The 72089-nt window shown below is 37.6% G+C and overlaps 2 pseudogenes; one reads left to right on the top strand and one right to left on the bottom strand.

Annotated features, from left to right (window-relative positions):
• Positions 1-5434: 5434 nt before the first annotated feature.
• Positions 5435-12928, bottom strand: LOC127208591 (F-box/LRR-repeat protein 19-like; annotated as a pseudogene).
• Positions 12929-20325: 7397 nt separating this feature from the next.
• LOC127208590 (vomeronasal type-2 receptor 116-like) lies at positions 20326-56953 on the top strand (annotated as a pseudogene).
• The last annotated feature ends 15136 nt before the right edge of the window (positions 56954-72089 follow it).

The following is a 72089-nucleotide window of genomic DNA, read 5'->3' as shown; positions in this document are numbered from 1 at the left end:
CTGACAGCTGTCCATGCTGCAGACTGCATCAGTGCTGCAGTAACTTTTTATTGGCGGGTGATGATCCATTGTTTGGGCAGATCAAATGTATCCACTCATCAGCTGATGGCATTGGGACCTCTTCTGCATTGGTGCACTTCTCAGTGCTTCTGCCATTAACATTTGTTTGCCGGCTTCGAGTGGACTCGTGTTTCCATTTCTCTTGTGTATGCAGTAATGGCGGAGCTGCTGGATCATGTGGTCAAACCTTAGAGGACCTGATAGGCTTTTCCAGGGGACTTTTTACATTCTTGCCAGCAATGAATAAGGATGCTAATTTCTCAGCATCTTAGCCAGCACTTGCCACTTTCTCTTTTTGCTCCAGCCACCCTGGTGGGTGGTATCTCCTTGCTTCAGTGTGTGTTTCTTTGATGGCTAATCTGTTGAGTATCTTTGCATTTGCTTAATAGTTGATTACGGTCTTCCTTGGGGAGCGTGTTTCTTTGCATAATTGCCCACTTAAAAGTTTGATTTTGATTGTTAAGTTGTAATTTCTTTATGTATTCTAACTCTAAGGCCTTTATGAGTTGTATATAATGCCCTCCCTTTCCTTATGTTTCCCCCCTTTCTTTGAAGATTTATTTATTATATTATACAAATGCAAGTACTTTGCCTGCATATGTTTCTGTGTGTGTGTGTGTGTGTGTGTGTGTGTGTGTGTGTGTGTGTGTACCATGTGTGTTCCTGGTGCTTGCAGCAGAAGAGGTCACAGGAGAGGGCATCAGCCCCCTCCCTGCTCTGGAGTTACAGATGGTTGTGAGCCACTGCAGCAAATCAAACCTGAGTTCTCTGCAGGAGCGAGAAGAGCTGGGCTGTCCCTCCAGCCTCTTTTCATTTTATTAATGGTACCCTTTAAAGCACAGAAATTCTCAATTTTATGTGTATGGATGTCCTGCCTATACATAGGTCTGTGTATCACGTGCCTGCCTGTTGCCCAATGAGGGACCAGAACTGGCATTAGAGTAGTGAGCTGCCGTGTGGGTGTTGGAGATGGAACCTGGGTCCTCTGCAAGAGCAACAGTTGTTCTTAACTGCTGAGCCACCTACCCAGCCTATTATTTCACTTTTAAGACCAATTTAGTGTGCACGAATGCATACTTTTTTGTGCATGCATGGTGTGTGTGGGGGGGGGGCAGGGGGACAGGTTGAATGAAAACCATGACCTGTGTGGAGGTCAGATGACTGCTCAGTTCTCTTCTTCCACCACATGGATCCAGGGGTCAAACTGATGTTGGCAGGCATGGCACCAGATGCCTTTACCTGCTGACAGCTCTCTGGCCCTTATGTTTATTAATGTGTTTGAGTGTGCTGCATGTGCTGCATGTGTGAGGACCAGAGGACAGCTTTCTAGAGTTGGTTCCCTCCTTCCCTGACTCCTGGCGATCCAGCTCAGGACCTCAGGCATGTGCAGCAAGTGTCTTTACTTACTGAGCCATCTTTCTGGCCCCAAGGCTTAAACGTTTTGTATTTGTTTGGTTTAGATTTGTTATTGTCTGTGCTCACCTGGATCTCACTATGTGGCTCAGGCTGGCTGGCCTTGAGCTCATGGTCTAGCTGAATGCTGAGATCACCGCACTGCCGTGCCCAGTGATGACGTCTACCTCATCTGCTTTTTCCCTTTGTTTCTAATCCATTGCCCAAAGTATGATCTGCTGACTGACTCCCCCTGCCCTTTTTTCTTTCATTATTGGAGATTGACCTCAGAGTTTTGTGTGTGCTAGGCAACTGCTCTACCACTGAGCTATATTCCCAGTGCCATTCCTACCTTTTCTTCTAAGAGTTTGTGTAATTCATAACTGGTATGAAACTATAATGATTGGCAGTTCTACAGCATAGCTCAGGGGTTAAGACCCACATGGCAGCTCACAACTGTCTGTAACTCAAAGATCTAACACCCTCACATAGACATATATGCAGACAAAACACCAATGCACATTGAAATAAAAATAAATAAGTTATTAAAAAGATTATTTTTTAAGATAATTAATCCTTTCTTTATCACAAATTGCAGTCTGTCAGTAAAAAGAAGCAACTGGCTGAAAAATTACCTTGCTTGCTTACACTTTGTTCATCTATAACACATTGCTTAGTTGGGAATGTATGTGGGTTCTTGAGAATAATTTGTTTTCTTCACTTGTAATGTGTAAAAAGATTTTCACGTAAAAATATTGGGGCATATACTGTTTTTCAATGACCATTCACTTAAAGAAAAATAGAATGTAATCAAATTGTAACTTTCATACTGCTTGGAAGGTGTTTGTTCGGATATGTAAGCTATGAGAAAAAATAAAGTTGTTGGAGCTTGCCTTGCTTCATCCACCAAATGTGTGTGTGTGTGTGTGTGTGTGTGTGTGTGTGTGTGTGTGTGTGTGTGTGTCTGTGTTTGTGAATACTCCCTCTTTTTTATTTTTCTTCTTTGCTAGTCACAAGCAATACTGGCCATCAGCTGCTGGCCAAAGGGAGAACCAGCTCCAGTAAATCAAGACTGATCCCATCAGAGAAAAGATTGGTGAGTGATCAGTCACCAACTCTATGTCCTGCCTCAGTTTACCCTGTAGTGTTCAAGCTGGCTGGCCTCCAGCAGAAATGTGCAGAGGGTTCACCTTATTAAATAAACTCATAAGGTTTCTCTCCAGTATGAATTCTTTCACAATGATGAAGACTACAGAAATGTGCAAAGGCTTCACCGTAGTAAATACACTCACAGGGTTTCTCTCCAGTATGAACTTTTTCATGCTTTCGAAGATGACTGGGACATGCAAAGGCTTTACTATAATCATTAAACTCATAGGGTTTCTCTCTACTATGTGTTCTTTTATGATATTGGAAACTGTGATGTGCAAAGGTTTCACCATATTAAACACCTTTAGAGTATCTCTCCACAGTGAATTCTTTCATACCTTTGAGGATGGCTCTGATGTGCGAAGGCTTTACCACATTGAGAATATTCAGAGTGTTTCTCTCCCGCGTGACTTCTTTCATGTCTGCAGAGATAATTAGAGCATGTGAAAGCTTTCCCACACTCACTACACTGAATTAATTTTCTCTGTGAATTAATTTTACAATTGGGTCTAATGGTAAAGAGGAACCAGATTGTAAGGTTTTATCACTTTGTTTACATTCGTGGTGTTCCCCTTCTCTATGTGTTGAGTCTCTGAAGATACCTATGGTAGTGAGAGCATTTATTACATAGCTCACATTTATATCATCGTTTTTCTATATGATGCTTTTCATATATTTGAAGAGAACCGGAAGAACTCAGAGCTTTACCACACTGACTGCATTCACAAATTTTTCTGTAGTGTGAGTCATACCACATTTGAAAAGTGAACCAGGACAAACAGAAGAATTTTCACATTCTTAGTACTCATAGAGATTTTCTGTAGTATGAGTTTGTGGATGTTCACAGTAACATTGGAAAACAAATTAATTGTAAACTTGTATCACATTCATAAAGTCTAAGCAAAGTGAGAACTCCTACATATCTTCTCAGTGTTCTGGAGAGAGGTATGTGGCTTCTTTCAATATCCCTATCCTCACATGGCTTGTATCCATTGTGACATAGGATACACCCATTAAGAATAAAATATGAAAGGTTTCCACATTGTATTCAGCTTGATTCTTGTTCCTCATAGACATTGTATGAGATTAGGGCTTCTCCACAACAACATTCATGATTATCATAAACTGTCCTCTCACTGATCTTAGCAACATTACTACAAGTCTATGACTAACACTAGCAATGCTGTGGACTTTTTGCTTACAGAAGGTTTTGTACATATACCTACCACATATTCAATGTGTATTTCTTTTGCAATATCTAGGTAGTATGAAACTAAACTGGCAGTTCTACAGCACAGCTCTAATGGGGTTATGATTCAAATGGTGACATCAGTTAAGTCATTGTTTCCTTGTTTCCGTTCTTAGATGAACACCTTAAGAACACAAATCAGATTCCTGACATTGAGGTTTGTGGTTTTGTGAGAATGTAATAATCATCACTGAACTTAAAGCAATGGGGTTTTGTTTTTTTGTTTTGTTTTTAGAAGATCCTGAGTTTTATAGCACCCAGTATTTTACAGACTTGGGGGTTTAGGGATCCAACTCAGCTGGGTCCCACATTTGCCCCTTGCCGGGGTGCTTTCTTCCTTCCCTCAAGCAGCCTCATGGTCAAGCCTTTCTCCAATCCCAGGTGCACCCCCCACCTGCCTTTGGTCTGCTCAGTCCCCACTCGCAACCCGAGCACCTTCTTGTTACCTGAGGTAAGTGGATAGAGTCCCCTCTCCCCACCACCATGTGATACAATCCAGTTCCCTCTGGCCTAAATTGAGTGTGATCTGGACCCAATTCCTCCCTCAGGCTCTAGAGACCCCACTCCTACACTGGAAGATGGAAAGAAGTGAGGAGAGGGGAGGTATCAAGAGTCTTTTAACTAAGTTCCCAGAGGTGTCCATTGGCTGCTATTTCCATGGCAACCAAGAGTGGCAGTTCCCTGGGCAAATGAGAAACAAGCTTCCATGAAGATGAAAGAATGGGATGAGCCAAGCTGGAGGAGTCGCATCTTGCCCATCTTTAAGCTGACATCCCCCCACCAGGTCAGAGTGGTGGAGCTGTTGGAGACAGTAATGCCCAAGAGCACTAGCCCAGTTTAGGTCAAGCTGGACGCCTCACATCACAGTTCCCTAGGTCTGAGATTCCCCAGGTTCAAGTAGCACTTCAGTACAGATGCATGTTCAAGTACTGTGTTGAGAGCCAGGCAGCAGTCTAGGCTACCCCTCACCACTCCCCTGGGCCATGAGCTGAACAGCAGGTTGACTCGAAGCCCCCCACCCCTTACAATAGCCGCCATTTTCAATGATGTTCAAGGAGTCAGGGTCAGGGAAAAAACTGAACTCTAGGCAGAGGGAAGGGAGAGGGGTAACCCCAGAGAGGGAACGAGCTCCACATCTGCTCCTCTCCCAGTCCCCAATCCTGGCATTTCCTGGCTTGTAGAGCCCCCTTCCTGACACCTGGATTCCCAACTGCTCCTCTGGTTTCCTCTTTTTGGACCCCATGCCACCCAACCGGTCTTTGTTCCCTGAACCCTTGTTGGTCTGCTCTCTGCCCTCCCCACACCCATCCATCACTTCCCACGGCACTGTGGCTCCCAGTATACTTCCCCCTCACTCTTCCCTGCTCAAGACTTGCACCTTGACCACCCCTCCCACCATCCCCTTGGCTCAGCACTTCCCCCATACCTCTTGACCCATGCCCCCAAGGGGATGGACAGTGAAGCAGGTGGAAGGCAGAGATGGGAAGCAAAGATTCCCAAAGACATCAATGTAGGTGGGAAAGGGGAAGGCTGGCTCATGTCCTTGGGCAGAAACTCCAAGATATTAAACTGAAGGATGTCAAGTCATGAAGAAAATAACCTGGCCTCCCATCTGGGGGTGAAAAGAAGGCAAGAGGTCCAGGAGCTGTCCTTAAGAAGTAGTTTCTACTCTGGGCAATGGAAGGGGCTAGGGGGCCCAGCAGCTGCAAAACAGAACAAGCTTCGGGTGAGAGCTGGCAGCAGGAGCACAGGTCCAGGTGGCGAAGACCTGGGCAGCAATGAAAGAGTGGAAGGCAGTGGTCCATGGGGCGGTGGCATCCAGAGAGATTGAGGTGCATCAGCGTCTCCTGGAGAGGGGTTGTGGGCACTGTAATGCTGTGGACACTGAGGTCTCCATCATGGACGCAGTTACTCAAGTTGAGGGCACTGAGCTGGGGAGCATGGCACAAAGCATGGCACAATAGGAGACTCAGGGAGGCATCAGTGAGCTCCAGGCCTGCGGGGAGAAGTTATGCCACCCCCTGCAGTTGGCTGAGGCTCTCGATTTGTCCCAGTTTGGTGTCTGGTGGAGTCAGTAGCAGCTCACAAAGCTGGGAGTCTTTAACATCCTCAATCCAGTGGAGGTCCAGGAGTCACAGTGCGGGCAGTGGGGCGGAGCCCAGAGCAGAGATGGAGAGCCAGGAGCACCCAGAAAGTACCAACTCCTGCAAGCCTTGCAGTTGGTTCAGAAGCTACATGAAGCTTTTTGAAGACACCTGTCCAGCTGAGGTCCAGAGCGCGGATGAAGCTGTAAGGGATGGGAAGAGAGGTGGCCACTCTTCGGAATGATATCAAGCGGCTTTTTCTTCAAGGGCTGTGGCGTCGTCAGGGTTAAGGGAATCTCCAGGATTAACAAAAAGGACAGGGGGGGGCGAAGACTTTTTAGTGGATGGAGAGGGCGGTCTTGGAATTTTTACTGTTAAGAGGGATAACAGGCGCACAGAAAGAGGAATAGCCATGTTCCATAGAAGAGGCAGGATCTTCATAAGCATGGAGACGCAGAGTCGGGTAGAGGGAAGAAGAAGGGGGGATAGAGACAGGGCGGGTTGTGGAGGAGCGGCCTGGTCCGAGGTCTGTGCTAAAGGGGGCAAGGGGTCGGGCTGGGAACTATTAGAGGGCATATCAATCAGGGTAAAAGAGGACCGTTGGATAGAAGAGCAGAAGGGAGCACGAGAAGATTGGCGAGAGGGCGGGAGGGACTCACGCAGGCATAATTCAGCAATGGAAAGAAGTTGTTTTTGGCCACTATCGTTTTCAGCTGATTCGATCACATCTCTAATAAGCCCCCAGTAAGAGAATACACTGTGTTTGACTGCATCATTGCCTTCTTTTTCAATTAAGGCGTTTAGTTCCCTGCCCACCTTTTGCCATTTTTTAGAGTGAATAGTAGGATCATCAATCATAAACCATGGACACGTATCAGCAATAAAGACAAAGAATTGCACCAAGTTTTTCTTTTTAACCCGAATGCCTCTCTCTCTGAGAGTTTCCTTTAAGTCCTTAACGAATCGGACTTCCTTGGACATAGAATGGCCCATTCTTGAGAAAATGCGGATGGATGACTCACCTAATAACAAGACCAGCCGGGTGCGCAGGACGAGTTATGAAAAACCAAGCAGGATCCCTTAATCTATCCGGGGGCGATCCATGCCTCGTACCCCACGTCGGGCGCCACTTGTCCCCGACCCGCGGGTTCAGTTATTCGTGGAGTGGCGAGGAGGGTTGCGACCTGTGAATAAAGAATTGGGCAAGAGAGAGACAGGGGCCCAGGGAAACGTTGCTTGTTGAGGGCCATTTATTGTAAGGGGGTATCCAAATTTAAAATAAGCTTCTGGGAGGGCGGGGGTTAGGAAGGAATGCAGTGGAGAGTTACAAAATCTTCTGGGCCAGGCCCAAGGACAGTAGGTGTGGAGTGGGGCGATTATTCAGAAGTTGCAATACACCGAATGTTCTCTTTCTCAAGGTCAGGCTGGATCTTTTGTGGTTGCCAGGCAGAATAATTATTTCAAGTATGCAGACAGCTGTGGCTTTCAGCCAGCAGTGCCTCTCAGCCACTGGGGCAGGTCAGACAAGGTCCTATGGCTCCTGACAAATAATCAAATCAGAATCACTCTGAGATTCAATCTTATACCTCTCAGAATGTCTAAGATAAAAATATCGAGTGATAGCACCTGCTGGAAAGGATGAGGAGAAAGAAGAACACTCCTAAATTCCTGGCAAGAATGCAAACTTGTACAACCATTTTGGAAATCAATCTGGTGATTTCTCAGAAAACTGGAAATATAGCTACTTCATGACCCAAGTATACACTCCTGGGCATATACCTGAAAGATGCACCACCATACAACAAGTAAATTTTGCTCAAGAATGTTCACAGCAGTTTTTATTTGTGATAGCCAGAATCTTGAAACAACCTACCTTTCCCTTAACTGAAGAATGGATAGAGAAACTGTTGTACATTTAAGTCAGATTGTAAAAACAAGGAAGTCTTGATATTTGCAGGCAAATGGATGAAACTAGAAACAATCATCATAAGTGATGTAACCCAGACTCAGAAAGATACATGTGGCATAGACTCACTTATAAGTGGATATTAGCCAATTACTAGATTATAACCACACAACAATGCACATACCTAAAGAAACTAAATAACAAGGAGGGCCCTAGGAAGAATGTTTAACTCTCATTCAAAAGGACAAATAGAATAGACACATGAAGCAAGTGAAGAAAAGGAAAAGTACCCTAACAGAGAGGTCCTCTGAATGACTGCAACAAGTAGGAGATCTAAGCAGAAGCTGAGGCACACAACCAAATATTTTGTTGGAGCACAGAGAATCTTATAGAAGAGTTATGGAATACAGGGGCCTGGAAGGGTCAGGAACTCCACAAGGAGCCCAATGAAGCACACAAATCTGAGTGGAGGAAAGGGTGCTGAAGGACTGATTTATCAAGCAAAGACCATAATGGTGAGGACTAAGACAGTCTTCTAAGATGTAGTATATAGGCAGCACAGTCTCCTTGTGGGTTCCATAATTTGAAGGTGGGGACTTCTAGTGACATGGACTGTGGCCACACACATTGATCACTTCCCCCTGGTTTCATGGCATTGCCAGGAATAGGATACTGGTAGGCCAGGTGAGATTTTATAACCTGAGAGCAGATGTTGGGGGACCAGTGCTGCCCTTTCTGAGGATTATGAAGGAAGGAAGGGAGAAAGGGGGGAAAGTATAAAGGAGGGGGACTACAAATCAGGATGTAAAGTGAACATTAAAAAAAAGAAAGTCTCCTTCCTTTTGCATCAAGTCTGTGCTACATATTGACTCTAAGCCAGCCAGGGCTCATATGGATACACTGCCTTAAAGAAATGAGCATGGATTGGAAAACACTGTGCATTTACTACACTCTTCTTCAAAACAGATCTTAAATTCTCACCAAATTTAAAAATAAAAATTTAAAAGCATTATATAAAAAATAAGGGTAAAAGTGCCCTAGTCTAAATTAAAAAATTAAGACTACCTACACTACACTGTGTAACGTGTGTCACAAACAAAAACAACAAATGATACTGTGCATTAGTGGAGATAATCGGACGAGCCCATACATAAGAGATTGAATGAAGAAAAAAAATTCAAAACATGCAGGCAAATATGGATCAGATTTTCAATTCAGTCCCCAGTTTCTATCTTGATTGTCATGCAACAACCCCTCCAGTTCAATATTTTATTTTACCTTAATAATTTGTTTTTAACATTAAACAATCTTTTATTCAAGTATCTCCTGTATTCCAGCCACTGTGAAGCCTTTTTACTTCAGAAAACACTCCACTCAGCTCAATATACACCAATTCAGTACTTTCTCACCAGAAAATAAACCAAGATTTCTATATTAACTCTTTTTCTTTTTTTAACTTTGTTTTTAAAACTCTTTTTCTTGTTTCACTAAGGTTGTCAAAGTTTACAATGTCAACTTATTGGAGGACATGTTGGATATCTGAGATTTGGAAAAAAATTTCACTTGTTGCATAAGTCTTTTAGTCTTATACTGCTAATCTGTTTTTGTGATTAAATACTGACCTTAAGTAAAGTGAGAAAAACAGTTGATTTATCTCAGCAATTATAGACAAGGAAAGACAAGGCAGAAATCTGTGGATTGGAAGTAAACCCTGAAAAACCTCTGTTTACTGACTTGCTCTGCTTGAATTCCCAAAGAAACCTGCCTAGGAAGAGCACCATGCACAGTGGGATGGCCACTCATACATAAAATGCCAATGAATAGAATGCCTCACAGGTATAAGAACAGTCTAGTGTGATGGATATAATTCTTGAATTAAAATTTCCACTGTCTTTTTACAGTACTTGTTGTCGAGTTGACAATCATTAACTAAGAAAATCTGGCAAAAGTCTCTGTAGTGTTTGCAAACAGCACACCATCACTTCTTGGTCTTACATTTCTAGGAGTTGGGAAGCAACTCACTTTTTCAATTTGTTTCCATACATTTCTATGCTTGATACTATACAATGTACTAAGTTCTTGTACAGAGAATAAGCTTATTCATAACTGAACAGGCTAATATAAGTATATGGAAGAAGTAGGTAAAAATTCTGAAATAAACATGTGTCTAATTTTTCTCAGATATTGCCCTTTGTGTGTAGTTCTGACTGTGGTCCTGGATTCAGAAAATTTTGGAAAGAGGGAACAGTCAAATGCTGTTTTAAATGCAGCCCAATCCCAGAGAATGAAATTTCTAATGAGACAAATTAGTATTTATTGTTGTGCAGAAGCCTTCACAATTGTGATCATCTCCCATCCACTTTGATATATACTTAAGTTTCCTAAAAACCAATGGCACAAATACTACATAACAACTTTCCTAAGCAGGTGTTTGTAGAAATATAAATATTAACAATTTTTTGAACAACAACACCAAGAAACCTTATGTTGTTATGGACACTGTGACTCATTTTCAATTGATGGAGGATCACATTTTCTCAGTGTTTTGATAATCAAACTTCAATTTGCATGAATTATATATATTTTCTTAATGACTAATATCTTCTAAAACTATCTATATATTAGATTCCAGTTGCATATCTTTACAAATATTTGTTTATTCCCTTTACAAATATTTGTTTATTCCCTTTGGATATGTGTCCCTACATGAGTTTGTGCACACCGATTATGTAGAGGACCTCTTGAAAAACAGAAACTGGCTTCAGACATGCTGGATGGATCCTGCCATTTCAGTGTTAGTTATGAATCACAAGTCCTCTATTTTATTAATATAAAGGGAAAATATTTGTTGTAAATTCTGAGAAACTAAATTTGGGATGGAAGAGTTTGCGTAATATCCAGTGTCCCGTTTTCAAATATCTGATGCTATATGAATCCAAGCACCTGTGGATAAATGCTCAGAGATGATGTAGGAACTATGAGCATTCTTGTAGTCAATATTTTATATACAGCAACCAATCAATAATGTATAATGTAGTATGTTAGAGTAATTTGTATGGAAATAATACAGTAACCAAAATTAAAATATTATTGGCACCTACACAGAACGTATTATCCAAATGATTATTTATTTAAAGGTGACTACTACAAATGGCCAACAGATACTTTTTCATGTCTTTGCCTGTCATCCTATATAATTAAATAAAAGTTCCTAAAGGATGGTAGAGGCAATTGAGATGACTCAGATGTTAAATCTCTTGCCACTAAGGCTGATGACCTGAATTCATGCTCAGGATCCATGTAGAGGGAGTAGGTAACCAACTCCTAGTGGATGGCCTCTTACATATACACATTGCAACATACATCATTAGAGTAATGAAGTGTTTTAAGTATAAAAACAAGTAATAATAGAGGCTAATTACATTAATGAATACCAAAAAAGTTCCACAAAATTATTTTTATGATGGTAATTAGGTTTATGTTTTGGGGTAAGAGGATGCATGTCACATCTGCAGATACAGGTGAGAGGCTACTAAAGGACAGGTAGATAGAGTTACATGTACTTTTGAGACATCTGACATAAGTGCTGGGATTTGAACTCAGGTTTTCTGCAAAAGCAATATATTCTTTTCAAATTTGAGTCAACTACCTAAGGCTTATAACCAAAATTAACTGATTACATCTGTCTATACTGCATTGCTCTAGCTAAAAATAATAATATACATGGAGGCATGTCATCACTTTCTGTAATTATCCAATGATTGAATACAATTGCAATCACATTTATTACAGTTGTCATTTTTGGCATTCCAACTTATGAATAGAGAACTATTGGGTAACATAAATAATCTTGCTTACCACTCTTGGAACCCTTGTGTTATCTTGCTCATTATGTTTATCAATGTGTACTTCAGCCTTGAGCACATTCACAGGGTCTGGGTCTCATAGAAGTTAAAAGTAAGAAATGAGAAAGGGGTAGAATGTCCCCAAACAAAATGAAATCAAGATGAAAGGCTTTTTAGTGCTCAGTGTGCATAAATTTTTCAACCTTCAATGTTCATGCTGTTGCTTCTCATTAACAAGTTCAGGAGTCCTGGTCCCTATGGCCAGATAACCATACAGCTGAGAGTATCATTATTTAATATTTTCACAGTTTTTAATCATTATCATTGTATTCATATTTCCTTCAACTATCACTCTCACCCTCCTACATCCCCTTTATAATTCCATAAACCTCAGATTCATGAGATTTCTTGTTACTTTTACAACTCAATGATTCCATTTAAGTTACTTGTATATTACTGTGTTTGGGATGGTGAATTGAAACAAGAAACAAGGTCTTGTCACAGTAAAAGATGGAGTCTCCATCTGTCATAGAGTTAATAGCGATAAAACACTCAAAGACTTCAAGACACAATGAGTGTACAGAATTTGGTGATTTTAAAATACACTCAGGTACACTGTTGTTAATGAATTTATCTTCTATGAATCCAAGAGTCTAAGTCATTTCAATATTGCACCAAGAATGATATAAGAACACTGTACTTACAGACATTATAAATGATATCATCAACAAAATCCAGAAAAGATTGCTTTATCTTTCCTTTAAAAATGTGAGAATTATAAAAGAAAAAGAGTGACGTGCAACAATGTAATTAAATTACATAATCAATATTAAAATGTGCACATCACAATGATTCTCCAATATCCTATCAATAAAATGCTAAAGCAGCACTAATAAAACCTCCCTTTCCTTATCAGATGTGGATCAATGTGTCCAGAGGAACAGTATGCCAACTCTGAGCAGAACCACTGTATGGACAAATCTGTGGTCTTTCCGAGCTATGAAGATCCATTAGGTATGGCTCTTGCCTTAGTAGCTCTGTGCTTCACTGCATTCACTGCTGTGGGTCTTGGGGTCTTTGTGAAGCACCATGACACTCCTATTGTAAAGGCCAATAACAAAACCCTCAGCTACCTCTTACTTATATCACTCATGTTCTGTTTCCTCTGCTCCTTGCTCTTCCTTGGGCTTCCAAACTCAGCCACCTGCACCCTGCAGCAGACCACATTTGGAATTGTATTCATTGTGGCTGTTTTCACAGTTCTGCCAAAAACAATCACTGTAGTTCTGCCTTTTAAAGTCACAAGCCCCAGAAGAAGGATGAAACATATTATGAAATCAGGGGTACCTAACTACATCATTTTCATGTGCTTCCTATACCAAGGAGTCCTGTGTGCAATTTGGCTAGCATCATCCCCATTTGTTGATATTGATGCACCCTCTGAACATTGCCACATCATCCTTGTGTGCAACAAGGGCCCAGTTACTGCATTCTACTTTGTCTTTAGATATTTGGCCTGCATGGCCATTGGAAGCTTCACTGTGGCTTTCCTGACAAGAAACCTGCCTGACACCTTCAATGAAGCCAAGTGGCTGACATTCAGCATGCTTGTGTTCTTCAGTGTCTGGGTCAGCTTCTTCCCTGTATGTCATAGCACCAAGGGCAAGGTTATGGTTCCTGTGGAGATCTCCTCCATCTTGGCTTCCACTGCAGGGATGCTTGGATGCATCTTTGTTCCTAAGTTCTACATAATTTTGTTGAGACCTGAAAGAAATTTTATGCAAAAGGTCAGAGATAAATCATTTCTTCTAATAGTGATGCTAATTAGTATCCTATCTAGTAATATTTTCTACTTTTTCTATGCACTAAACCTCTTTTTTTCACAAGACTTAACTTTTTGTCATATGCACAGAGTGGAAATGTTCTTTTCTGCTCTAACATACATAATGGCAAAAATCAACTCAAAGATCTTTCTTTAATACTTGAATTAATCAGTGAGTTTCACAAAAGTTCAATAGTGAGAGTGAAATACAGAGAGATTCTAGAAAGTGAGCTGTTGTTTGCAGATGAAGTTTAAACCATGTTACCCTTACAGGGGTAGGTAAAATACCCATGATGTGATTATTTGAGTTAAAGTAATTGAACCTAGAAGAGAGAGCAATGTATTGATAAGCAGAAAGTAAAATGTTACAAAGGATGGATTGATGACTCAGCAGTAAATAGTATGTCTTGCTGTCGTAGAGGACATGATTCAATATCCAGTCTAATCCTGACAAAATTATTTTCTCAACCACCTGTAACAAGAGGTCCAAAAAGCCCAAACTGATGCTCTCTTTTGGGGTGTAAGGTTATATGAACTCATATGTGCACAATATGCAAAGATGCACACCTACATACATGCACACTACTGAAATTACATCATTTTTAAAGATAAAAAATATTACAAATAATCATCACTAGGATTTGTTTTTATATTTTAATTTTTTATTACTTTTCATTTTTACATGTATATTTATATTATTACACATAAATAAAATAAAGTACATATGAGTAGAATCATAGAACAATCAGAAATTATATAAATGTTATATTCATAATGCTTCAGCTATATGTATTTGGCATTCTTGAAGTAAACATCTTTCCTATCTTGTTGGGTCTAAATTTGTGAAGGTAAATCAGTATTTATCATATCTCATCTTTATCAACCTAAAGTATCTATCTAGACCTAAAAACATCTTAACCCCTAAACACTAAGGCTTAATGGTAAGACTGAAGTGTCTTTTCTTCAATCCCATCAGAGACTTGAGAAGGAATAAAACTTGATTACCTGAGTAAACTGGAAGTGCAGATTAGCATCTCCCAAAATGAAAAAAAAAATTAAAGAGACTGTTTGCTGCAGTCACCCAGTATTCTCTACAACCTTGGAGTATCATTGTCAGCCTCCTGGCCTAATATATGTGACAGACATATTTGTGACCCAAGTCTAATGAAGACTGGCGTAACTTTATTGGGAGATTTTTCCATTGACTCTGCCTGCACTGAAGCTTGCCCATTTTTACACATAATTTTGTTTATGGAACAAATCAAGATTCAAAGCTTTGCAAATAAAGAGTTGACATTGACTTTTATAATCAACATGATCCTTTCTTATTTGTAACTGTGTTTTTCTTTTTGTTAGGAGTTGTCTTCAGACTGTTTTGTTTGTTTTACACAGGGTTTACTTTTGTTGCCCTGGGTATTATGGTACAAGCTCTTTAGGACAAACATCTTTCAAACTCATACATCTGCCTGTCCTCATCTCTTAATTGCTCTGGTTAAAGAACATAACCTATGTTTAAATCTATACGTTTCTGAATTTATTTATTCACCTTACATCACAATAGGAGACCCCTCCTTTCCTACAATTCCCATACCTCCTCTCTCTTTCCCAATCCTTCCTCTCATACCCCTCAGAAAAGGGGAGTCCCCACACAACAACCGACTCTGCCACATCTAGTTGCATCAGGACTGAGCAGGTGCTCTTCCCTGGTGGGCTGACAAGGCAATCACATCAGGGATAAGTGATGAAATATCAGACAACAGAGTCAATGGAAGAGACAGCCCCATTCTCCTTATTGTGGCACCCACATGAAGACAAAGCTGCTCATTCGGTATATATGGGTAGGGGGCCTAAGTCTAGTTCATGCATGGTCCTTGGTTAGTATTTCAGTCTCTGTAAGTTTCTTTCAATCTTGGTCTTTTTGTGGAGCACCTACACCCTCTGAGTCCTTCTGTCCTCCCTCTCCCACTCTACTATAAGGCTACCTGTTCTCCACCCAATATTTGGAAATAAATTTCAGCACCTCTTTCAATCTGATCCTAGGTGGATCCTCTCTGAGGACAGCTATGAGAAGGCACCATAGCAAGCAAAGCATCATTAGCAGTATTAACAGATAGTTTTATCCCATGATGAAAGTCTCAGGTTGGGCCAGGTATTCTTTGTACATCTTTCAAATTTCTCTTTAACTTTATACCTGCATATTTTGTAGACAGGGTACATATTGGGTCAAAGATTTTGCAGGTGGGTAGGTGTTTCCTCTGACCCTAAATTAAAATGTGTAAATGAAAGATAAAAAGGAAGAAAGAACAGTTGGGATACACATTTACTTTCCCGAAGAGCTTGACCAGGCCTATTGGAGGCAGGGGAAAAATGATCAGGCTAGGAGGGGGACGTCCTATGATTTTCACCTCTGTTTTTTTGAGAACTTTTTATCTTGAACATGCAGTGAGCCTGTGATTCTGATTACTGACCACTCCTGATGATAGGTAAAAGACACACAAATGTAAAAGGAACATGGTCCTATCTTCCAACCCATTTTATAAGTTGAGTAAAATAAGGAATCAAAATCAGGCCCAGGCTAAGTCGGCTACCATAAATGAAATGACTCCACGGGAGGCTCCATTGCACTCTTCTCCAATCAAAGCCTAACTCTAAGCAGGGTAAAAGAGTGCTTGATTGTCTTACCTCACCAAGCTGAGGTAAAGGCTGTCTTGACTTCAGACATCCATTATCAGGCCAAGAAACATACTGAAGCCTTTCTTTAAAATATGGAGGATCTGGGTGGCATAACAGGTTGCAACTTCTGTCCATTTCAAATCTCCACAGACAATCTTGTATTATGGAACCACATAGCAGGCCCAGACTATCTGTTACCATTGATCAATACCTCTATGGATGTCACCCTGACCATTATTCCCATCCAAGCCTAATAGTATTCAGGGTGCAATAGTCCATAGCAGTCCCACCCAATTGTATGTTTTGTGCTTATGTTCTTAGTATCTTGTTCTGGGGACAGCTAGGATGTAATTAGTCTGTATAAATTGAAGTTTCCCATTTTCATCCATCTCAGGACCTGGTTTATCTTCTGGAATCTGTTACCCAGACAAGGAATCAGCATATCACAGCTGTCCATCTGCTCAGCCTATCTCGAGAAACCCATGTACCTGAAATGGGAGTAAATGTTTCTGTCTTTAGCTCTAAGAACTCACTGAATATGGGTGACACATGAGAAGGGTTATCTGTGTCTCTTCACTCTAATTTCTCATGAAAACACTCACATATCAATTCTATTTGTGATATATGCTGATATAAATTCCCAACTACCAAGGTTCAGGTAAGTAGCTTTAGGTTAGACCTGTAATGACTTTGTGGAGGATGGAGCAACAGAGCCTTATACAACTCCACAAAAGAATTGAGGGGGAAGGACATCACCTGAATTAAAAAAAAAACATTGTTTCAGTTTACCATAGGAAACATCTTTCCTGGTTTAAGGAGTGAGCCCCCAAGCCTGAACACATCAAACAGGCTTGACCTGCCTGCCCCCACCTCAAATTCACATCTTGTGTTGAAGGTTATCTCAGCTATGCTAAAACTCTCCTCCTAAGGTTGAGCAAACTTTGTAACTCATATAACTTTGGGAAATAACCACATTTGTTGCTTTATTATAAACACTTCATTGCTTCCCACATGAACAGCCCCTAGCCTGAAGATTCCAAGAGCCTAATAACCAGCAGCCAAGTCTCAGACAAAAGGACATTGTACAGCCACAGGTGTTGTTCAGGGGCAATACACTTCCCTCACATACACATGACCTGGAGTTTGTCCTCAGTCATGAAAAATGGGAATTATTATATCAGAGAATCCAGGCATTTTTGGAATTTGTGCTTCAAGCTGGGTTGGTTGGAAATATCTGAAATCCCACACACTGGGGAGGCTGATGACAGAGAATCATAAGATGGGTGCCACCCTTGGCAATACAGCCAAGACTGCAATCAAGCCTGACTCCCTGACTTTCATCCCCAGAATCACACTGAAAAAAAAAGAGGATCATTTAACCAAGTCCATGAATTGGCACACATGCATACACATTACATAAATAAATAAATGTAAAGTATTATGTAAAATAGTTGTATTTGTTTTTGAGTGTTCAGCACACACAAGCAAGCGATTAATGAGAAGATGATTAAATAAACAACTGAATGTAATCTAAGCCTCTTCCTCCTCTCTCAATAGTCACCTCCATCTCCCAGTTTTATTTTTCTATCCTTAAATTCTAATCACCCATCAGTCATCTAAAAATGAAATAATAAAACTGAACATTTTGAAGAAAAATGTATTTCGTTGTATAAAAATTTCACTTAACACACATTTTCAATGTGAAAGATGTCACAAAGTTTAAGAGAACAGCCTGGACTTCTAGAGGCCATGAGTTCAATTCCCAGCAAGCACATGGTGGCTTGCAACCATCTGCAATGACATCTAGTGCCCTCTTCTGGCCTGTAGGTATATATATATATAGGCAGAAGACTGTATACATAATTAATAAATAAATCTTTAAGAAAAATCTGATTAGAATCAGAAGAAACAGGGGTCATTTAGATATGAAGGGGCATCACCAGTAAATACAAGTGGAGATGGCTAGCACCTTGAATTAAGCTGCAGTCTAGAGACACAGACAAGTGCAGAGGAGAGGTGAGTATAATTAGGAAATTTCTTCTTCAATTATCAGCTCAATACCAATTCAGAGGAAAATGATATCGTGGTGACGTTAGCTAAGACAACCTACCAACAGGGAACATGTATACTGAAGAGGCCAACCTCTATTTAGACTGGATTCTTTGTAGTGAGTACGGAACAAAAAAAAGCCAAAAATACTTTGAACCAAAAATTATCCCTGTCTTCAAGATGTGAGGGATAAAGAGTGAGAAAAATTGAGGAAATATCCAAGTAATTCATAACAACACCATGCAAGAGAGCGAACCTCTGACACTATTAACAATACTCTGCTATACTCGCAGACAGGAGCATAACATATCTGTCCTTTAAGAGGCTAAATCATGAAATAATTTGAAATGAATGTTGAGATTAACATCCAAACATGGCAGAGCACACAGTTTGTGGAAAAGTGGAAGGAAAGAAGGCTTTGGAGGGCACACTAGCTCCCCAAGAAGACAAACAAAGCCAAATAATATATACCAAATTTGCCTTGATGAGACTAAAGCATCAAACAGCAGCCATGTATGGACTGTACTTTTGCCTGAAAACACCTGAAGAAAATGGGATATGGGTGACAGGTGAAGCCAGTATTTAGAAAAATACAGAAGAAAATACAACAGTTATTTCAGAAATTGAGCAAGAGCAAACACACAAATGACATAGAATCAAAAGGAGGATTCTGAACTGAGGAATGAAATCAGCAGGAAGATTAATACCAGATATGGATGACAGAGAGATAAATGCTAGTTAGGTACCTGACACGTGTGATTGATTGTTCAATAATGAATCCCACTAAATTGTATAAAATTTTAAATAAATAATACTTATTACACACTAGAACTGGATTCCATGCTCCACAACACATAGTGGACATTTCACTTGCCACTCAAAGTTGATTTTATTTTCTGTCTCCCTAGGAAATAGTTCTCTGGTCGTTTTCCTTTCTATCCATGTCTTAGCACTCCAAGAGGGCTCATCACAGAACCACAGGTGATGTATAGGTTAAACGATGTTTCTTAATTATACAACAAGTCACAGAGAAAAATGCAAATTTGTGTTTGCATCTCAAATGCTAAATATGGTGTATTAGCACAAACCCAAGAATATTCTTCACTTGTCCTGGTTTTCTTGCAGTCCATATGCATTTCAAGAAGCTCATGAACATGCAATTATCAGTAGATGAATAGAAAAATTACATAAGAGTCTACAGATTAAACACAGTGTTGCTTCCCAGTTGTGATTTGCTTCTGAGATTCTCAAGACAATACTTCTTCACATCCATGACTCAAATGTAAAATGAGAAAAAGCAATTTAGTAAATAAAAAATAATGTGGAAGAAATGGGTCAGCACACAGTATTGAATTTGAAAATGGAGAACCTTTAAATATCAACCTTTAATTTGTAAACAAACTCTGGTTCTGTTATGAACTAAATAAATTTGAATATAGCAATACTGAGTATATTTCTATATTTTTCCTGTTTACTGATTTTCAAGATAATGAAAGCAAAGGCTTTGTTTGGATAATCTGTACCAGTGCAAAGTGTAGCATAGTCCCCAATATGCATGCTTTTTGAGTCTCAATTGCTCTAAATGTGCACAGACCCTTTATGAATTGGATTTTACAATACAATTCCCAATGTGTCCCCATAAATTAGAGTGTTGTGAGTCCTTCCTCAACTATTTCTGCATGTCTCATTGTTGATCATCTGACGCAATACACTGAGATCATTTATAATCTTATTCACATAATCATTATGTTAGGATATTCCAAGGAACAAATTTGAGCAAAAGACTTTTCTCCCAGGGTCTTTAAATTTAAAACAATGAGTGACTTCATGAAACCTGGGACTGAACTGTTCACATATTCATTTACCTACCCACTCTTAGCCTATGGCCTGTGGACATCAGGTGCATAGCCCCAAGGAAGAGGGTGTTGAAAATCCCTCGAGGAATGAGGATCAATGTGAAAAGCAAGGAAACAAGAACATTCAGCAAGAGTCTCCTTGACCAGGGAAATAAAAGCAGGTCAAAAAATATAGGTGCTCATTTCATGTACTGATGGCGGTTCAGATTCCACATTGCCCAGGTTTAAGGCAGGACAAGTATGTGTGCTTTGATTTTCCATTTCTTGCTCCTGAACATCCCCCTTCTCCTGGCCAGTTTCATTCATCCCAGGTGCTATTGAAGAATGAAGTTGAAGGAAGATAAAGACCTGGACTTGGGGGCAAATTGTGTCTTCTTCCTTCAAGCAACCTCTGAGACAATAGGCAGAGAAGATTGGAACAAATATCTGAATAAATTGTAAGTGCTTTTAGAATCTTCCATGTAAATATCCTGACACACATTTCATGAGGTATTTGATGAGGAACATAGCAATACTCTCAGTCTTCTGTCCTGTTCTCACAGCCTGCATACCAAGAGTGAACTATCACTTCTTTACAGACACTTTCATTTTTTTCTACTTTTAATTTCTTTCAGGAGTTTTGTGATTTTATTTCTGTTAGACACTTCATTTAAAGCTGTAGGCTGAGTCAAAAGACATCTCTCACAGTGACCCAACATATATAGTCCTTCTAATCATACCATAGCCAGGGATGTATGACTCAGAGCAATCCCATGTATTTCAACAAGTTTTATCCTAAGTACATTACAATGAATAGCTATATATTCTGGTGTATCTCCTAGAGCATGTAGTGTTTGTAGTGTTTGTGTCAGCAGTGTTTGTGCTACACATAACTCTTGAGAGCTTCCACATAGATACAAAGACACTCTCTCCAATTCCTTGCATGTAGTCACACTATGGTTTCTGAAGCTGTATTGAGAATGGAAGTAAGAGATCAGGTTACTGAGAGCTATGCTCCTGTTGCTCCATACTTCCTTGTATAGTTGTACAGAGACTAGCTTTTATATATAACCAAGGTGAGTTCTTCACACTCTTGGACTGTAAAGGATATATTTAGATTCTTTGAAACATGAGGTTATCACTCACACTGTTTACAGTTTAGATCCCTTTTTTGCTTGCCTGAGCGGCAGTTGTGTCATGTGATAGGTGACAACACATGAGAACAGACAGAGAAGCTACTTACTAATTCAGTTCTGCCATTATTTTTTATTATTATTATTTTTTTTAGTTCTGCCATTATTTAACAGCCATACGTCTTCTTCCTTTATGTATGAATTGTCTATTTACTGAGACTTAAGTCATATGTACCTCTTTCATTTCTCTTTCAGTAATTTTGCTATGCATAGCTGAATATTTTAGAAATATGGGATGAACTCTCTGGAGCTCTCTGGTGGAATTTTGAGGGTCACTTATGTACACTATCATATCATCTGCAAATAGGGATAATTTGACTTCCTCCTTTCCCATTTGGATACTCTTGATCTCCTTTTGTTGTCTTATTGCTCTGGCTAGAACTTCGAGTACTATATTGAAGAGATATGGAGAGAGTGGGCAGCCTTGCCTTGTTCCCGATTTTAGAGGAATTTCCTTGAGTATCTCACCATTTACTTTGATTTTGGCTATTGGCTTGCTGTATATAGCCTTTATTATGTTGAGGAAAGTGCCTTGTATCCCCGATCTCTCTAAAACTTTAAACATGAATGGGTGTTGAATTTTATCAAATGCTTTCTCTGCATCCAAGGAGATGATCATGTGGTTTTTTATTTTCAGTTTGTTTATATGGTGGATTACATTGATGGATTTCCATATATTAAACCATCCCTGCATGCCTGGAATGAAGCCTACTTGGTCATGATGAATGATAACTTTGATGTGTTCCTGTATTCGTTTTGCAAGTATTTTATTTAGTATTTTTGCATCTATGTTCATAAGAGAAATTGGTCTGAAATTCTCTTTCTTTGCTGAGTCTTTGTGAGGTTTAGGTATCAATGAGACTATGGCCTCATAGAATGTACAATAACAGACTTGATGAATAAAGCAGACCCAATGTTCATCTCACTCAAGAAGTGCAACTCAGCCACAAAGATAGGAATTACCTCATGGTAAAAAGTTGTAAAATGTTCTTATAAGCAAACAAACAGAAGAAACGAGTTGAAGTAACCATTGTAATATAGAATAAAATAGACTTTCAACCAAAATTAGTAAAAAGAGATGAAGAAGCACACCTCATACTCATCAAAGGAAAACTCAACCAAGATGAAGTAAAAATTCTGATCATATTTGCCCCAAATACAAGTCCACCTACATTTGTAAATGAAACAATAATAAAGCTTAAGCCACACATCTTTGCCACAAACTAATAGTGGGGACTTAAACACTCCCCACCCATTAACCAGTGGATAAGCAAATGAAACTGAGAAATAATTATAATAACAGATGTCATGTATCAAATTGACCTAACAGATATCTAGAAAATGTCCATCCAAACACAAGTGTTATACCTTCTTCTCAGGACCTTATGGAACCTTCTTCATAATTGGCCAAATAGTAGGTCACAAAGGAAGCCTCAACAAATACAAGAGGATTGAAATAATACATTGAATATTATCAGAATACTATCAAATTAGCTGGACCAGAACCACAACAGAGATAACGAAATGGCTATATACACATGGAAACTGAAAAACTCTCTACTGAATGACTGGGTCAGGGAAACAATAAAGAAAGAAATTATGGATTTCAAAAAATTCAATGAAAATGAAGGTACAACATACTCAATTCATGGGACACATTGAAAGCATTGCTAAGCAGAAAGTAAGTGCCTTCATAAAGAGATTGGAAACAGCTCATACAAGCAACTTAAAGAGACATCAGGAAGTGCTAGGAAAAAATGAATGAGAAATACCCAAAAGGAGTAGATGGCTGGAAACAAATAAACTTGTGGGTAAAATCAATAAATTAGAAACAAAGAGAACAATTCATAGAATAAACAAAAACAATAGTTAGTTCTTCAAGAAAATTAACAAAACAGAAAAGTAACTACAAGCTGGAGAGGCATTATTCAAATCAACAAAATCAACAGTCAGTAAAGAACAATGGAAACCACAAGCACACATCAGAGACGGCAAGATAACTAAAGGCCAGTGAGACAAAACAAATGATAAAAGCCAAAATAAAATGACACCTCCAAAACAAAGTTATATAAAAGCCATCAGATCGGGAAACTCTCAGACAACTAGAGCAACGAAAATGACCTCTAATCCTTCATAATGAAGAAAATAATGGAAGAAAGATATATAATTAATGAAAAAAAATACAGGATGATAGAGCCAAACAATTTGAGGAACTTAGAGAGGACCAGATAGAGGCCAGTAGAGAGGAAAAATTACTGGAATAAATTCAAGAAAATGCAAATATTCAGTTGAAGGAAATCAATAAAACATTTCAGGACTTGAAGATGAAAATGGAAACAATAATAAAAGCACAACCTGAAGAAATCTTGGAAGGAGAATTTAGAGAGGAAAACAGAACCTGCAGAGGCAAGCAGACACACACAATATAAGACAGGGAAGTAAGAATCTTAGGTGTAGAAGATATAATAGAATAAATTGATGGAACAATTAGAGAAAATGTTCCTAACATAAAACAGTCAAGGAATCAAGTAGAGCATGAAAACATGAAAGCTAAGAAGAGGAATTGAGGAAAGATAAGATGCAAAGATCAAGGCCCAGGATAACATTTTCAACAAAATTACAGAAGAAAACTTTGGCAATTTCAAGAAAGAGATGCTTATAAGCATACAAGAGGCCTACAGTGCACCATAGATGGTAGACTATAAAAAAAAAAAACCTGCTGCCACATAATAATGAAAACACAAAATGCACGGAAAAAGAAAAATATTAAAAGCACCAAGAGAAAAATGGTCAGTAATCTACAATTGCAAACTTAGCAGAATCACATCTGAGTTTTCAGCAGAGGCCATACAAGCCAGAAGGGGCTGGACAGAGGTCTTGCAACCACTAATAGTCTAGACATGCCAGTCCAGATGACTATGCACAGCAAAATTTTCTTAACAATGGATGAAGAAAATTAGATAATTCATGAAAAAATAAACGTAAATGATACCTATCAAAAATCCATGCCTAATGGAGATGATAAGAGGAAATCTCCAAACCAGAGGCTAACTAAACTAAGGAAAACACAGGAAATAAATAACTTCACTTTAGCAAAACAAATGCAGACAAACACACTCTCACAACCAACATCAAAATAAAGAACCTAACAATCACTGGTCATAAAAATCTTTATTTCATTTTTATTATTATTAAATTATTCAGATTATATCTCAATATTATCTCATTGCTTCTCTCCTCCCATTCCACCCTCCCTCTTTCACAGACAGAAGGGGACCTCCTCCCCCACCATATGGTCACAGACTATCAAGTCTCATCTTGGTAGCCTTCCTATTCTTTCTCTGAGTAATATCAGGCCTCCTCACCAAAAAGGAAATGGTCAAATATGGGCCTCCAGAGTTCATATCAGAGTCAGTCCTTACTCCCACACTACTGAGGATAATGACCTGTCCCTTGTCTATATCTGATTTTACTATATATGTTGTCTTTGATTGGTGCAGTAGCTTAAGCAGACAGCCTGGGTCCATATCTGCCGATCATGATGTGCTTCTTGTAGATTCCTAGGACTCTCTGGATCCTTCTATTTCCCTATTCTCATGTTCTTCTCTCACCTAGAATTACAATAGGATGTCCCGCATCTATCCCAATCCCATAGTAATTAAGACTTTCACATAATTTTCAGGATTTTATTGTTTTTAATAGCTGAGTATTATTCAATAGTGTAAATGTACCACAGTTTCTTTATCTATTCTTTGATTGAGGGACATTTAGGTTGTTTCCAGGTTCTGGCTATTACAAATAAGGCTGCTATGAACATGGTTGAGTATGTCCTTGTTTTGTGGTGCAATAACTTCTGGGTGTATTCCAAGGAGTGGTATACCTGGGTGTTAGGGGAACCCTATTCCCAGTATTCTGAAAAAGCACCAGGTTGATCTCCAAAATGGTTGTACAATTTTGCACTCACACCAGCAATGTTGGAGTATTCCCTTTCTCCACATACTTGCCTACATATAATGTCAATTTAAATTTTGAACTTCTCCATTCAGATGGGTGTAAGATGGAATCTCAACATAGTTTTGACTAACATGTCTCTGTTGACTAAGGACGTTAAGCATTTCTCAACCATTTTGAGAATTCTTCATTTAGTTCTGAGATCGATTTCTTGATTGGATTATTTGGTTTTGTGGTGTTCATTTCTTGAACTATTTATATATTTTGGATATTAGTCATTTGTCAGAAGTAGGGTTGGTGAAAATTTTTTCCCATTTGTAGGCTGTCACTTTGTTCTGTTGACAGTATCCTCTGCTATACAGAAGCTTCTCAGCCTCACGCAGTCCTATTTATTAATTGTTCACTTTATGGCCTGGGCCGTTGGATTTCTGTTCAGGAACTTGTCTCCTGGGCCAACAAATTCCAGCCAGAAATTGAAATATATTACTTAAATTTGCTTTGAACCAAGAAGAGAATATGGAATGCTTCTATATAATGCCCCATTCATAGAATAGCAGCACATGAAGAATTGCAGATTCCACTATGGGGGATCTAAAAGGTAGCGAGTAACTGTTATGTGTGTCAAAATTTGGAAACATAACTGTCAAGGCTAGCTACTATACACAGTATAGTGATATCTCATAAGAGAAGGAAATAGACTAAATTTCAATAATGAACACAATTATAGTAATTCATGTGCCCTGAAACAGCACTATAAATGATACTTTAAGAACTAATTCATAATTATAAATAAGATGAACAAAAATTGTCAATGCTACATAAAGGTAACACTAGAATGGCAGAAAGAAAAACATTTATTAGAAGGGAATCAATATCACAGTAACAACATGTAGAAATAATTAACAAATAATTATAATAAATAACTGAACTGTAGTAGCACATTCTCTAATGGAAACACAAAGGCAATAAGAATTGCTTATGGGAAAGACAGGTTTGTTGCCTCCATGGGGAAATCAGAAACTCATTCACATACATGAAGAGAATAGTTCTATAAGAGTAGTGGAAATGTATTGCTGTGAAGTGTCATAGAAACTATTAGAAAACAATCTCTACATTGGTTATGTATGGAATAATTCTTGGCTAAACACCTACCAAAAGAACTCAGCAACAAAAGAGAAAGATTACTGTCTTAGCATAACATGACTTCATTCCTGGAATGAAGGCATGGCTCAACATACATATATCAATTAGGATTGATTGATCACACAATTCAACTCAATTATAGAATTACATTTTATCCACAATAAATAGCAAAGTATTCAAACTGGGAAAGGAGAAATGGACCAATTATCCATGCAGTCCCCAATTTCAATGTTCATTGTCATGCAAATGACCATCAAGTTCAATATTTTATTTTAACTGAATTTTTTATAATTAAATTACACAATCTTTATTCAAGTGTTCCTGTATTTCTAGGCCCTACAGCTCAATACACAGAAATTCAGTACTTTCTCACCACAAATAAACCAGGATTTGCTCACTCACCTCTTATTCTCTTTACACTCAGCTTGTCAAAGTTTACACTGTCAGATTATTGGAGGTCATGTTTGGTTTCTGAGATTCTAGGACAAATTTTCCTGGGTGCATGGGTCTTTTAATCTTAAACTCCTAATCTGTTGCTGTGATTAAATACTGACCCTAAGAAAAAAGAAGAAAAAGTTGATTTGTCTCACCCATGACTGTCAAGGGAAGACAAGGCAGGAATCTGTTAATTGGAACTAAATCTAGACCTGATAATGCTCTGCATACTGGCTTGATCTGGTAGATTTCTCATAGAACCCTGCCTAGCAAGAGCACTTCCCACAGTGGGATGGTCACTCATATGTAATTACCATGGAATGAAATGCCTCACAAATATAGGATCAGTCTAGTCTGCTGGACATAATTTCTCAGATAACTTTGCTCTGCCTTTTTAATGTACTTGATGTCAACTTAATCATTAGCTAAAAAAATTGGGCTGAAGTTCTGTAGTGTTTGTATACAGCACACTGTCAATTTTTGTTACTACTTTTTTAGGAACTGAGAAGCAATTCAATTTTTCATCAATTTTGTTTCCATATATTTATATGCTTGACACTATACAATGTACTAAGTGACCCGTGCTCCATCCATTCTTGTTTATAGAATAAGGTCATTCACAACGCAACAAGCTAATATAATATATATGGAAGAAGTAGGTAAAAAAAACTGATATCAACATGTGTCTAATTTTTCTCAGATATTGCCTCTGACTGTGTTCCTGGATTCAGAAAATTCTGGAAAGAGGGAATGGCCACCTGCTGTTTTGAATACAGCCCATGCCCAAAAATGAAATTTCTAATGAGACAAGTGAGTGTTGCTGCTGTACAGAAACCGTCACGTTTATGATCATATCCTACCCACTTTGAGATACATAACTTGTGAAAAACAAAAGAGACAAATAATATATATATAACTTTCCTATATAGGTCTTTGTGGAAATACATATATTAACAATTTCCTGAACAACAGCAAAGAATAAACGCTTATGTGTTTATGGACACTATGACTAATTTTCAATTGAAAGAGGATCACATTTTCTCAAAGAAAGATTTTGATAATCAAACTTCAGTTGCAGGAATTGTATAGATTTTCTTAATGATTTATCTCTTCTAAAACTCTATGTGTATAAAATTTGACTCTTTCTGCTTCTGGGTTAACTCACTCATTATGATCATTTCTAATTCAATCCATTTTCCCACAAATTTTGGGAATTCCTTGTTTTTAATAGCTAAGCAGTATTCCATAGTGTAAATGCACCACAGTTTCTTTATCCATTCTTCTACTGAGGGGCACTTAGGCTGTTTCTAGGTTTTAGTTATTATGAAGCAGGCTGCTATGAACATGGCTGAGCAAATGTTCCTGTTGTGTGCTGGAGCATCTTCTGGGTATATCCCAAGGTGTGGAATAGCTAGGTCTTGAGTAAGCCCTATTCCCATTTTTTTTAGATAGTTCCATGTAGGTTTCCAAAGTGGCTGTACTAGTTTGCATTACCAAAAGCAATGAAGTAGTGTTTCTCTCTCTCCACGTCCTCCCCAGCATGTGGTGTCACTTGAATTTTTGATCTTAGCCATTCTGATGGGTATAAGATGGAATATCTGAGTTGTTTTGATTTTCATTTCCCTGATGACTAAGGTGGTTGATCATTTTTTAAGTGTTTCTCAGACATTCGATATTCCTCTGTTGAGAATTCTCTGTTTACTCCTGAGCCCCATTTCTCATTTGGGTAATTTGGTTTGGTGGTGTTTGATTTCTTGAGTTCTTTATATATTTTGGATATTAGACTTTTGTCATATGTAGGGTTGGTGAAGATCTTTTCCCAGTCTGTAGGATATCACTTTTTTCTGTTGGCAGTGTCTCCTGACTTACAGAATCTTCTCAGCCTCAGGAGGTCCCATTTATTAATTTTTGACCTTGAGGCCTGGCCCACTGGTGTTCCGTTCAGGAAGTTGTCTCCTGTGCCAATGTGTTCAGCATCCTCCCCACTTTTTCTTCTGACTTAGTGTTTCTGGTTTTATGTTGAGGTCCTTGATCCACTTGAATTGAGTGGAGAGTGGGGTCTGACTTCACACAAACTCTGGTAACCCATATTTGACCATGACCCCTGGATGAGGAAGCCAGATGGCACTCAGAGGAAGGATAGCAGGCTACCAAGAAGAGACTTGATACCTTATGAGCATATACAGGAGGTGGAGGTCCCCCTCCATAACTGTCATAAGGGAGGGAAGTAAGGAGATAATGGGAGGGAGGAAGGAATGGGAGGATACAGGGATAGGATAACAATTGAGATGTAATAAGAATAAATTAATAAAATATATTAAAAAAATTCTATGTACATTAGATTCTACTCACGGATTTTAAAAATGTTTATTTATTCTCTTAGCATGTCTGTATGTGCCCCTACATGATTTGTGCACTCCACATATGTACAGGATTCCGTGCAGTACAGAATATGTCATCAGACATGCTAGATCCTGTCATGCCACTGTTGGGTACCAAATACAAGTTCTCTTATAATAATAGAGAGGGGAAATACGTCTCTTATAATTATGAGACTCTAAGAATGAGATGGAAGACATTTTGTAATATCTGAAGACCAATTTTCAAATGTCCGATGTTATGTAATTCTAAGTATGGGGGGATGATTCTTAGACATGATGTAGGAAATATGAGGATCCTTGTAACCAGCAGGTTATATACTGCATCCAATTAATGTAACAATGTTATAGCTTAGAATAATTTACACAGAAAGAATTTATTTCAAAATATTACTACCACCTACACACAACATGTTAATCAAATGATTATTTAGTTAGAAGTGGCTAAATGCAAATAGCCAATGGAAAACTTTTCAAGTATTTTGCCTGTCATCCTACATAATTAAATGAAAGTTCTTAAAGGGCACTAGTGGCAGTTGAGATGACTCAGAATCTAATTCTCTTGACACTGAGGCTGACGAACTGAATTCATGCCCAGGATCCATGTAGAAGGAGTAGGTAACTAACTCCTAGAAGATGGCTTCTTACATACATGCATTCCAACATACAACATTCTCTAAAACAAACTACATGGAATGAAATTGTTTTAAATGTAAAAAACAAATAATAGTAGAAGTGATTTATATTAACAAATAATCACAAAATTACAAAAAATTATTCTTATCACTTTAATTAGGTTTATGTTTTGGAGGAAGGTGGATGCATGTAACAAATGCACATGCAGGTGAAAGGCTATGAAAACACATGTATTGAGACACCTGATGTAAGTACTGGAATTTGAACTCTGATTTTTTGAAAAATATGTATATTCTCTTTACAGTTGAACCAACTAGCTAAGGTGTTTAAAAACATTAATTAATTATATGTATCCATAAATACATTCCTCTAGATAAAAATAATGAAATAGCTTGAAGTACATCATCACTCTCCGCAATAATACAGTGACTGGTAGAATTTCACACACATATATTTCAGTTGTCATTCTGGATCTTGCAACTTATGAATGGAGTATTATAGGAAAATAAAAAAAGTGCTGGTTACCATATTGGAATCCTTGTGTTACCTTGCTCATGTTGTTTTTCTATGTGTATTTCACCCTTGAGTTCACTCACAGAGACTGGGTTCCATAGAGTTTAACAGAAGGGAGGAGGAATGGGCTGAATGATTTCAAACAAAATGGAATCAAGATCAAAGGTTTTAGTGTTCAGTAAGTACAGAGTTTTCTACTTTCATTGTTAACAAGTATCAGGAGTCCTGGTTCCTATGACCAGATAAGAATACAACTGAGAAAAGTGTTATTTAATATTTTGCAGTTTTCAATCATTAACTTTATATTCATATGTCATTCAACTCTCACTCTCACCTACTACATGCCCTTTATATCTCCAATAAAACTCAGATTCATAAAATTTCTTATTACTTCTACATTCACACACACACACACATAAACACAAATATAAACCACACACACAACACACTCATTCCATTTATGTTAGTGTGTTTGGGCTAGTGAATTGAAACTCAAAAATTTTTGACAGATCTTCTCCAAGTAGAAGGCAGAGTCTCCTTCTGTCATAGAGGCAACAGTGATAAAACAGTCATTAACCTCAGGAGACAATGAATATACAGAATTTCTTATTTTCAAATACACTCAAGTACATTGTCTCTAAAGAATTTACCTTTCCTGAACTCAAGAGTCTAAATCATTTCAGTATAACACGAAAAACAATGTAGAAAACAGTACTTACAGAAAACATTATAAATTATATCATCACCAAAATTCAATAAAAACAGCAATGATTGCTTTTTCTTTAAAGAGAGTGAGTTGAGTTACAAAAAGAGTATTAAAATGTACATATTGCTATTCTTCTCTAATATTCTATCAATAAAATGCTGAAGCACCACTAATAAAGCCTCCTTTTCTCCATCAGATGTGGATCAATGTGTGATGTGTTCAGTGAAGCAGTATGCCAACCCAGAGCAGAACCACTGTATAGACAAAGATGTGGTCTTTCTGAGCTATGAAGATCCATTAGGTATGGCTCTTGCCTTAATAGCCCTGTGCCTCACTGCATTCACTGCTGTGGTTCTTGGGGTCTTCGTGAAACATCATGACACTCCTATTGTAAGGGCCAATAAATAAACCCTCAGCTATTTCTTATTTATATCACTCATGTTGTTTCCTCTGCTCCTTCCTCTTCCTTGGGCGCCCAAACACAGCCATCTGCATCCTGCAGCAGATCACATTTGGAATTGTATTCACTGTAGCTGTTTCCACAGTTCTGGCCAAAACAATCACTGTAGTTCTGGCTTTCAAACTCACATGCACCAGAAGAAGGATGAAGTATATCCTAATATCAGAGGTACCTAACTACATCATTCCCACTTGCTCCCTATTTCAAGTAATTCTGTGTGCAATTCGGCTAAGATCTTCTCCTCCATTTGTTGATAATGATGCACATGCTGAGCATGGCCATATCATCACTGTGTGCAACAAGGGCTCAGTTACTGCATTCTACTGTGTCCTGGGATACTTGGCATGCACGGCTATGGGAAGCCTTACTGTGGCTTTCCTGGCAAGAAACCTACCTGACACCTTCAATGAAGCTAAGTACCTGACATTCAGCATGCTCGTTCCTGCAGTGTCTGCATCAGCTTCTTTCCTGTATATCATAGCACCAAGTGTAAGATCTTGGTTGCTGTGGAGATCTTCTCCATTTTGGCTTCCTCTGCAGGGATGCTTGGATGCATCTTTCTTCCTAAGTTCTACCTAATTTTGTTAAGACCAGAAAGAAATTCTATCCCAAAGATCAGGAAGAAATACTAGTCCTAAACTTATATAATATGAACTACGACTGACAAATAATGGTTCTGCACAACCACCAAAGAGCATATCAATGCAATATCTTCTTGTTTTTAGAATGACTGTCACACTTTTTTCTAATGGTGATGCTAGTCATTATCATATCTACTAATGTTATCTACCTTTTCATATAAGCATGGGATAAATCATTTTTTTCATTAGATTTAGCTCTTTGGCCTGTGTACATTGTGGAAATATTCTTTTCTGCTCTAATGTAAAAAATTCACAATAAACTAAAAGTTTTCTTTAATACTCAGATGAGTGAATGGCTTTCATTACAGTTCAATAGTGAGAATAAAATACAAGGAGGTTTCAGAGAGTGAACTATTGTTTCCAGGTGAAGTTGAAACAATGTTTCCCTTAAAGGGGAAGGTAAAAAGCCCCTAATAATAATCTATGAGTTAAAGAAATATAACTTAGAAGAGAGAGTAATGTCTTAATTAACAAATAAAAAGGTACAGCAGATGGATTGATCACTTACTAGTTAATAGTATGTCTTTCTGCTGTAGAGGACCTGATTCAATATCCAGTCCTGTGTTGAGAAAATGATTATTCTAAACACCTGTAACAATGCCTCCAAAAATAAAGTCAAAGTGATGCCCTCTTTTGGACAGCATGGTTATGTGAACTCATAGGTGTACAGAAAAATATACTAAGGTACACAGTTAAACACACACATGTACATACATGCACACAATTCAAATTCCATCATTTTTAAAGTAGTAATACATTCCAAAAAACTTGACTAAGATTTGTTTTTCACTTTATAAATTATATTTCTTTACATATACATTTATATTATTAAACATTAATAAGCTACATACAGCAGTGAGTAACACAGAACAATCAGGACTTTTTAAAATGTTACATCCATAGTGTTTTGGCTACTTGTATTTGGCAATCTTGAAGAAATCATCTTTCCTGTATTGGTGCATCTAAAATTCTGAATGCAAATTAATATCTTTCATATCTCCTCTCTACCAATTTAAAGCATCTATATAAACTGAAAAACATCTTAACCCCTAAACGACTAAGATTAATTGAAAGATTAAACTATCTGGTCTCAACCCCATCAGGGACCTGAGGAGGAATAAAACTTAATTACGTACATAAACTGGAAGTGTAGGTTAGCAGCTTCCAAAATGAAAAAGTGACTGAGACAGTTTGCTTTTTGAAATGTCAGCCAAAACTCTTTATAATATTTGATTATCATCTTCAGCCTTCTGGCCCAATATCCCTGACAGATATATTTGTGAGTCAGGCCCAGTTGAGGACTTGCTTACACTGTTTTGGCCAAGTAAGCCATCAACTCTGCCTCCATCCAGACTTACCAGCTTTTGGGGGGAATTCTGCCATGGAAGAAATGAAGACTTTTTCCCAGTGGCTGATTTGTAGCATTTGAATCCATCTCCATAAGGAGGTTCTTTGGTGCTCACCATATTATTTGAGGTAGGCTGGGTTTGCCAGTGTTTAACCTGTCTTGTTGTCAACAAATCTTTAAAACAATAAAAATATCTTTAAATGTCATATTCTGTGGGTCTCTGAGGCTTTTGAAGACCTTTTCTAATGATTTCACCTTATATATCTATAGAATAATATCTATCTGTTTAACCTAGCATATGTATACTTGTGATAAAAATAGACTTATAATTAACATGACCATGATTTGATCAACTAACAATTAGCTTGTATCAATTATCCTAAACAACCTTCCATAGCACATTCAAGGTATTGGAATAATCCTTGTATTTTACTTGAGTTGGATGTGCACAATACCTCATATTAGAGTAGAATTTATATATAGTATTTGAAGAATAATCCTAAATTTGACTTACATTTTTCATAGAGAAGATTTATGGAAATCAGGGAGAAATCAGGTATACACAGTACAAGTACAGAATGTAAAGTAATAGTGTTATCATATTTCAAATTACAACATTAAATGAAACAATGCAGGGTACAGAATACACAGTAAAGTCGTCATCACTTTTAAGTTATTATCTTTGTATCAGTATGCATGTGCCCTCTTTGTCAAGGTTCAATGTTCTCCCATAAATGGTACTTATGACTAACACCTGTGTACCAAGACAGTTTTTTATTTAGTTATCTTTTCTTATATCTGAGCACCATTATCTGGATCTTTTTGAAACACTTTATTTCTTTGTAAGCCATAATAAGAAATTTTAACTAATGATTAATTCTTAGCCATGTTTCTTCTAATAAGTGGAGCAGAACATAGCAATAAACTCCAAGCCTGAGTGGTCCCTGGCTGCAATCCCAAATTAGGTCATCTGATAGCAACGTTGTTATGCCTGAAAAGTCCTGGTATTGGAGTAAAGTTAGGAGAAAGAATAGAGACAGAATATTCCAACACAATGAACAAAAAAGAAGGCTAAAATCAATTTCTCCTGGCAGGAACATCAGCCCATTCCAGGAGATTCTCCTTGGGTAGGAGTTGTTGCCTCATGTTGTGCAGTATTTGGCACACAGACTCCATTGGAGGAGTCATGACATGAGAGGATATAAGGGTGGCTCTGGCTGAGACTCATAGTAGCAGGGTTCATGGAGGCTGAAGAGGCCATCCTGTAACTAGGCATAACTCCTAGTGGAAGGAGGGGAACATCAATGCACCCAGAAAAATGTCGACCCCAAGCTTACCCTGCCTACACGAAGTGCAGGAACAAAAATAAAGCAGAGATTGAGGACATTTCCAAACAATGCCTGGCACAAACTGAGACCCATCTCATGGGAGACAGACAACCCTGACACTATTAGTGGTACTTTGCTGTGCTAGCAGACAGGAATCTAGCATTGCTGTCCTCTGATTGACTCCACCCAGCAGTTGATTGAAACAGATGAGTGACCCCCAGCCAAATATTGGATGGAGCACTGGTGGAATGTGGAAGAATTAGGGCAATGTTGGAAGACTCAGAGTGGACAAGAGCTCCACACAAAGACCAACAAACCAATTAATCAGGGCCCAGGGGGACCTGTTGAGACTGGAGCTCTAACCAAAGACCAGGCATGAACTGATTTTAGTCGCCTACACAGATTAAAGAGATGAGCAGATTCGTCCTCATATAGTTCCTCCAGTAAGGGGAATGGAGATTGATTCTGACATGGACTCTGTTGCCTGCATTTAGATCACTTATGTCCACAGGGGAAGAGTATGCACTCAGTCCCGATGCAACTTGCAAAGTTGGGAGTGTGGGTAGCAAGGGCGTCCCTTTTTGTGGAGTATGGGACAGAGAGAGAGGAAAATAATAAGGAAGGGTGACACTTGGCAGAGCAGAGGTAGGGAGCTATGATTGGGATTTAAAATGAACAATGTATTTATCTAAATACACAAAAAATTGGATACAAATTTGATTAGAGAATTCTCAACAGAGGAATCTCAAATGCCCAAGAAGATCTTAGAGAAATGTTCAATATCCTTAGTCATCAGGGAAATGCAAAACAAATAGAATCTGAGATTCCATTTTACCCCCATCTGAATGGCATGGTCACATAGACTGAAGAGGCCACTGTCTTACCAGACAGGACTCTTAGTAGTGAGTGGGAAACTGCAAAAGAGCCAAAACCCACGTATGCTTTGAGCCAAAGTTTACCTGCCTGCAGGATATGAATGGATAAAGAGCAGAAATAGAGGGAATGTCCAAGTAATTCATGGCCACACCCTTCTGGAAAGGGAAGTGGAATCGGGACTGTGAGAAGAGCTAAAAGGTTTGGTTCAGGAGGAGAGAAGGGAGGAGTCTATGATTGAGATGTAAAGTGAATAAATAAAGAAATAATTTAGTTAAAAAGTTAAACTAAACAGACTTACCTGGAAATACCAACATTTCTAAGAGTCTTAATGTAACAATGTGTCTCTGTATTTGTTATGTCTGTGTGTATGTGTGTATACAAGTGTACATATATTATTGCAGAAAATAAGCATGAGATTTTATTTGAGAACTGAAAATGTCTGAAGGAATTGTGATGGGGTGACATGTAAAGTCAGTTTGTAGAAAAACACAGAAGAAAATGCCAGAGTTCTTTCAGAAATTGAGCAAACGGAAACACACAAAAGACATAGAGTCTAAAGGAGGTTGGTTGAATTGAGAAATGATATCACTAGTAAGATTAGTACCAGATGTGGGTGACGGAGAGGTAAATACCAGCTCAGAACATGACACATGTGAGTTCTATAATGATACCCGCTAAATTGTATAAATGTTAAAATAAATAATTATTGCACAATAAAGTGGGTACCATGTTCCATGTTAAGTAGTGAAAATTTCACTTGCAGCTTGAGAAATGAAAAATTTCGGTGTTCTTAGGAGATTTTTCCCCCTGTGGTCACGTTCCTTTCTACTCAAGAGAGCTTGTCACAGATATGAAGGTCATGTATATGTTAAGTGATGTTTGTTAAGTGTACCTCAAGACACAGAAAAATTCAAACCTTGTGTTCTCATCTCACATGATAAATAATATGTATCAGCAACCAAACCAAAGGATTTTCTGCATCTGTCCTGCTTTTCGTTCATTCTGCCTCTCTTGCAAAGACCTTATGAGCTCACAATCATAAGTAGATGACTAGGAAATTTGTATAAGAGTTTAGACATTAAACACAGCGTTGCTTCGTAGTTACTATTTCTTCTGAGATACACAAAACAATGTGGAAGAACTGGGTCAGCACATGGTACCAGTTTTGAAAATTGGAGGATTTAAGAGGGAGATAATGATTTAGAACTCAAATATGCAGCTGACATTCTGGTTAACAATGATTGGTTTGGAGAAGGACTGCTTGGTATTTAGTAGTATGTGAAACAAGGCACAAAGTTTTCATATTCTCTCCAGATCTTACTAACTCTTTAAATATAAACCTTGAAGTTATAAAGTAACTCTGGTTCTGTGATGACCTAGATAATTTTAGGTACAGAAAGATCAATTATATTTGTGTATTTGGCTGTTTTCTTGATTTTCAAGACAATGGAAGCAAAGGCTTTGTTTGAATATTCTGTACATGTGAGAAATATAACATCGTCTGCATTGTTCATGGGTTTTAGTCTCTTACTCTAAATGTGGACAGTCTCTTTCTGAAATGGACAATCTCCGAGGTATCCCCATGAATTGGAGTATTGTGAGTCCTTCCTTAACCATTGCTGCATGTCTCACTGTTGATCATCTGACACAATACACAGAGATCCTTTCTAATTGAGTTCCCATAATCATGTTGTTAAGAAATTTCAGAGAGCAAATTTGAATGAAATACTTTCCTCCCAAGGGCTTTAAACTGTAATACATGAGTGATTTCATGGATTGTGAGACTGAGCTATCCACATATGTATTTAGCTACACATGCTTATCATATGGACTGTGGACATCAGATGCAGAGCCCAAGGGAAGAGGGTGTTAAAATTTGCTCCAGGAGTTAGGATCAATGTGAAAAACAAAAAAAGAAAAATATGCATCTGGAGTCACTTCATCCAGAGAAATAAATACTGGTCAAAAAACATAGGTACTCATTTGATGTGCTGATGGCAGTTCAGATTCCACATTGCCCAGGCTTAAGGCAGGACAAATATGTGTGCTTTGATTTTCCTTTTCTTCATCCTGAACATCCCTCTTTTCCCATCTAGTTTCATTCATCTTAGGTGCGTTTGGAGATAAAGAAAAAGATTTTGTGATGAGTTGTATCTACAATTTTCAAATAATTCATATGCCAATAGATACAGAGTATTGGAATGAATATCTGAATATACAGTAAGTGCTTTTTCAATTTTCCATGTAAATGTCCTGACATTTTTTATGGTTATCTGATAAGGATCAGAGGAATACTTTGACTTTTCTGTCCTGTACTCTCAGACTGCATAACAAGAGAGAATCATTACTTCTTTACAGACATGTGGCTTTTTTGACTTTTAATTCTTTTCAGGAGTGTTCTGATTTTATTTCTGTTAACTTCCTCCTTTAAAGATGGATGCTGAGAGAAAAAAGTTACCTCTTCAATGATCCATCATATATGGGCCTCCTAAACATAGTTTCCATTGTACTGTACACAGTGATGTATGACTGAAAGCAATCCCATATATTTCAACAAATTTTCTCCTAGGTACATTTCAGTAAATGACTATAGAGTCAGTTGATGCCCCTTTCATCAGTGTGTGTCTCCTACTGCATGTGCTGGGATCAGCAGTGTTTCTGGTACACATATCCCCTGGGATCTTTAACATAGATACAAAGATGCTCTCTCAAATTCCTTGCATGTAGTCACACTATGGTTTCTAAAGCTGCATTGATCATGAAAATAAGAGATCAGTTTACTGGGAACTATTTTCCTGTTGCTCCATACTTTGCTTTTATAGTTGCAAAAACAGCAGTTTTTCTATATAAATAAAGTGAGTTTTTCACACTCTACATAACATAATGTATGCTTGGACTATAGTGGATATGTTAGCATATTTGATAAGTGGTGAGGATATCACTTATCTTGGTAACAGCCTACATCCATTGTCTCTTTCATGAGTGACAGTTGTGTTATGTGATAGGTGACAACACTTGATAACAGATAATGAAATTATCTACTAACCCAATATTGCCATTACTTATGAACCATCATCTTCTCCATTTATGTCTGAATTGTTTATTTTATGAGACTTAAGTCATATTTATCTCTTTCATTTGTATTTCTATACTATTACTATGCATCCCTGAACATCCTATTGGGACTCTAGATGAGAGAAGCATGGGAGAATGGCAAAGTAGAAGGAGCCAGAGGGTTCTAGAAACCTACAAGTAGAACATTATGATAGGCAGATTTGGGCCCAGGGATCCTGCTCAAACTAAGGCTCCAGCCAAGGACAATACAGGCAGTAAACTTTAAACCCCTACCCAGATCTAGCCAATGGTCAGAACAGTCTCCACACTTGAGCGGAGAGTGGGCTATGACTTTCTCACGTACTTTAGTGCTTCACATTTGACCATGTCCCCTGGAGGGGGAGACCTGGTGGCACTCAGAGGAAGGACAGCAGGTTACTGAGAAGAGACTTGATACCCTATGAGCATATACAGGGGGAGGTAATCCCACTCAGGAACAGTCATAGGGGAGGGGAATAAGGGGAAAAGGGGAGGGAGGGAAGAATGGGAGGAACAGGGATGGGATAACCATTGAAGTGTAACAAGAATAAATTAATAATAAAAATTAAAAAAAAAGAAATTTGGGATTCATACAAATTTTCTGGATTGCTCAGAGTTGTTTTCAAACACAGAACATTGGACAACTAGGCCACTCATCCAGCTTAAGTAATTGATGTTTTCCAACATTAGTTGTAGGATATAGTGATTGAAAGTACAAGCCCTAAATCCAAATCCCTTTTGCTGTTACAGAAATTCTCAATAAAAAATATCCCACTTAGAGATAAAGAATATTCTAATATGGCCCATTTTACAAACAAAAACACCACAGAGGTACAATATACAAGTGGAAACTGATGGTATTGTATTCTAAGTGAATCATTCCAAAGGGTATAGTATGTTTGGTGGCTATTGGTCAGACAGGACTTGACAAGGGAGAGACAGGAACTATTTTTCTCATAAACAAAATATTCTATTATTATTTTTTTTATTAATTTATTCTTGTTACATCTCAATGTTTATCCCATCCCTTGTATCCTCCCATTCCTCCCCCCCCATTTTCCCATTATTCCCCTCCCCTATGACTGTTCCTGAGGGGGATTACGTCCCCCTATATATTCTCATAGGGTATCAAGTCTCTTCTTGGCTACTTGCTGTCCTTCCTCTGAGTGCCACCAGGTCTCCCCCTCCAGGGGACATGGTCAAATGTGAGGCACCAGAGTACGTGAGAAAGTCGTATCACACTCTCCACTCAACTGTGGAGAATATTCTGACCATTGGCTAGATCTGGGAAGGGGTTTAAAGTTTACCTCCTGTATTGTCCTTGGCTGGTGCCTTAGTTTGAGCAGGACCCCTGGGCCCAAATCTGCCTATCATATTGTTCTACTTATAGATTTCTAGGACCCTCTGTATCCTTTTATTTTGCTGTTCTCCCATGCGTCTCTCATTTAGAGTCCCAATAGGATGCCTTCCCCTCTGTCCCAGTTTCCTGGTAAGTGAAGGCTTTTGTGGGACATGCCCCTTGGGCTAGTATGCAGATATAAGTGAGTATATACCATTTGATTCTTTCTGCTTCTGGTTTAACTCACTCATTATGATCATTTCTAGCTCAATCCATTTATCCACAAATTTCGGGAATTCCTTGTTTTTAATAGCTGAATAGTATTCCATAGTGTATATGTACCACAGTTTCTTTATCCACTCTTCTACTGAGGGACACTTAGGCTGTTTCCATGTTCTGGCTATTATGAATAAGGCTGCTATGAACACGGTTGAGCAAAGTTTCTTGTTGTGTGCTGGAGCATCTTCTGGGTATATTCCAAGGAGTGGAATAGCTGGGTCTTGAGGAAGCCCTATTCCCATTTTTTTGAGATAGCACCAGATAGATCTCCAAAGTGGCTGTACTAGTTTGCATTCCCACCAGCAATGAAGGAGTGTTCCTCTCTTCCCACATCCTCGCCAGCATGTGGTGTCGCTTGAGTTTTTGATCTTAGCCATTCTGATGGGTGTAAGATGGAATCTCAGAGTTGTTTGATTTGCATTTCCCTGATGACTAAGGAGGTGAACATTTCTTTAAGTGTTTCTCAGCCATTGGTACTCCTCTGTTGAGAATTCTCTGTTTAGTTCCAAGCCACATTTCTCAATTGGGTTATTTGGTTTGGTGGTGTTTAATTTCTTGAGTTCTTTATATATTTTGGATATTAGACCTTTGTCAGATGTAGGGTTGGTGAAGATTTTTTCCCAGTCTGTAGGCTGTCACTTTGTTCTCTTGACAGTGTCTCCTGCCTTACAGAAGCTTCTCAGCCTCATGAGTCCCATTTATTAATGGTTGACATTAAGGCCTGGGCCGTTGGTGTTCTGTTCAGGAAGTTGTCTCCTGTGCCAATATGTTCCAGGCTCTTTCCCACTTTTTCTTCTAAGTGGCTTAGTGTCTCTGGTTTTATGTTGAGGTCTTTAATCCACTTGGATTTGAGTTTTGTGCAAGGTGACAAATATGGGTCCAGTTTCATTTTTTTACACATAGACCTCCAGTTAGACCAGCACCATTTGTTGAAGATGCTATCTTTTTCCATTGAATGGATTTGGCTTCTTTGTCAAAAATCAAGTGACCATATGTGTGTGGATTCATATCTGGGTCCTTCGATCGATTCCACTGATCAACCAGCCTGTTGCTGTGCCAGTACCATGCTGTTTTAAGTACTATTGCTTTATAGTACAGTTGAGATCAGGTATGGAGATTCCTCCGGAGCACCTTTTATTGTACAAGATTGTTTAGCTATTCTGGGTCTTTTGTTTTTCCATATGAAGTTCAGAATTGAACTTTCAATGTCTTTAAAAAATTGTTGTAGTTATTTTGATAGGGATTGCATTGAATCTGTAGATTGCTTTTGGTAGGATGGCCATTTTTACTATGTTAATTCTCCCGATCCATGAGCAAGGAAGATCATGCCATCTTCTCAGGTCATCTTCAATCTCTTTCTTCAGAGTTTGAAAGTTTTTCATACAAGTCCTTCACTTGCTTAGTTAGGGTAACTCCTAGATATTTTATATTGCTTGTGGCTAATGTGAAGGGTGTGTTTTCCTATTTTCTTCCTCTGCAAGCTTGTCATTTGTGTATAGGAAGGCTACAGACTTTTTTGAGTTAATTTTGTATCCAGCCAAGTTGCTGAAGGTGTTTATCAGCTTTAGGAGTTCTCTGGTGGAGTTTTGAGGGTCACTTATGTACACTATCATATCATCTGCAAAGAGGGATAATTTGACTTCCTCCTTTCCCATTTGGATACCCTTGATCTCCTTTTGTTGTCTTATTGCTCTAGCTAGAACTTCGAGTACTATATTGAAGAGATATGGAGAGAGTGGGCAGCCTGCCTTGTTCCCGATTTTTAGAGGAATTTCCTTGAGTATCTCACCATTTACTTTGATTTTGGCTATTGGCTTGCTGTATATAGCCTTTATTATGTTGAGGAAAGTGCCTTGTATCCCCGATCTCTCTAAACTTTAAACATGAATGGGTGTTGAATTTTATTCACATGCTTTCTCTGCACTCCAAGGAGTGATCATGTGGTTTTTTTATTTTCAGTTTGTTATATGGTGGATTTACATTGATGGATTTCCATATATTAAACCATCCCTGCATGCCTGGAGTGAAGCCTACTTGGTCATGATGAATGATATCTTTGATGTGCTCCTGTATTCGTTTTGCAAGTATTTTATTTAGTATTTTTGCATCTATGTTCATAAGAGAAATTGGTCTGAAATTCTCTTTCTTTGTTGAGTCTTTGTGAGGTTTAGGTATCAATGAGACTATGGCCTCATAGAATGAATTTGGTAATTTTCCATCCATTTCTATCTTTTGGAGTAGCTTGAAGAGTATCGGTATTAGCTCGCCCTTAAAGGTCTGGTAGAATTCTGCACTGAAACCATCTGGCCCTGGGCTTTTTTTGGTTGGGAGACCATCGATGATTGCTTCTATTTCTGTAGGGGAAATGGGACTATTTAGCTCGTTTATCTGTTCTTCATTCAACTTTGGCAAGTGAAATTGTTCAAGAAAATCGTCCATCTCCCTTAGATTTTCAAATTTTGTGGCGTATATGCCTTCAAATATTCTATTATTTTATATCAACTCAAGTGTTGCTTTTTTAACATTCACATTTTCTCAAATTTTTTCCTATTTCATAAACATGAATTATTGGCATTTTAAAAGCTCACTGCAGTTTATGGATGTTCCTTGTTCTCAGTAGGGAGCTGCAGTTATGTTAATGTTACCAGAATGGTGGTCAAAATAATGTTTCTTGATACAGTTTTCTTTTGGTGATGTCTTAGATGTTCTGAGGCCATTTTTTAAAAAATAATTCTGGCTTCAAATTCACATCAATCTGCCTGCATCTACCTCCATGAATGCTGGCATTACCGGCATGTACCACCACATCTAGCTCAAAATGTTTTCTAGGAGAATAGTTATGTTACCAGGATATACTCAGTGTGAGTAAATCACATGTATGTATAACCATAAATAGGTGAACAATAATGAGGTGGTGGTTTGTGATCTTAATCTTTGTTCTCAGTATCTGAAGAACATTTGAGTCAGAATAGTCTAGAGCAAAGTATAATTTGGAAACTTGTGGGTTGAATTATCCTGTTATATCCTAAACAATTCATTGTTCCTGTTCACACAAACATGTGCATACATACATAATTTTATCACTTATTATTTATATATATATATGAATTTGTAAAACAACAACATTTTAAAAGGATTATCTTTCTCCAGTAGACAAACTGGAAGAAAAAACATCTGAGATGGATATGGCTATGATGTGATTTGTTAAACATATTGCTACTAATTATAAATAATTTTAAGTACAGTAACTAATGTAGCCCCTGAGATGGGCTATTGTGCACTCATAATTCCTCCTTTCACTGCCTTAGCTAATTTCATTAATTTCATGATAAAACTCAAAAACATCTCACAAGCACATATATTTTAATATTGCTCAATAATTTTAACTTAAAATTTCCTCAGAATTTCTCTTCTGTCAAAGCCAATGCCTATGTCTTTACCTTCTGAGACAGCAACAAGAGATGGAAACCGTCTCTGTGGAAGATGTCAATATGTCATTATTTTTGGAAGACACACTCTCATGAGTGTTTAAGGATTTTGTAATTTCTAGCTTCTTATGTCACTACAATCTGACAAAACAGGGCATCCGTTTCTGTCTTTAGAAGTGGAAGGCAATACTGTACAATAACGTGTACTGCTTGTTTTCATTATAAATGATTACCTATGTATCTCTGTCCATAATAAACACTGTATCCTTTTACAGCACAACAAAAAGCCAGCGATTTTCTTTTGCATTGGCTTTTGCCATGGGTGAAGTCAACAGGAACCCTGGTCTTTTTACCAAATATCTCTATGTTGGAAAACACTGTAGTTGGATGTAAGACACCGTCATACTTAAAGAGTTACATTCATATGAAAATAAACAATGATACGTCCCTCCCTAATTATGACTGTACAGAGAGCCAGTGTGGAGTGTTACTTACAGGACCAAACTGGGAAACATCAGCAATATTGCAGACATACATGATTCTCTATGTAAGTTATCAGGTAAGAGTTACTGGTGTGGGAATTTCTGAAATCACGTTTCTTTTGTTACCATTCAGAGATTCTTAGAAGAGTTTAAGAAGAATAAAGGCCTCATGATTATATCAATCTATTTGTTCAAGTACCTTAATATTTAGAGGTTTGATAGTTTTCTACATGTCCTTGTTTGTAATAGAGATGAGGGAAGAAGTAATAGATAATTTGTCTCTCTAGACCACTTTGAAGAGAAATGTGTATATAAGATTTTATGTATGTATGTTGATTCATGCTGCTACCTATGTCCTAGGTCCTTCAGATTACATTTGGACCTTTCCATCCTGTCTTGAGTGATCATGAACAATTAAAGACATATCTTTAGCTCTGGCCATGGTCTCCTTCATACTTTACTTCAGATGGAACTGGGTTGGGCTAGTCATATCAGACAATGATCAGGGCATACAATTTCTTTCATATTTGAGAAGAGAGATGGAAGAAAATACAGTCTGCTTCGCCTTTGTGAGCATGATCCTAGTCAATGTGGAGTTATACATGTCAAGAGCAAAAGTATATTACAACCAAATCATGACATCTTCCACAAATGTTGTCATCATTTATGGTGACGTGGAGTATACACTAGCTTTGAGGTTAAGAATGTGGTAATCTCTAAGTATAAAGAGAATATGGATCACCACCTCCCAGTTGGATGCCACTATACATAAGAGGGACTACACACTTGACTCATTTTATGGGATTCTTCTTCTTGCTCACCATCGTCCTGATATTTCAGGCTTCAAAAATTTTGTCCAGACATGGAATCCTTTCAAATACTCAGACAACTATCTGGCAAGCATGGAGTGGATGTACTTTAACTGTGATGTCTTGGCATCTAACTTTAATTTACTGAAGAACTACTCGTCCAATGGCACATTGGAATGGCTAATGGAACGGACTTTTGACATGGCCTTTAGTTGTAGCAGTTATGACATATACAATGCTGTGTATGCCGTGGCCCATGCTTGCCATCAATTTTCATTTCAACACGTAGATCATCAGGAAACAGTCATGTTGTTGGTCTCCAAACAAGTGTGCTTGAAGGTACTATGTCTTCTATTGGATGATATTTGTTGTCATCAATGACATACTTTTATAAGTCTCTCACATACCCAATCTGAGTGGAGTAGAAATGAAATATAAAGCTTTACAAATGCAAAGTATAGAGGCACTAGAGTATTAGGGAATTTTGGCTACTAAGTCTATTGACTTTGATACAGAGAATCTAAATATTATCACAGTTGTTAAAATACTTGAAACATAATCAGTGATTTCTAATTAATCATGTCCTTGATGAGAGGATGTAACCTTTTTCCTTAAGTACCAAATGTGTTGTAATTATGGAATGGATGGTTTTCCTAAATATTTTAGACTGATTCAGACCACACGGTAGGTACTAGCATCATTCCTTGGGTTTGTGAGAGTATTTATACAGGAGATAGTACTGGAATTCAATTCAGTACAGTCATGTTTGTCATGTGTGAGAAATTCTACTTATCACTTTGTATATGCATATGTTTTTCTGTTGCTGTGAATCTCTTTGCATATTTGCGTTTCTGTTCCTATGTACAGATGTTTCTATTTCACCAGACTATCATTCCAATTATCTGTGGAAATGAGCAAACATTTCTCTACGTATCAATGTCTGTATGTGTGTTTGTATCTGTCTTCATCTGGCTATGTGTATTTTTGAATGAATGTGTTATGAAGTGATGAGTGTGTATTTTTTATTTTGGTGGATGTGCTTGTAGTCTCTTAACATCTGATCCTCCTAGTCCCACTCTCCATTCATTCTCTATCCCCTAATACTCAGAAAAAAAGATCCTCTTACCCACCTATCACAGCTCATCATGTTGCACCAGGACTGAGCATTTCCTCTTCCCTGGCCTGGTGAAGCATCCACCCCATGTTGTAGTGATCATAGAGATCAGATTAGGCAACAGAGTCCTAATTGAGACATCCTCCACTCTCCTTATTATGCGACTCACATGAAGCCAGTGCTGCCCATTGGCTTTATCTGTGCAGGGATTTAGTTCAATCTATACATGGTTTAGTTGGTATTTCAATCTACACAAGCACTTTTGGTCCCCAGTTAGCTATTCTGCCCTTTTTCTGGACCTCTGTTGCCTCCTGATCATTCTGTCTTGCCACCAACTTTTCCACAAGGCTCCATAAACTTCATTCTTTTGTCTGTGAGTCTCAGCATCAGTTTCTGTCCACTTCTGTGTGAAGCAACACAGAGAACAACTATATGTGGCTCCCATGTGCAAGCACAAGAGAGTGTCATTAATAGCGTCAGGGTCTGGCTCTCTGCCATGGCATGGATACCAGGTTGGTTCACTCATTGTTTGCACATGCCCTCAGTGTCTCTGCTATATTTATCCTTGTATGTCTTGTAGGCAGGGTAAATTTTGGGCTGAGGTTTGTAGGGTGGTTTGGTGTTCCCTCCTTCCACTAGGAATGCTGTATAGTCTCCTTAACACTTGCTATAAGGACTCTGACCTAGAGTCACTCCCATATACTCCAAGAAAACTACCATGTCTTGTGTCTCCAGATTGTCCAAGAGATGTTAATTTTATTTGTCCAGTTTCTTTCATTGCATTTTGCTCTGGATAATTTCATTAAATTTGCCTTTAAGATAAAATCAGATATACTACCTGACTTTAGGAAAGAGAATGCGCACTACAGTATGCTATTTCTATTTCAGTTTTACAACATTCTGAAGAATATCCACTTCACAAATCCACTTGGGGACAGAGTGAATATGAGCCAGAGAGAAAAACTGCAGGAGGAAAGTGACATTTTCTATATTGCCAAATTGCAACATGGTCTTGAAGTTAAGGTGAAGATTGGAGTTTCAGCCCATATTTTTCACATGGTCAACAACTCCATTTATCTGCAGAGATGGAGTGGGCTACAGGAAGTACAAAGGTAGGTTTGAACTTACTGTACTTATTTACCTGACTCAGCAGTAAAAAGCTGTCAAGTGTACATTCTAAATTAGTGAAAAAAATTGACTGTCAGTAAGGAATCAAAGGGTGTCCCCCTATGCCATGTTTCTTTTTCTTTTTTCTTTTGATGGAATATTTTTTAGTTTGTAGAAGAATCCACAATTTTATACAGTTACTTTTATCCTATTAGATGTCTTTTGGGATTTTAATATAAAATAATATCTTTTATCACTGTCTGGTATTACTTGCTCTAACATATGCAATGGTTTGTTAGTAACAGTTTGATTACTGCACAGTGATTTCTAACTTTCTGTTGGAAATCTGGCACAAATGTCAAAGATATTGCAGTTATGTAAGGATGGAGTAAAGGAAAACATATAAATAATTCATTTTTATGTTGAGCTTCTAAATTCTAAATGATTCTACATATGAAATTAAAATTTCATGAAAAATGTTAATTTTTGTAAAATTTATAACAATGTCTTTTATTCAACTAATATTTTCTTTTCATGTTTTATACAGAATGTTTTAACTGTATGTATGTTATGGTATACTGGCACATGCAATGCATATGAATTCCAAAAAGAGATTCAGACTGCTGGGAACTTAATACAGATTACTTCCAGACAGTGGGTTTTTTTCAAAGTCATACCCTTCATGAGCAATAAGTTTTTATTGACAATGAACAATCTCTCAGCTGAATGATACACTGTAGAAGAAATTTCTCTGCAGAAGAATTTGTGTAACTCCCCTTAATCATGGCATAGTTCATTCTTACCAATAATGGGATTTATAGTTTAATTCACTATATGTGGCTTTAAGAAAATAAATTTCATGATGAGTGCTATGTATATTAGAGATATGACTGTGTGGGTGGTGTTAAGGTATTTCTTCCTTTACCCAGTTTCAAAGTTCATTGCATTTTAAAAGACAGCTTCAGGAATCTCTTCAATTTTTAAATGAAGTGATATGTCATATTCTCAGAAATATAAAACTTATAGTAAATTATTCTCTTCAGCTTGATGAGAAAAGTCTGTATAATGGAAAAAATGTGAGTGAAAGTGTAGCTACTGAAATACATATCAATTTGTTGATAAGAATGAAAACTCATGTTTTTTATAGTCACTGCTAAGTACAACATTAATAAGCAACCACCAGAAGAGTATACAGAAGTCAAAACAATGTAAAAAATTCTCTGGTCCCTTATAAACATATCCAAATAGAGGACATATAACATAAAATAAGACACAGAAAGAAATAACATGACTCCAGGTTATATTCAAAGACATAAATGAAAGTATGTTCAATGACATATAAAGCAACAGATTAAAAATAATTGTAAGAAAATCCAAGAAGGTTGCCAATCATTTTCTGTGTCTTGTATGCTGAACTAAGCCAAGGGATTGTGTTGGGAGCTACAGAACATCAGATCTGGAGTACTCTGGTGAGAGGGGCCCATATTCTCTGGAATATGAAAGGGTTTGGTTAAAGGCCATCAATTGTGCACAGAAGAGTGCCTGTATTCCTGTGTTCATGTGTCTGGGACTGAACTGTGAGCATCAAGCCACCAGAGTCTTGGTCTTTTAACTCAAGGATACTTCAGGGTATGGCATACTGGTAGATCTGTCCTCAGATTCCTCTGCCAAGCCACAGAAATTTCCCAGGTACAGGTACGGATTGGTGTGGGCTCCAAAGCCAGCTATACTCCAGACAGCACTCTCTACTGCCACATTCTCAGACTGAATTGTGAGTTGAAGGTACCAGTGTCTAAGTCTGCTAGCCCAGGAGAGACCTCACAGTGTGGAGCACTGTTTGATCTGGATGTATGTCAACGGGTCAATTCATGGATGTTCCCACCACGTCCAAGCAAGCACAGACAAAGGAAGGGTCCCTAAACCTTAGTTGCAAGGCTGTATGGACAGCCCCTAGCTCTGTCTTGGGCCAATAAAAGATCATCGGAGGAATCACCGTACTTGATCTCAATCTGTACTAAAGCAACAGTATTTTAAAAAGCATGGTACTGGCACAGCAATAGGTTGGTTGATCAGCAGAATAGAATCGAAGACCTTGATATGAATCCACAACATATGGTCACTTGATTTTTGACAAAGAAGCCAAATTATTCAATGGAAAAGGGATAGCGTCTTCAACAAATGGTGTTGGTCTATTTGGATGTCTATGTATAAAAATTGCAATGAACCATATTTGTCACCATGCACAAAACTCAAGTCCAAAGGATCAAAGACCTCAACATAAAACCAGAGACACTAAATCCGTTAGAATAAAAAGGGGGGACAAGCCTGGAACACATTGGCACAGGAGACAACTTCCTGAACAGAACACCAACAGCCCAGGCCTTAATGTCAACAATTAATAAATGGGACCTCATAAGGCTGAGAAGCTTTGGTAAGGCAGGAGACACTGTCAACAGAAAAAAAGCTACAGCCTAAAGACTGGGAAAAGTTCTTCACCACCTCTATGTCTGACGAAGTTCTAATATTCAAAATATAAAGAACTCTAGAAATTAAACACCACCAAACCAAACTACTTAATTGAGAAATGGGTCTCAGAACTAAACAGATAATTCTCAACAAAAAACTCAAATGCCTGAGAAACACTTAAAGAAATGTTCAACCTCCTTAGTCATCAGGGATATGCAAATCAAAACAACTCTAGATTCCATCTTATACCCCTCAGAATGGCTAATAAAAATTTCAAGTGACACCACATGGTGATGAGGATGTGGAGAGAGAGGAACACTCCTTCATTGCTGGTGGGATTGCAAACTAATACAGCCACTTTGGAAATCTATCTGGCGCTATCTCAGAAAACTGGGGATAAGGCTTCCTGAAGAGATAGGTATTCCACTCCTTGGAATATACTCAGAAGACGCTCCAGCACACAAGAAGAACACTTGCTCAACCATGTTCCTAGCCACTTATTCATAATAGCCAGAATATGGAAACAGCCTAAGTGTCCCTCAATAGAAGAATGGATAAAGAAACTGTTCTACATTTACACTGTGTAATAGTACTCTGCAATTAAAAACATGGAATTCCCAAAATTTGTGGACAAATGGATTGAACCAGATATGCTCAAAATGAGTGAGTTAACCCAGAAGCAGAAAGAGTCAAGTGGTATATAGTCACTTATATCTAGACACTAGCCCAAGGGCATTCCATGAAAGTGTTCACTTACCAGAAAAGTTGGACAGAGGGGAGGACATCCTATTGGGGCTCTAGGTGAGAGAAGCATCAGAGCATGGGGAAATAGAAGAATCCAGAGGGTCCTTGAAAGCTACAAGAAGAACATTATGATGGGTGAATCTGGGCCCAGGGTTCCTGCTCAAACTATGGCACCAGCCAAGGGCAATATGTGCAGTAAACTGTGAACCCCACCTAGATCTAGCAAATGGACAGGACGTTCTTCACAGTTGAGTGTAAAGTGGCACCTGACTTTTACAATAACTCTGGTGCCCCATTTGACCAGGTCCCCTGATGGGGAGCCTGGTAGCACTCAAGGAAATAGAGGCTACCAAGAGATTGATACCCTATGAGCATATACGGGGGAGAGGTCCACTCAGTCACAGTCAAAGGGCAGGGGAGTAAGGGGAAAAGGAGGGAGGAGGAATGTGAGAATAGTTTGGGATAACAATTGATGGAAAATGAATAAATTAAAAATAAATTTTAAATAAGATAATGCAATGAAATTGCAAATATTATTAAATCAAACTAAAATATGCAAGGAAACAAAAAATAAATCAAACAAAAAATCAGTTTAAAATCTCACCAAGAGAATATTGCAAGTTGAAGACTGGGTGAGAAGATTTCAAGACAAGACATACGAATTAGAATGCTCAAGTATGATGAAGATAAAATAAAAAGAGAATGAAATACAGAGGATACCAAGGACATATGATGAAGAGATGAAATTTAAAAACCGTGACCAAAGAGAGTAAAAAAGGACAGACTAAAGGCATCTATATTATACTCACTAAAATGTAGTTTAAGTTTCTTTTAAAAACTTGATCTGTGACCATAGAAACAGTACTTATTTAAATGCTAACCTCTCAACATCATAAAAATCCAGCATCGTTTTTTTGTTGTTTGTTTGTTTTGTTTTTAGATAGCGTTTTACTGTGTATCCTTTGCAGTCCAGGTCTCAGTGCAGCAGGGTGATCTCAGAATCATAGCAATTGCCCTGTCTCTGCCTCTGTCAGTGTTAGGATTAAAGGCATACACAACTACAAAAAATGATCCAGGTTTTCATATCTATTATTTAAATTTGCTTTGTAACAACAAATATTATGGAATGCTTCTATATAGAAGCCCCATTCATAGATGAGCTGTGTATAAAGGATTACACATTCTACTATGGAGGCTCTTAAATGAGAAGAGTATCAATGATGTGTGTCAAACATTTAGAGACAAAACTGTCAAGCCCATTTACTATACACAGTACATAGATTTCTCATGAATGAAAGAAACAGAGCAAAGTTCAATAAGAACACAGATACAGAAATTCATGTCCACTGACACAGCAGTATAAATGATCATTTAATAACTTCTTCATACTTACAACTAAGATGAACAAAAGTTGCCAAAGGTACATAAAGACAATACTAGAACATCAGAAAGAAAAACAGCTATTAGAAAAGAATCAGTATTGCAAAAACAACATACTGAAATAATTAACAAATAATTGTAAATAATACTAGAGTTATAGTAGTCATGTTCTCTAATTGAAACACAATGGAAATAAAAATGGCTCATTAGAAAGACAGGTTTATTGCCTCTATGGGGAAGTAAAAAACTCATTAACACACATGAAGAGAGCTGTTCTTTCTATAAGAATACTTGAAATGCATGATAATGAAGTGTAATAGACAACGTTACATAATAATCCCTATGAAGGGTATGTATGGAATAATTCTGGATTAAACACCTACCAAAGAACTAGCAGCAAAAGAGAAAGATGACTCTTAAGTACATGATTTCATTCCAGGAAGGAAGCGTGACTCAAAATACATAGATCAATTAAGTTGAGTCAATCACATAAATAATCTCAACTATAAATTACATTTATCCACAATAAAGAACAAAGTATGCAAAGTGAGAGACCGAAAAGGATCATCTGTCCAATGCGATGCCCAGTTTCAATGTTCACTCTTATGCAAAGACCCTCAAGTTCGATATTTTATTTTAATTAAAAATTTTTCTATTTACATTAAACAATATATATTGAAGTGCCCCCTGTATTTACAGTCCCTGTGGAGCCTGTTTACCTCAGGAAATACTCTACCCTCCAGCTAAATACACAGAAATTCACTACTTTCACACCACAATTAAACTAGGATTTGTCTACTCAGTTCTTTTTCTCTTTACACTTAACATGTCAAATTTACAATGCCAACTTATTGGGGGTCATGTTTGGTATCTGAGATTCTAGGACTAATTTCCCTCATCACATAATTCTTTTAGTCTTATATTGCTAATCTGTTGCTGTGATTAAGTACTGACCCTAAATAAAGTGAGGAAAAACAGTTGATTTGGCTCACCAATTACTGTCAAGGGAAGACAAGGCAGGAATCTGGCGATTAGAAGGGTAGACCCTGAAAAAATCTCTGCATCCTGGCTTATTCTGCTTGATTTCTCATAGAACCAAGCCTAGGAAGAGCACCACCCACAGTGGGATGGGCACTCATACATAAATTACCACTGAATTAAATGCCTCCCAGGTCCATGAACAATCCAGTCGATGGAAATGATTTCTTTAGTAATTTTCCTCTGTTTTTACTATACTCGGTGTCAATTTGATTATAATTACATAGAAAAATCTGTCTAAAGTCTCTGTAGTGTTTACAAGAGGACACCATCAGTTTTTTTCTTATAGTTCTAGGAGTTGGAAAGCAACTCACTTTTTCATCAATTTATTTCAATATGTTTATATGCATGACACAATACAATGTACTAATTGACATGTGCTCCCTTGGTTCTTATATATAGAATAATATTACTCAGAACACAACTAGCTAATAGAATATATGTGGAAGAAGTAGATAAAAATGCAGATATCAGCATGTATCTTATGTTTCTCAGATATCGCCCTCTGTGTGCAGTGCTGACTGTGGTCTGGGATTCAAAAAATTCTGGAAAGAAGGAATGGCAACCGACTGTTTTGAATGGAACCCATGCCCAGAAAATGAAATTTCTAATGAAACAAGTGAGTATAGGGGCTCTTCAGAAACTTTCAAATTTATCTTGACCCTCTACCCACTCTGAGATACTTCAGTTGTCTAAAAACCAATTGAATATATAACACTTGAAATTTTCCAGAGTAGGTCTATATGGAAATACAAATATTTACAATTTCCTGAACAACAACAAACAATAAACTCTTATGTCTTTATGGACACTGTGACTCATTTACAATTGATGGAGGATCACATTTTCTCAAGGAAGGAGTTTTGATAATGAAACTTCAGTTTGGCTGTATTTCATAGTTTTTCTTAATGATTTATCTCTTCTTAAAATATATAGATTAGAATATCATTATAGAATTTTAATAGCATTTCTTAACTTTCTTGTATATATATAAATGTGTGTGTGTGTGTGTGTGTGTGTGTGTGTGTGTGTGTGCCTGTACATGAGATTGTGCACACCACATATGTACAAGACACCATGACTCTGACATACCACTGTTGGGTACCTAACATAAGTTCTCTGATATTAATATAAAGGTTAAATATTACTTGTACAGTTATGAGAATCAAAGTATGAGATGGAAGACTTTGTTTATTCTCCAGAGGCCCATTTTCAAATGTCTGATGTCATCTGAATCTAGCATGTGGGGATGATTTTTCAGACCTAATCAAGGAATTATAAGAAGTCTTGTAATCAATAGTTTATACACAGCATCCAATTAATAGTATAATAACATTGAAGGTTAGAATAATATATAAGAAAGAATTTAGTTCAAAATATTACAATGTTATTGCCACCAACACAGAAAATATTAGTCAAATAATTATTTATTTAGAGGTGACTAAATGGAAATAGCCAATGGATAAATTTTCACATCTTTTGCCTGTAATCCTATATGACTAAATGAAAGTTCTTAAAGGGCACTAGTGGCAATTGAGATGACACAGAATCTAAATCTCTTGACACAGAGGCTGACCAACTGAATTCATGCCCAGGATCCATGTAGAAGGAGTATGTAACTAACTCCTAGAAGATGACTTCTTACATACATGTATTCCGACATACAACATTCTCTAAAACAAACTACATGTAATGAAATTGTTTTAAATGCAAAACAAGTGATAATAGCGACTATTTACATTAATGAATATCACAAAAGTTACACAACATTATTTTATGTCTTTAATTAGGTTTACGTTTTGGGGTGGGAAGGGGATGCATGTAACAAGTGCAGATGCAGGTGAGAGGCTACTAAAACACAAGTGGACAGAATTACATGCAGTTTTGAAACACCAGAAAGAAGTGCTGGAATTTGGACTCATGTTTTCTGAAAAATAGGTATATTCTCTTTACATTGGAGCCAACTAGTTAAGATGTATAAACATATTAACTAATTACATCTGAGCATAAATGCATTTCTCTAGATAAAAATAATGAACTACCTGGAAGCACATCATATCTCTCTACAATTATCCAACTATTGGGTGAAATATTAATCACATATATTACAGTTGCCATTCTGGATCCTGCAACTTGTGAATGGAGTACTACAGGGTAAAAAATAATCTTGGTTATCACTATTAGAATTCTTTTGTTATCTTGTTCATTTTGTTTATCAATGTGTATTTCTATCTTGAATCCATTCACAAAGTTTGGTTCTCATAGATATTAAAAGAACAGAGGAGGAGGGGGCTGAATGATTCCAAACTGGATGAAAGGTTTTAGTGCTCAGTATATACATAATTTTCACTGTCCATGTTGATGTTGGTGCTTCTCATTAACAAGTATCAGGAGTCTTTTTCCTTACAGCTAGATAAGCATACAACTGACAGCATCATTATTTAACATTTCTGTAGTTTTCAATCATTAACAGTATATTCATAGGTCATTCAACTCTCACCTTCTACATCCTTTATAATTCTAATAAACCTCAGATTCCTGAACTTCCTTATTATTTTTACATGAACATGCACACACATAAATATAAACCCACTCATACAACCCACTGATTCAATTTAATTTACTTCTCTATTAGTGTGTTTGGACTGGTAAATTGAAACTCTAAAATTTATAAGAGGTCTTATCCCAGTAGAAGACTGAGTATCCTTCTGTCACACAGAGAACATTGATAAAAGAGTCAACAAACTCAGGAGACAATGAATATACAGAATTAGTGATTTTAAAATATACGTAAGTACACTGTTGTTAATGAATTTACCTTTCTTAAATTGGAGTCTAAGGCATTTCAATATAGCACCAAGATGATGTGAAAAACTGTGCCTAAAAACACAATATAAATGATATCAGGAACAAAATTCAATAAAATGTAATGATTGCTTGCTTTTTCTTTAAAGGGAGTGAGTATTATACAATACAAATATTGTTGTGAAGCAATGTCCTCAATTTCATACTGAGTATTAAAATGTACATATTGCAATGCTTCTCCAATGTCATATCAATGAAATGCTGAAGCATCACTAATAAAACCTCCATTTCTTTATCAGATGTGGATCAATGTGTGATGTGTTCAGTGAAGCAGTATGCAACCCAGAGCAGACCCACTGTATAGACAAAGCTGTGGTCTTTCTGAGCTATGAAGATCCATTAGATATGGCTCTTGCCTAATAGCCCTGTGCCTCACTGCATTCACTGCTGTGGTTCTTGGGGTTTTCATGAAGCACCGTGACACTCCTATTATAAAGGCCAATAACAAAACCCTCAGCTATCTATTACTTATATCACTCATGTTCTGTTTCCTCTGCTCCTTGCTCTTCCTTGGGCGTCCAAACACAGCCACCTGCATCCTGCAGCAGATCACATTTGGAATTGTATTCATTGTGGCTGTTTCCACAGTTCTGGCCAAAACAATCACTGTAGTTCTGGTTTTCAAACTCACAGGCCCCAGAAGAAGGATGAAGTATATCCTAATATCAGGGGTACCTAACTACGTCATTCTCACTTGCTCCCTATTCCAAGTAGTTCTGTGTGCAATTTGGCTAAGATCTTCTTCTCCATTTGTTGATATTGATGCATACTCAGAGCATGGCCATATCATCACTGTGTGCAACAAGGGCCCAGTGACTGCATTCTACTGTTACCTAGGATACTTGGCCTGCATGGCCATGGGAAGTCTCACTGTGGCTTTCCTGGCAAGAAATCTGCCTGACAATTTCAATGAAGCCAAGTACCTGACATTCAGCATGCTGGTGTTCTGCAGTGTCTGGGTCAGCTTCTTCCCTGTATATCACAGCACCAAGGGCAAGGCCATCGTTGCTGTGGAGATCTTCTCCCATCTTGGCTTCCAGTGCAGGAGTACTTGGATGCATCTTTGTTCCCAAGTTCTACATAATTTTATTAAGACCAGAAAGAAATTGTATCCAAAATATCACAGAAAAATCATGATTCCTAAAGTCATATATTATGAAGTAAGACTGACAAATAATTGTTCTGCATAACCACCAAATAGAAGGTTACCATGCTATATCTACAGAATCATATCTATCTGTTAAATGTAGGATGCGTATTCTTGTGATAAAAAGAGACTAGTAATTGAAATGATCATGATCAAACAACAATTAGCTTGTATTTCTTAATTAGCCTAATTGAACTAAAATAGCATTTTCAAGGTATTGGAAGTAAACCGTGTGTTCTACTTGAGTTTAGTTGGTACATCATATTAGAGTAGAAACACACACACACACACACACACACACACACACACACACACACACATATATATAAAATAAGTGAAGAATAATCAAGAATATATCAAACTTAAACTTATTTTGCATCAGTATACAAAATTATATACCAATGAACTAAAAATAACCTTATTTTGATGAACAATTAAGGTCTTTAGTTATGGAGTGGATTCAATAATATATTTTTCCTATCATTCATATATTAATATATCCTCCTTTTTTCTTTTCATCCCCTATCTCCATACCTTCAACAAAAATAACAAAAAGAGAGATATCCTGGGTCCAACCTCTTTTCTCTCTCTGAATAAGACCAATAATAACTTACAACAAATCCCAATGAAAATAAGCAGCTGTAATCCAAGACAACAAAGAAAAATCTATTCAATCCTCTTTGGAGAAATGGAATATCAATCTCTTAAGATCTCTACTGGCTGGTTTGTGGCAAATAACTTTTCAGTGGCTCAAATAAAATTGGGAAAATGGTTAGACAGGACAGGAATAGCATTTGTACTCCAGTTTCTAAATTTTGAGACATTCAAGGCATAGTAGGAGTCCTGTGTGGGACATTATGAAATGCTGGACCAATTGGAATCAGAATCTTTCTTGGAAGCTGTCCTTAGAGCTGTCCTGTTATGATGAGTAACAGCAACTGAATTGCTTGGGGCTGGAACATGAAGGATACAGGATGGCAGTTTCCAAAATACTGAGTGGAATGAATCCTCTCAGGTCTGATCTAGCATTAGTGTTCTGTTCTTTTGTTCTGAAAACATATAATGTCTCACAAACATTACACAGTCATAAAATTATAAAGATACCAGGTGTTTGGAATGCACAACACAATTAGGTCTTGTTCTCTGCTCTGTGTATGAGCACAAGAAAGGCATCTGCAAATCTTCAAGCATTTCACATGAAGAATGGCACCTAATAAAAGTCATAGAGATTCTGTGACTAACAAGAAGCCTTGTATATGCATAGACATTCATGTCTCAGCCAACCTTAGAGCTATTCCCATGTAGTGTGATTAGCAATATAAGTTACCTGCTTGTTCTGCTGTTTGAATTCTTTACATGCAGATTGTAGGCCCCTCCCTCAGCACCTCAAGATCCCACTCTTCCTCCCTCATCCTCTCACCATCCCTCCTCTAGTCTTCAGAAAAGGAAGCCCTCCTACCCTAACATCTGACCTCAGCCCATCACATCTCATCTGTACTGTCTGTTTCCTCTTCCTCTGTGGCCTGGAAAGGTCACCCTGCCAGGGGAAGTGATCAGTGTTGGGAGGCCCAAGTCCATGTAAAAAAAGTCCCATTTCTGACACTGGAGGAACCATAAAGAAACTGTGCTGCCTATCTACTACATCTGAAAAGAGTGTCTATGTCCACATCCTACATGGTCCCTTGGTTTGTGCAATAGTCTGTGTATTGTAATGTGATTATCCTATATAAGTGGATGATGTCCGCTATGATTATTTACCATGCGATGCATGACTTTCTGGCTCTGCTTTTACCTCACTCAGGATGATTTTCATTAGTTCCATCAATTTGTCTGCAATTTTTAACATTCTCTGCTTTACATAGTATTCTTTTGTGTATATGTGCCACAGTTTATTTATTCATTCTTTGGCTGAGAAACATCCAGGTTGTTTTGCAGATTCTGGCTATTATGAGTAAGGCTGCTATGAGCATAGGTGAGAAAATAATCCTGTTGTATGGTGGATTCTTCTTTAGAGTATCTGCCCAGGAATGGTATGGCTGTGTCTTGAGGTAGAATTATTCCCAGTTTCCTGAGATAACATTAGATTGATTTCCAAAGTGGGTCTACAAGTTTGCACTTCCACCAGTAAGGAGGATGTTCTCTGCACTTACTCTGCATCCTCACCAGGATGTGCTGTGACTTGAATATTTGATCTTAGCCATTCATATAGGAGTAGGATGGATTCTAAGAGTTTGTTTGATTTGCATTTCGCTGATGACTAGCGATGTTGAGCATTTCTTTACAGGTGTCTCAGCCTTTCAGTCTCCTTTGGTTGAGAATTCTCTGCTTAGGTCTGAACCCCTTGATATTAATAAGAATATTTGGCATGGTGCATTTAATTTCTTGGGTTCTTTGCATATTTTGGATTAGCCCTTTGTCAGATTGGTGAAGCTCTTCTCCCAGAGTGTAAGGATTTGTTTTTTTATGAGTGCTTAAAATTTCAGAATTATAAGAACCTACAGTGGTAGGATGTGGCTTGGGAAACAGATGACTGGAACTCTTTTCATGCATATTATATTAAAAACTTAAGATGTAAGTGAACCACAAGAGATATAGTAAAAAAACTGAAACAAGAAATCAGCTTAAATGATCTTATCAGCATTTGTGCATTTTTAATGACTCTAACCATCAGATACTTGTCTGCATTCGTTACATTGCTACTGAAATAAAACATGGGTCTTTCCTGATCAAAGTATGGCACCAGCCAAGAACAATACAGGCTGTAAACTTCAAACCCCTACCCAGATCTAGCCAATGGACAGGACATTCTCCACAGTTTAGTGGAGAGTGGGGTCTAATTTTCACCCATACTCTGGTGCCTCATTTTTGACCACGTCCCCTGACTGGTGAGACCTGGTGACACTCAGAGGAAGGATATCAGGCTACCAAGAAGAGACTGGATACCCTATGAGTATATACAGGGGGAGGAATTCCACCTCAGTCACAGTCATAGGGGAGGGGAGTAAGGGGAAAATGTGAGGCAGGGAGGAATGGGAGGATACAAGGGAGGGGATAACCATTGAGATGTAATATGAATAAATTAATAAAATAAAATTTAAAAAACATGGGTCTTAATATAACTGTACTCCAGTAGAAACTACCAAGACAGTGAGGTTTGTTTCTTTTATGTAAATATCCCTGATTCCAGGATATATGGGTTAGATTTATTTTCTAAAATACATTATTTTTATTTTCATTTTCTGTGTAAGGGTGTTCAATAATCCTGCAATAACCACAGAGATAAAAAAACACAATCTTTTATACCAAGAACTATTTTCAATATGATTGCTAGCTGCCAATTTTTTTATTGGGAAGTAAACTTAGGTTTCTCGACAAACAGAAAGTGCTCTTAGGTATCTTTGGTTATATATCAATTGTATTTAAAGGTTTATCCCCTGGAATCATTCTGAGTCCCTTCTACTAATATTCTCTTCCCATATGTACACACATGTAGATATGCAAGTATTGTCAAATTTTGCTAGAAATCTCAACATCTCAAACTGCTAACTTGGAGATAGACTGTTGGCTTAATATTGAAGAGTGATAGGCTCCTCTTTTCAGAGTACCTAGGTTTGATTTGTGGTGACCATACCATGTGTCATAGTTGATGATGTCACCAACTCTAAAACGTTTGATCTGCACCAGCAAAATGGCTGTATGTGTCACACAAATATAAACACGTACAAAACGTTTAGGTACTTGGAATGAATACTTAGGCAAGGAATTTTTGGTCATTGTAATAGCTGTTGTAACACTTAATAATTACTAACCAAACTCTGGTGTGTGCAATATCATAAAAGTTAGTTGTATTTTTTTCAAATATCTCTTTTTGTTGAATCTTTTTCCAACAGTATGTTTAAGCCAATAGCCAACAATGAAACAGTTTATTAATAATGAGAGAGAGAGAGAGAGAGTGAGTGAGAGAGAGAGAGAGAGAGAGAGAGAGAGAGAGAGAGAGAGAAAGAGAGAGAGAGAGAGAGCACTTTAGATGGGGTAAAGGATAGAAATGAGGTCTATGGGATGTATGACAGGGAGTGAAGGGAAGTAAAAAATTATGTAGTTATATTTTGCTTTCTAAAGTAAATGAAGTTAAAGAAACCATATAAGCTGAAAAATAAAAAGTCTTTAAAATTAGTAACACTTTGTCAGAAAGCAAAAGTTGCACAAAATTGATTGTCTGTTTAAGAGAGCATGGGGTTCAGTACTTCCTTATATTCTAATTCCTTAGAGGGTTAGAATCTTATTGTCCACCGTAATCATATTGCAAACCAAGTACCTTTGTTCTTTCTTCAAGAATACATTATGCTTCATTGCAGTGATATTTTAGTTGTTATTTAGAGGGAATCAAATCATGGAATATAAAATTGTGAATGAAGAGCCGGGCGTGGTGGCACACGCATTAATCCCAGCATTCAGGAGGCAGAGTCAGGCAGATTGCTGTAAGTTTGAGGCCAGCCTGGTCTACAAAGTGAGTCCAGGATGGCCAAGGCTACACAGAGAAACCCTGTCTCGAAAAACAAAAAAAAATTGTGAATGAAATATGACAGCAAGAATAAGTAATGGTGGTTGACAATGCAGCCCAGTGGTATAATATATGTTTTACATTCCTGCAGCAGTAGGGCTGACATCCTGTACCACTAGAAATATAAGTTAATATTCAATGATGGCTTCATATGTAGCTCATGTAGCCATTGACATCTTAATATCTCTGTAGTAAAGTATTTGCCTTTTGTACATGTGAGAGGAACTCCAGCCCATTAAACCATAAAAAATTGTTAAAGAAAACACATTGTGGTGGATATGTGAAAATGTTTAAGTGTGTATGTGTATATGTATATCCTTGCTTAAGGTACAAGCTGAAGGCCCCATTAGGAATCAATATCACATTCTATTTACTGGACCTGGAGTTACATATCATTGTGAGTCACCTGATATGTGTTGTGAATCTACAGGTCTCTTGTAAAGCAGGCACTTATTTAAATGATTGAGCTATCTCTTCAGCTCCATATTTCCCAAGTCTTTTAAAAATTAGCATCATGTAAGTTTTTTCCAGCTAGTATTATATTTTAACATTTTCACAATTCTAAAATATATGAAAATTAAATTATATTCAAGATCCTTAGCTGACTGGAAATGTATATCAAAATGGCATTGAGAAAACATCATTCCAGTAGAAATATTTAATGACAAATATGACTGGAAAAATAATGAGCAAGTGGTAAGAGATACCAATGTGAATTTCTAGTGGGATTATGAACTAAATCAAGAACCATGGAAATTATACTATTGCTGATTCAATCACTGAAAATGGAAAATTCCTATCGTCCATCTATCCTTCTTCTATAACATTCTGAAGCCATCATAGCACAGGAATACTTGATCATGCATGCTTATCAAAGAATTATATAGAATATTCAATAGATGGATGCAGACTAAATTCCTGTCAAAAGAGGAATAATTAGGAAAGTATCAAATAAACCCTGGTGATTTTGTTCTATGTTTGCCTAGAATAAGATTGCCTCATAAAATGTCCTCTTGTCCAGATATAAGAAGTTCTAGAAGCTGTGCTTGACAAACTTCAATGTCCAGCATGATCTCTAGACATCCATAACAGCTATTGAGGCTTTGATTGACAAAGTTCCAAATATCTCTGGCTTATCACCTATGTCCCTAAATATTACGTATGGTCCATGTGTAATTTTGCTTTAAAATTATTTTGAAATCTGTTTTTTTTCGTCTAAAGTTGTCTTTCTCTCTGTTTCTCACTTTAATTATGAGGCCTAATGAAATTCAACCAGGGAAAACTTTTTCACACACTGAGAATTGTGAAGGAAGACACCTGGCCAATGGTGCCTTTGTGAACAATGATAGAGCTCTTGTCTCTGACTGTGAGCAATCAAGCAGAAACAACCTGAAAGAAAGTTAGGACCATGACATAAGATTGCACAGCTAGATAATGTTAGCTGTGGAAAAATTTACTTAGAATCTGCTTTGAGAACTATAGAAGGTGGGCTTAAAACATCATGGTTTACAGATATTTTATAGTTGAGGACCATTTGGCAGTTAGTCTAGATAGCACAGCTGTTGTTTTAGGAGTAAGTCACGTATTTTCTGTATTAGAGAACATTTAGCTCAAGCTATGTAGCTATGAAAATTATGTAAACACAATGATTTTATCCCATGAAGATTTATGATTAAACTTTCCCAAGTATTGTTTAAGAATTAATAATCACTTATAATGATCAGTTCTTGGTTGTGTAAAGCAATCTGTATTTCTTTGTCAGACTTACCAGCCATCATATCACTTTTGATGTATTTATAAGAAAATCTAAAATATGTGTTCATGTTGAGGTTACTTTGACAACACTAGCCCAGAAGGTAGCTTGTGTATCAATTACTTGACAATCTGATTTGAGGAAGAGTTTGATTCTGTATTACTATGTTTCCCCAAGACTGTTGATTTTGAGGCAACCCAGGTGGTTCTGATACTCTTTGACACACAGTCCACACGTTGATTATCAAAAGCCTACTGCTGTGAATATGACCCCTCTCTCACATGGGACCCTGGAGGTGAAGATCCCAAATGTTCCAGGTTATGAGAAGTACAGAGTGCAGAGGAACCATTGAGATAGAGTAAATTATCCAGGTACCCAAAGCCCAGGGTAGAGTAGTGAAAGTCATCTGATGATTGTTCAAGTAGATTTAGATCTGGTTACATACAGACTCAGGACCTAATGCCTACATCATGAGCTTGCTACACACACTCATGTGGAGGACAGAGGATTCAAGAAAATAACTTTGTGTGGCATCCAAGCAAATTCTTCTTTAATATTTATTTGTGTATATATATTCTCAGAAAGGAACCCAGGTCACCAGGTTTTCAAGGAACGGGCCTTTACCCACTCAGCTGTCTCCTCACCCTCTTTATCATATTTATTCTACATTGCTATTATGATTTCTTAGAGAATGCTGTGCAATTAAAATAGATTCTCATAACCCAGTGATGTGCATAAAGATCAGATGTCAAGAGTTCTGTCTACACTTACCTCAGTCCCTGAGCCTCAACCACGGATTCATTGGAATGTGCACAGTCCTTTCTCACTCTTTCTTCCTGGTGCCCATGTGAAGTGTGGATTTGATGGATATGCTTTTGTGCATACCTCCATCTAAAATATCAGCTGTTTGGAAAAAATGTTTACTTCCAATTTATATACTTTGTTTTTGTTTGCTCCTGAGACAAGGTCACACAGTGTAGACCTAGCTGCCCTGGAACATATGTAGATGCATCTGCTTCTGCTTCTGCCTCAGAATGCTGGAGTGAAAGATTTGTACCACCATACCCAGCCCAAATTGTTTATTCCTTGCTCCATGCAAGCTTACATGTAAGATGCTGAAATGCTTTCCAGAATATTCTTTGTCTTCAAGAACTTCTTCTTCAATTAGTAGACAGCATAGTTTCTCCCTACTTAGCCAAGTACTTAGGAAGCTCTCCTAGTAACACTCTGTCACCATGATAAAACACTGATCAAAATCAACTTAAGGAATGAAAAGTTTTATTTGGCTTACATGTCCAGGTCAGGGTCAGTCATTTCTGGATGTCAAGGCAGGAACTCAAGAAGTTTAAGCAGAAATACTTCAGAAATCATGGAGACACACTTCTTGATGACTTGGTTGATATTTCTCAGGCTTAGCCAGCTTTATTACACATTCCAGAACCACCTGCCCATATATGGGCTCTCTTCCATCAATTAACAATTAAGAAAGACTCCTCCTTCCCCACAGCCATGTCCATGGCTAACATGATCTGGACAACCCCTCGCTTGAGTCACTTTACAGGTAATTCTAGGCTATGTCAAATTGCCAGTTAATGGAAACTAGGACAAGAGATGAGTGTTTCAAAAGAAGGGTCTTAAGCTTATATTACTCCAATCTCACTTTATTGGGCTAAGCAATTCTCCAAGGTCCTGGTACTTAAGGGATATTTGGAAATCCAAGAAGTCCATTCCTTGCTAAGTTTTCAAGTATTTCTCTAAGGTTTACGCTCAATATTTAAACTGTCATGCCATGCAGCTTCTGGTGTGAACTGTTGCCAGGAACCCAATGCATGCATCAATTGCATGTCTTTAGTGCCAGCATTTGGGAGACAGAATCAGATGGACCTCTGTATGTTCAATACTTGCCAGGTCTATATAATGAGTTTCACACCAGCCCTCCTCATGCACATTGAGGACCTTGGGAATCCCTTCCTGGATCTGGCCTTATTCAAAATTAAGCTTCCTTTACTTCGAACTCCAAGAAACGTATGTATTAATGTACATGTGGAAGCCAGAGGACAGCCCCAGATGTCATCTCTTAGCTGAGATGCACCTTTCTTTTTTGTTGCCTATTTTCATCAGGAAGTGGTTACAAGTTATTATTATTTTTCCTATATAGAGAGAAATGAGGCATAACTCAGGGATCTCTCTCTCTTCCTTTATATTTCATCGATAGGTAAGGAGAGAGGAGATGAAAATAAAGAAAGGGAGATATCAAAATATAAAGGCAGGATAGAATGAAAGGTACATAAATGAACCTATTCCTTAACCGAAGGTCTTAATTGGTACTCATAATGAAGGTTATGTCTAAGTCATTGGTATAGAATTTAGTATATTGATACAAAACATAGGCATGTCAAATACTTGTCAGATTCGAGCACATGAACATATATCCTAAGTCTAACAGATAGATATGACTCTATAGATAGTAAAATAAGGTCTTCAAAAGCCTCAGAGACACGCAGAACATGGCATTTAAAGATTTTTTTCATTCTACTAAAGTGTCTTTGACAAGAAGACAAGTTAACTCCTGACAACACCCAGCCGATCTCAAAGAAGATGATGAGCATCCAAGAACCTCCTTATGGAGATGGCTTCAAATGTGGCAAACTAGCCACTGGGCAAAATGTCCTCATTCCTGCCACAAACAGAATTGTGCCTAAAACTGTGCAACTTAGATGCAGGCAGAGTAGATGGGCTAACTCTACCAAGACAGCTTAAGCATGTCCTCAATACTTCCTGTCTTGAAAATAAGTCTAGCAGAGACTGACAATGAGGCTTCACCTTTATGGAGAGTGTTGGGTCATTGTTCAGGCAGTAAACTGTATCAGTCATTTTGTTCATTTTTGAAGCTGCTAATCTGCACTGCTGGTTCACTCCTGAATTTAATTGAACCCTTATTCTTTCTCAAGTCTCTGAGAGGTATTGAAGAACAGATGATTTAGTTCTAAAATGAGGTTTACTAGGTTAGGAAAAACGATCTTTTTAGATCAAGATAAAGGAGTTAAGTTAATAAAGATAAGATAGAAAAGATATTGAATTTTATTCAGAAATTTAGACTCAAAAGACAGGAAAAATGTTTACTTCAAGTTTGACAAATACAAATAGCCAAATCACTGTGAATAAAACATTTATAAAACTCATGACTTTCACATGGATCCCCTTTCTTTATGTAGTTTGTTTTATGCATGTGTAATAAAATAAATGTATATGTAAAAAAACAAAAGTATAAAAGAAAGAAAGACAGTGAAAAGAGGAAAGTCTTTCCCTATCTATAGATCTAGAGAAGTTGGAAATTTGTCTTTCCTTTCCTATTTAAATAGTACTAAGTTTCAGGAATTCCTTGTTTTTAATAGCTGAGTAGTATTCCATAGTGTATATGTACCACAGTTTCTTTATCCACTCTTCTACTGAGGAACACTTAGGCTATTTCCATGTTCTGGCTATGATGAATAAGGCTGCTATGAACATGGTTGAGCAACTTTTCTTGTTGTGTGCTGGAGCATCTTCTGGGTATATTCCAAGGAGTGGAATAGCTGGGTCTTGAGGAAGCCCTATTTCCATTTTTCTGAGATAGCACCAGAAGGAGTGTTCCTCTCTCCCCACATCCTGGCCAGCATGTGGTGTGACTTGAGTTTTTGATCTTAGCCATTCTGATGGGTGTAAGATGGAATCTCAGAGTTGTTTTGATTTGCATTTCCCTGATGAGTAAGGAGGTTGAGCATTTCTTTAAGTGTTTCTTGGCCATTTGATACTCCTCTGTTGAGAATTCTCTGTTTAGTCCCAAGCCCCATTTCTCAATTGGGTTATTCGGTTTGGTGGTGTTTAATTTCTCGAGTTCTTTATATATTTTGGATATTAGACCTTTGTCAGATGTAGGGTTGGTGAAGATTTTTTTCCCAGTCTGTAGACTGTCGCTTTGTTCTCTTGACAGTGTCTCCTGCCTTACAGAAGCTTCTCAGCCTCATGAGGTCCCATTTATTAATGGTTGACATTAAGGCCTGGGCCATTGGTGTTCTGTTCAGGAAGTTGTCTCCTGTGCCAATATGTTCTAGGCTCTTTCCCACGTTTTCCTCTAAGTGGCTTAGTGTCTCTGGTTTTATGTTGAGGTCTTTAATCCACTTGGATTTGAGTTTTGTGCAAGTTGAGCTAGAAATGATCATAATGAGTGAGTTAACCCAGAAGCAGAAAGAATCAAATGGCATATACTCACTTATATCTGCATACTAGCCCAAGGGGCATGTCCCACGAAAGCCTTCACTTACCAGGAAACTGAGACAGAGGGGAAGGCATCCTATTGGGACTCTAAATGAGAGACGCATGGGAGAATAGCAAAATAAAAGGATACAGAGGGTCCTAGAATTCTACAAGTAGAACAATATGATAGGCAGATTTGGGCCCACGGGTCCTGCTCAAATTAAGGCACCAGCCAAGCACAATACAGGAGGTAAACTTTAAACCCCTTCCCAGATCTAGCCAATGGTCAGAATATTCTCCACAGTTGAGTGGAGAGTGTGATATGACTTTCTCACATACTCTGGTGCCTCACATTTGACCATGTCCCCTGGAGGGGGAGACCTGGTGGCACTCAGAGGAAGGACAGCAGGTTGCCAAGAAGAGACGTGATACCCTATGAGAATATATAGGGGGAGGTAATCCCCCTCAGGAACAGTCATAGGGGAGGGGAATAATGGGGAAAATGGGGGGGGGCGAGGAATGGGAGGATACAAGGGATGGGATAAACAATGAGATGTAACAAGAATAAATTAATAAAAAAATAAATAGTACTAAGTAAATACCAAATAATTCCTGATTTTTTATGCTTTTCTTGCTGTAGTAATTAATTGTATATATGTCTTATAACATAAGTATACATGTAAAAATAAAAAAATTTCATAATATTTTTTCCAAAAATGAGATACAAATCTGCATAGAGAATTCTCAACAGGAGAATGTCAAATGGCCAAGAAGCACTTAAAGAAATGTTCAATATCCTTAATCATCAGGGAAATGCAAAATAAAATCACCTTGAGATTCCATTTTACACCCATCTGAATGGGAGAAACACTTAAAGAAATGCTCAACATCCTTAGTTATCAGAGAAATGCAAATCAAAATGACTCTGAGATTTCATCCTACACATGTCAGAATGGAAAAAATAAAAAATTCATGTGACAGCATGTGCTGGCGAGGATGTGGAGAAAGGGGATCACTCCTTCATTGCTAGGGGGAGTTTAAAGTTGTACAACCATTTTGGAAATCATTCTGGTGCTTTCTCAGAAAACTGATAATAGGGCTACTTCAAGACCCAGCTTTTCCACTCCTTGGAATATACACAAAAGATACTCCACCACACAACAAGGACATATGCTCAACCATGTTCATAGAATCCTTACTTGTAATAGCCAAAATCTGGAAACAACCTAGATGTCCCTCAGTCAAAGAATAGATAAAGAAACTGTGGTGCATTTACAGTATGGAATACTACTCAGCTATTAAAATCAAGGAAATTAAATGGGCCTAACAGATATCTACAGAACTTTTCACCCAAACATAAAAATATATACATTCTTTTCAGCACCTCGTGGAAATTGACCATATACTTAGTCACAAAGTAAAAACTCAACATATATAAGAAGATGAAAAGATACCTTTTCATCTTACTATACCAAAATGGATTAAAACTATAACTCAACAACAACAGAAAGTCTACTAATTGATGGTAACTGAACAAAGTCACTACTTAAGGACTTCTGCATCAGGGACAAAGTAATAAATGAAATTAAAGACTTCAAAGAATTAAATGAAAATGAAGGTAAAATGTAACAAACCTTATAGGACACATGAAGGCGGTGTTAAGAGGGAAGTTCATAGCACTAAGGGCCTGCAAAAAGAAATTGTTGAGATCCCATACTCGAAACTTAAAGAACACTATAAATATCTAGAACAAAAGAAGAAAACACACCCAAGAGCAGTAGAAGCCTGGATATCATCAAACTAAGTGCTTAAAATAGTACATTGGAAACAAAGAGAACAATTCAAGGAAGCAAGGAAACAAAAAGCTGGTTCTTTAAAACAATCAATAAGATCTACAAAATTTTAGCCAAACTAACAAAAGTCAGAGGGATTATATTCAAATCAAAAAAATTAGAAATGAAAGGGAGACATAAAGACAGACAACCAGAAATTCAAAGAATCATTAGGTCTTACTTCAAAAGCCTATCTGCTACAAAATTTGAAAATCTAAATGAAATAGACAATTTTCCTGATTACTACTAGTTAGCAAAATTTAACTGACATAAATCATACAAATGAAATAGTCCTATATTTCCTAAGGAAATAGAGAAGTCATGAAAAGTCTCCTATTCAAAGAAGCCCAGGGCTAGATGGATTTATCACAAAATTTTACCAGACCTTAAAAAGGACCTATACCAATACTCCTCAAAATATTCCAAAAAATGGAAACAGAAGAAAAACTACCAAACTCATTCCATGAAGCCACAGTCACCTGAATACCTAAACCACACAAAGATGCAACAATAGAAAGAGAATCTCAGTCTAATTTCCTTTAAGAACATTGATTCAAAAATACTCAGTAAAATACTTGAAAACTGAATACAAGGATGCATCAAAAATATGATTCACCATGATCAGGTATCCTTCATCCAGGCATGAAAGTTTGGTTCAACATACAGAAATACACCAACGGAATCCATCATATAAACAAACTTTTAAAAAAAGAAGAACATGAACATTTCCTTAGATGACAGAAAATCATTTAAAAAAAACCCAGCACACATTCATGCTAAAATCTTAGAAAGGTCAGGAATAAAAGCACATATCTAGACATAGTAAAGACAATATACAGCAAGTACACAGCCAACATCAAACTGACTGGAGAGAAAGTTAAATCAGCTACACAGAAATCAGGGACAAGGAAAGGCTGTCTACACTTTGTATCTCTTGAATATAGTATTTGAATTCTTAGCTGGCACAATAAGTCAAAAAAAAAAAAAAGGAGAAGAAAATATTACATGCTGTAAAGGGAGTAGTCGAAGTATCACTATCTGTACATGATATGATAATTAACATAAGTGACCCAAAGAAAATCATTTAGCTAAAAAACACCTTCAGCAAAGTGGCTAAATACAAAATCAATTCAAAAAATCAGTAGACCTACTTTATATAAAAGGCAAACAGACTGAGAAAGTAGTTAGGGAAAACACAACACCTTTCATAATAGCCACAAAAATAACTCTAGCCGAGCAATTGAAAGACCTGTTTGAAGAAAACTTTAAGTTTGAGAGGAAATAAATTGAAGAAGGTATCAAAATATGGAAAGATCTCCCATGCTCATAGATCCTTAGGATGAGCATAATAAAAACGACCATCTTATGAAAAGCAATATACACTTTCAATGCAGTTCTAATAAAAAGACAAACACAATTCTTTACAGAACTCAAAATAACAATTCTAAAATTCATTTTGAAAAAACAAAAAACCCAAAATAGCAAAACAACCCTAAACAACTAAAGATCATCTCGAGGTAAATTCATCCGTGCTCTCAAGCTGTATTATAGAGCAACAGTGAAAGTAGTAAAAAGTGCGTGTATTGGCATAGAAATATACCAATTGATCAGTGAAACAAATTAAAGACCATGAAATAAATTCACACACCATGGATATTTGATATTTAAAAAAGAAGCCAAAATCATTAACGGAAGAAAGACAGCATCTACAACACATGGTACACTTCTTATTGGATGTCTACATGTAGAAAAATGCAGATAGATCCATATTTATCACACTGTACAAAAGTAAAGTGCAGGTAGATTAAAGACCTCAACATAAAACCATACAACAAAGTTTAGAAGAAAAACACTATCTATTTTAGAAGAAAAACAGGGAAAGAGCCTTGAGCTGACTGGCCAAGAGATATCTTCTTGAATAGAATGCCAATAGCTAAGACTGAAAGATCAGCAATTGATAAATGGGACATCATGTAACTAAGCTGTAGGACAAAGGACACTGTCCACAGAGAAAAATGACAAAGGTCTTCACAAAACTGACTTATGACCAAGGGATAATTTCCAAAATATATAAATAAATCAAGAACTCAAATGCCACCAAAACCAAAAAGCTAGTACAAAATGAGGTACTGAACTAAACAGAATTCTCAATAGAGAGATACTGATGGCTGAGAAACACATAAACAAATCCTTAAAGATGCTAGTTATCAGGAAAATGCAAACCAATACCACTCTGAGATTCCATGGTACACCTCTCAGAATGTCTAAGATAGAAACCTCAAGTAATTGCGTCTGCTAGAAATGATGAGGAGAAAGAGGAACCCTCCTCCATTGCTGATGGGAATGCAAACTTGTATAACCACTTTGGAAGTCAATCTGGCCATTTCTCAGAAAACTGGGAACAATGCTACCTCAAGTGTCAGCTATGCACTCCTGGGCCTATATCCAAAAGATGCCCCAACATACAACAAGGACATTTTGCTCAAGTATGTTCATAGCAGCTTTGTTCATAATAAACAGAATCTTGAAACAGCGCACCTATCCCTCAACTGAAGAATGGATAGAGAACCTGTGGTACATTTAAGTCAGGTTTTAAAAACAAGGAAGTCTTAAAATTTGCAGGCAAATGGATAAAACTAGAAATGATCATCATGAGTGAGTTAACCCAGACCCAGAAAGACACACATGGTGTTTACTCACTTACAAGTGGATATTAGCCAGTTAGTACATTATAACCACACTTC

Source organism: Acomys russatus, chromosome 25, assembly GCF_903995435.1.
Source record: "Acomys russatus chromosome 25, mAcoRus1.1, whole genome shotgun sequence".
NCBI classification, from domain to species: Eukaryota; Metazoa; Chordata; class Mammalia; order Rodentia; family Muridae; genus Acomys; species Acomys russatus.
This window is presented reverse-complemented; position numbering and strand designations above follow the sequence as displayed.